Here is a 72,089-nt window from a genome sequence, read left to right on the forward strand (position 1 = left end):
CTGTGCGCTGATAATGATCTCAGTGATCTGTATAATGATTCTGTGTATCTGCGCTGATAGTGATCTCAGTGATCTGTATAATGATTCTGTGTATCTGTGCGCTGATAATGATCTCAGTGATCTGTATAATGTTTCTGTGTATCTGTGCGCTGATAATGATCTCAGTGATCTGTATAATGATTCTGTGTATCTGCGCTGATAGTGATCTCAGTGATCTGTATAATGTTTCTGTGTACCTGTGCGCTGATAGTGATCTCAGTGATCTGTATAATGTTTCTGTGTATCTGTGCGCTGATAGTGATCTCAGTGATCTGTATAATGATTCTGTGTATCTGCGCTGATAATGATCTCAGTGATCTGTATAATGATTCTGTGTATCTGCGCTGATAGTGATCTCAGTGATCTGTATAATGATTCTGTGTATCTGTGCGCTGATAGTGATCTCAGTGATCTGTATAATGATTCTGTGTATCTGTGCGCTGATAATGATCTCAGTGATCTGTATAATGATTCTGTGTATCTGCGCTGATAATTATCTCAGTGATCTGTTTAATGATTCTGTGTATCTGCGCTGATAATGATCTCAGTGATCTGTATAATGTTTCTGTGTATCTGTGCGCTGATGGTGATCTCAGTGATCTGTATAATGATTCTGTGTACCTGTGCGCTGATAATGATCTCAGTGATCTGTATAATGATTCTGTGTATCTGTGTGCTGATAGTGATCTCAGTGATCTGTATAATGATTATGTGTATCTGTGTGCTGATAGTGATCTCAGTGATCTGTATAATCTTTCTGTGTATCTGTGTGCTGATAGTGATCTCAGTGATCTGTATAATGATTATGTGTATCTGCGCTGATAATGATCTCAGTGATCTGTATAATGTTTCTGTGTATCTGTGTGCTGATAGTGATCTCAGTGATCTGTATAATGATTATGTGTATCTGTGCGCTGATAATGATCTCAGTAATCTGTATAATGATTCTGTGTATCTGTGCGCTGATGGTGATCTCAGTGATCTGTATAATGATTCTGTGTATCTGTGCGCTGATAATGATCTCAGTGATCTGTATAATGATTCTGTGTATCTGCGCTGATAATGATCTCAGTGATCTGTATAATGATTCTGTGTATCTGTGCGCTGATAGTGATCTGTATAATGATTCTGTGTATCTGTGCGCTGATGGTGATCTCAGTGATCTGTATAATGATTCTGTGTATCTGCGCTGATAATGATCTCAGTAATCTGTATAATGATTCTGTGTATCTGCGCTGATAATGATCTCAGTGATCTGTATAATGATTCTGTGTATCTGTGCGCTGATAATGATCTCAGTGATCTGTATAATGATTCTGTGTATCTGTGCGCTGATAATGATCTCAGTGATCTGTATAATGATTCTGTGTATCTGCGCTGATAATGATCTCAGTGATCTGTATAATGATTCTGTGTATCTGCGCTGATAATTATCTCAGTGATCTGTATAATGATTCTGTGTATCTGTGCGCTGATAGTGATCTCAGTGATCTGTATAATGATTCTGTGTATCTGTGCGCTGATAGTGATCTCAGTGATCTGTATAATGATTCTGTGTACCTGTGCGCTGATAATGATCTCAGTGATCTGTATAATGATTCTGTGTATCTGTGCGCTGATAATGATCAGTGATCTGTATAATGTTTCTGTGTATCTGTGCGCTGATAGTGATCTCAGTGATCTGTATAATGATTCTGTGTATCTGTGAGCTGATAATGATCTCAGTGATCTGTATAATGATTCTGTGTATCTGTGCGCTGATAATGATCTCAGTGATCTGTATAATGATTCTGTGTATCTGCGCTGATAATGATCTCAGTGATCTGTATAATGATTCTGTGTATCTGTGCGCTGATAGTGATCTCAGTGATCTGTATAATGATTCTGTGTATCTGTGCGCTGATAATGATCTCAGTAATCTGTATAATGATTCTGTGTATCTGTGCGCTGATGGTGATCTCAGTGATCTGTATAATGATTCTGTGTATCTGTGCGCTGATAATGATCTCAGTGATCTGTATAATGATTCTGTGTATCTGTGAGCTGATAATGATCTCAGTGATCTGTATAATGATTCTGTGTATCTGTGCGCTGATAATGATCTCAGTGATCTGTATAATGATTCTGTGTATCTGTGCGCTGATAATGATCTCAGTGATCTGTATAATGATTCTGTGTATCTGTGCGCTGATAATGATCAGTGATCTGTATAATGTTTCTGTGTATCTGTGCGCTGATAGTGATCTCAGTGATCTGTATAATGATTCTGTGTATCTGTGCGCTGATAATGATCTCAGTAATCTGTATAATGATTCTGTGTATCTGTGCGCTGATGGTGATCTCAGTGATCTGTATAATGATTCTGTGTATCTGTGCGCTGATAATGATCTCAGTGATCTGTATAATGATTCTGTGTATCTGTGAGCTGATAATGATCTCAGTGATCTGTATAATGATTCTGTGTATCTGTGCGCTGATAATGATCTCAGTGATCTGTATAATGATTCTGTGTATCTGCGCTGATAATGATCTCAGTGATCTGTATAATGATTCTGTGTATCTGTGCGCTGATAATGATCTCAGTGATCTGTATAATGATTCTGTGTATCTGTGCGCTGATAATGATCTCAGTGATCTGTATAATGATTCTGTGTGTCCGCGCGCTGATAATGATAAGTGATCTGTATAATGTTTCTGTGTATCTGTGCGCTGATAGTGATCTCAGTGATCTGTATAATGATTCTGTGTATCTGCGCTGATAGTGATCTCAGTGATCTGTATAATGATTCTGTGTATCTGTGCGCTGATAGTGATCTCAGTGATCTGTATAATGAATCTGTGTATCTGTGCGCTGATAATGATCTCAGTGATCTGTATAATGATTCTGTGTATCTGCGCTGATAATTATCTCAGTGATCTGTTTAATGATTCTGTGTATCTGCGCTGATAATGATCTCAGTGATCTGTATAATGTTTCTGTGTATCTGTGCGCTGATGGTGATCTCAGTGATCTGTATAATGATTCTGTGTACCTGTGCGCTGATAATGATCTCAGTGATCTGTATAATGATTCTGTGTATCTGTGTGCTGATAGTGATCTCAGTGATCTGTATAATGATTATGTGTATCTGTGTGCTGATAGTGATCTCAGTGATCTGTATAATCTTTCTGTGTATCTGTGTGCTGATAGTGATCTCAGTGATCTGTATAATGATTATGTGTATCTGCGCTGATAATGATCTCAGTGATCTGTATAATGTTTCTGTGTATCTGTGTGCTGATAGTGATCTCAGTGATCTGTATAATGATTATGTGTATCTGTGCGCTGATAATGATCTCAGTAATCTGTATAATGATTCTGTGTATCTGTGCGCTGATGGTGATCTCAGTGATCTGTATAATGATTCTGTGTATCTGTGCGCTGATAATGATCTCAGTGATCTGTATAATGATTCTGTGTATCTGCGCTGATAATGATCTCAGTGATCTGTATAATGATTCTGTGTATCTGTGCGCTGATAGTGATCTGTATAATGATTCTGTGTATCTGTGCGCTGATGGTGATCTCAGTGATCTGTATAATGATTCTGTGTATCTGCGCTGATAATGATCTCAGTAATCTGTATAATGATTCTGTGTATCTGCGCTGATAATGATCTCAGTGATCTGTATAATGATTCTGTGTATCTGTGCGCTGATAATGATCTCAGTGATCTGTATAATGATTCTGTGTATCTGTGCGCTGATAATGATCTCAGTGATCTGTATAATGATTCTGTGTATCTGCGCTGATAATGATCTCAGTGATCTGTATAATGATTCTGTGTATCTGCGCTGATAATTATCTCAGTGATCTGTATAATGATTCTGTGTATCTGTGCGCTGATAGTGATCTCAGTGATCTGTATAATGATTCTGTGTATCTGTGCGCTGATAGTGATCTCAGTGATCTGTATAATGATTCTGTGTACCTGTGCGCTGATAATGATCTCAGTGATCTGTATAATGATTCTGTGTATCTGTGCGCTGATAATGATCAGTGATCTGTATAATGTTTCTGTGTATCTGTGCGCTGATAGTGATCTCAGTGATCTGTATAATGATTCTGTGTATCTGTGAGCTGATAATGATCTCAGTGATCTGTATAATGATTCTGTGTATCTGTGCGCTGATAATGATCTCAGTGATCTGTATAATGATTCTGTGTATCTGCGCTGATAATGATCTCAGTGATCTGTATAATGATTCTGTGTATCTGTGCGCTGATAGTGATCTCAGTGATCTGTATAATGATTCTGTGTATCTGTGCGCTGATAATGATCTCAGTAATCTGTATAATGATTCTGTGTATCTGTGCGCTGATGGTGATCTCAGTGATCTGTATAATGATTCTGTGTATCTGTGCGCTGATAATGATCTCAGTGATCTGTATAATGATTCTGTGTATCTGTGAGCTGATAATGATCTCAGTGATCTGTATAATGATTCTGTGTATCTGTGCGCTGATAATGATCTCAGTGATCTGTATAATGATTCTGTGTATCTGTGCGCTGATAATGATCTCAGTGATCTGTATAATGATTCTGTGTATCTGTGCGCTGATAATGATCAGTGATCTGTATAATGTTTCTGTGTATCTGTGCGCTGATAGTGATCTCAGTGATCTGTATAATGATTCTGTGTATCTGTGCGCTGATAATGATCTCAGTAATCTGTATAATGATTCTGTGTATCTGTGCGCTGATGGTGATCTCAGTGATCTGTATAATGATTCTGTGTATCTGTGCGCTGATAATGATCTCAGTGATCTGTATAATGATTCTGTGTATCTGTGAGCTGATAATGATCTCAGTGATCTGTATAATGATTCTGTGTATCTGTGCGCTGATAATGATCTCAGTGATCTGTATAATGATTCTGTGTATCTGCGCTGATAATGATCTCAGTGATCTGTATAATGATTCTGTGTATCTGTGCGCTGATAATGATCTCAGTGATCTGTATAATGATTCTGTGTATCTGTGCGCTGATAATGATCTCAGTGATCTGTATAATGATTCTTTGTATCCGCGCGCTGATAATGATAAGTGATCTGTATAATGTTTCTGTGTATCTGTGCGCTGATAGTGATCTCAGTGATCTGTATAATGATTCTGTGTATCTGCGCTGATAGTGATCTCAGTGATCTGTATAATGGCCCTCATTCCGAGTTGATCGGTCGCAAGGCGAATTTAGCAGAGTTACACACGCTAAGCCGCCGCCTACTGGGAGTGAATCTTAGCTTCTTAAAATTGCGACCGATGTATTCGCAATATTGCGATTACTAACTACTTAGCAGTTTCAGAGTAGCTCCAGACTTACTCTGCCTGTGCGATCAGTTCAGTGCTTGTCGTTCCTGGTTGACGTCACAAACACACCCAGCGTTCGCCCAGGCACTCCCACCGTTTCTCCGGCCACTCCTGCGTTTTTTCCGGAAACTGTAGCGTTTTCAGCCACACGCCCCTGAAACGCCGTGTTTCCGCCCAGTAACACCCATTTCCTGTCAATCACATTACGATCGCCGGAGCGAAGAAAAAGCCGTGAGTAAAAATACTTTCTTCATAGTAAAGTTACTTGGCGCAGTCGCAGTGCGAACTTTGCGCATGCGTACTAAGCGGATTTTCACTGCGATGCGATGAAAAAGAACGAGCGAACAACTCGGAATGAGGGCCAATGATTCTGTGTATCTGTGCGCTGATAGTGATCTCAGTGATCTGTATAATGATTCTGTGTATCTGCGCTGATAGTGATCTCAGTGATCTGTATAATGATTCTGTGTATCTGTGCGCTGATAGTGATCTCAGTGATCTGTATAATGATTCTGTGTATCTGCGCTGATAGTGATCTCAGTGATCTGTATAATGATTCTGTGTATCTGTGAGCTGATAATGATCTCAGTGATCTGTATAATGATTCTGTGTATCTGTGCGCTGATAATGATCTCAGTGATCTGTATAATGATTCTGTGTACCTGTGCGCTGATAATGATCTCAGTGATCTGTATAATGATTCTGTGTACCTGTGCGCTGATAATGATCTCAGTGATCTGTATAATGATTCTGTGTATCTGTGCGCTGATAGTGATCTCAGTGATCTGTATAATGATTCTGTGCGCTGATAGTGATCTCAGTGATCTGTATAATGATTCTGTGTATCTGTGCGCTGATAGTGATCTCAGTGATCTGTATAATGATTCTGTGTATCTGTGCGCTGATAATGATCTCAGTGATCTGTATAATGATTCTGTGTATCTGTGCGCTGATAGTGATCTCAGTGATCTGTATAATGTTTCTGTGTATCTGTGCGCTGATAGTGATCTCAGTGATCTGTATAATGATTCTGTGTATCTGTGCGCTGATAATGATCTCAGTGATCTGTATAATGATTCTGTGTATCTGTGCGCTGATAATGATCTCAGTGATCTGTATAATGATTCTGTGTATCTGTGCGCTGATAATGATCTCAGTGATCTGTATAATGATTCTGTGTATCTGCGCTGATAGTGATCTCAGTGATCTGTATAATGATTCTGTGTATCTGTGAGCTGATAATGATCTCAGTGATCTGTATAATGATTCTGTGTATCTGTGCGCTGATAATGATCTCAGTGATCTGTATAATGATTCTGTGTACCTGTGCGCTGATAGTGATCTCAGTGATCTGTATAATGATTCTGTGTATCTGTGCGCTGATAGTGATCTCAGTGATCTGTATAATGATTCTGTGTATCTGTGCGCTGATAATGATCTCAGTAATCTGTATAATGATTCTGTGTATCTGTGCGCTGATGGTGATCTCAGTGATCTGTATAATGATTCTGTGTATCTGTGCGCTGATAATGATCTCAGTGATCTGTATAATGATTCTGTGTATCTGTGAGCTGATAATGATCTCAGTGATCTGTATAATGATTCTGTGTATCTGTGCGCTGATAATGATCTCAGTGATCTGTATAATGATTCTGTGTACCTGTGCGCTGATAATGATCTCAGTGATCTGTATAATGATTCTGTGTATCTGTGAGCTGATAATGATCTCAGTGATCTGTATAATGATTCTGTGTACCTGTGCGCTGATAATGATCTCAGTGATCTGTATAATGATTCTGTGTATCTGTGAGCTGATAATGATCTCAGTGATCTGTATAATGATTCTGTGTATCTGTGCGCTGATAATGATCTCAGTGATCTGTATAATGATTCTGTGTACCTGTGCGCTGATAATGATCTCAGTGATCTGTATAATGATTCTGTGTATCTGTGAGCTGATAATGATCTCAGTGATCTGTATAATGATTCTGTGTACCTGTGCGCTGATAATGATCTCAGTGATCTGTATAATGATTCTGTGTATCTGTGCGCTGATAGTGATCTCAGTGATCTGTATTATGATTCTGTGTATCTGTGCGCTGATAGTGATCTCAGTGATCTGTATAATGATTCTGTGTATCTGTGCGCTGATAGTGATCTCAGTGATCTGTATAATGATTCTGTGTATCTGTGCGCTGATAATGATCTCAGTGATCTGTATAATGATTCTGTGTATCTGTGCTGATAATGATCTCAGTGATCTGTATAATGATTCTGTGTATCTGTGTGCTGATAGTGATCTCAGTGATCTGTATAATGATTCTGTGTATCTGTGCGCTGATAGTGATCTCAGTGATCTGTATAATGATTCTGTGTATCTGTGCGCTGATAGTGATCTCAGTGATCTGTATAATGATTCTGTGTATCTGTGTGCTGATAGTGATCTCAGTGATCTGTATAATGATTCTGTGTATCTGTGCGCTGATAATGATCTCAGTGATCTGTATAATGATTCTGTGTATCTGCGCTGATAATGATCCAAGTGATCTGTATAATGTTTCTGTGTACCTGTGCGCTGATAATGATCAGTGATCTGTATAATGATTCTGTGTATCTGTGCACTGGTAATGATCTCAGTGATCTGTATAATGATTCTGTGTATCTGTGCGCTGATAATGATCTCAGTGATCTGTATAATGATTCTGTGTATCTGCGCTGATAATGATCCAAGTGATCTGTATAATGTTTCTGTGTATCTGCGCTGATAATGATCAGTGATCTGTATAATGATTCTGTGTATCTGTGCACTGGTACACTAATGATCAGTATGGGCAGTACGGATGGTGTAATGGTTAGCATTACTGCCTCACAGCACTGAAGTCATGGGTTCAATTACCACCATGGCCCTAACTGTGTGGAGTTTGTATATTCTCCCCGTACTTGCGTGGGTTTCCTCTGGGTACTCCGGTTTCCTCCCACAATCCAAAAATATACTGGTAGGTTAATTGGCTTCCAACAAAAAAATTAAAAATAAACCCTAGCGTGAATGTGTCTGTGCGTACATGTGATAGGGAATATAGATTGTAAACTCCACGAGGGCAGGGACTGATGTGAATGGTCAAAATAGTCTCTGTAAAGCACTGCGGAATATGTGTGTGCTATATAAATAACTGGTAATAATAATAATAATCGGTGATCTGTATAATTATTCTGTGTATCTGTGTGCTACAATGATCACAGTGCCTTGAATAACAGTAGCAAAATACTGAATCCCTCTCATTGGAAGTCATACCCAGATGGATGAGCTGTACCTAGCAAACATCAATAGTGCAAGCGATGGTGGCATCTGAAGATGTACAAAGCATGACTGTAGACACTGGCAGGGGGCAGTTTAGCATACTCGGACGCTCGAACACCAGGGAAGGGAACTGTAGCGGCATTAGCATAAAGTCGCAGGCACAACTGCTGCAAAAGACACAAGAAATGCTGCAACTACATCCAACTCAGAATCAGGCCCTATGAGGAGGGATCTCGCTGCCTTGACAGCCTCCACCCATCAACAGACTCCGCCTCCATCAGGGCTGCATCCACCCCTGCTAATTGTATATACTGTATGTCTAAACAGTATAATTGTTATGTTGAAACACCGACTTCTACAGATATGTATTTTTCTATTAGGATAGACGTTACACTAAAGATACTTAGCGCTATTTTTCTCTTTCTTGCACTACATTAGTGACGTGACAATAGCCCCCTCATGCTTTGAAAATGTCATAGAAAGAAACCACTGATGTAACGTTTGTTTTGGTACCACCACACAGTCCTATAGCATACGTAACATCAATGAAACCTCTCTATATAATGATAGTGGATATCCGTAGAACAATAATCACTGTATCTGTATGTTAGTACAATATGACCATAATAGTTACAGCTGCCCTTACACACGTGACCTTATACATTTACACCAAGTTTTACTTTCACTCGTTCCTGGACATTTAAAATAATGTGGTTGCTCAGCATGCTGCAGTGAAGCAATTATTATTATTATGGAATAATAGCAGTAATTAGTTGTAAAGGGATCACACGGTGGAATCTTGTAAACTTGCTTGGCACGGCAGGGTGCAGCCATTAATTGTATCCAAGACATTAATTAGTGTCCAGAAACTACACCCCGACAGTACAGTAATGGGCGCCCCGTAGAGTGCTGGTCCACATTTATCCAGTTGACTGGAAATTCCCGAAAATCACTGGAGTTGAAACCAGTCAAGCGAGAACATTCCAGCAAGTCATGGAAACATATTGGGCCTGACTTACAGTTGGATGCTATGCCGATGTCTTCGCAATTCAGTGATTATCGGTAAACTGCGACTGTGTCACTCAAGCAATTTATATAAGATTACGCTCACAGTGAGGATTCATTCGAAAGTGCTTGACAAGAAGCGGCCATTTTGTGGGAGGTAACAGGGTGTGGTGGCAAAATGTGGGCATGTCAGGACTATTTTTAGGGCATGTATCAGCCACCGGCTGCGATCCTGTATGCAGGAAACAGGTCTCCAGTATCTCCGTTGCGGCGGCTGTAGTCTCACTGGAGGAATCAATGTTTTCCGGTTCTGCATCGATGCTGTGAATGTGTACGCAGCTGCGAAGGCGTAGCGGTCGTCTCTATATAAATCCCAGCGGCTGAATAAGGTCCATAGTGACACGAGTACTTCTACTCAAAATATGTGTTGTATGATCTCTAACTTGTGCATTCTCCACAAACCAGAATGTGTCTAGCTTTGCGTTCAGAGAAATCACAAAAGGCGCATTGCGCAAAAGTGTAAATGCCATGTCAAAGTCCAACCTCTTATCACTGTACAACCACCGCTTTTCTGGTTTTCTTCTAAAATCCTAAATTTTCCTAAAGTCTCTGAATAAATCAGAGACTGACGGGCACCGCTGCTGTCTTTATTACCAAAATACCAACTTTGTGTTATTTTGTATGGATTATTTTTTTTAACATTAGACACAGTGGGGCAGGGGTGTGGTTCATCAAATCGACAGTGTCTAGGTCGACAATGTTTAGGTCGACCACTATAGGTCGACAGTCACTAGGTCGACATGGATGGAAGGTCGACAGGGTTTCTAGGTCGACATGTGCTAGGTCGACAGGTCTAAAGGTCGACATGAGGATTTTAAATTTTTTTGTGTCGTTTTCTTCGTAGAGTGACCGGGATCCCAAATTAGTGCACCGCGTCCCCTCGCATGGCTCGCTTCGCTCGCCATGCTTCGGGCATGGTGCCTTCGCTCCACTACCGCTTCGCTCGGCACACTTTACCGTTCCAATCGTAGTCCACGTGGATCGTTAAGTATGAAAAAAAATGTGAAAAACTCATGTCGACCTTTAGACCTAGCACATGTCGACCTAGAAACCCTGTCGACCTTCCATCCATGTCGACCTAGTGACTGTCGACCTATAGTGGTCGACCTAAACATTGTCGACCTAGACACTGTCGATCTTCAGACCGGATCCCGTGGGGCAGATGTATTAAGCCTGGAGACGGCATATTGGAGCTGATTGGCTGGTGCACTTATCACTGGTTTATCACTTCCTTATGCCTTCTCCAGGTTAAAACATCTGCTCCAGTGCTCCTCTCCCAAACTGTAAGGTTTTCGCTGGGGTTCTCCCCAAGTTGTTGTTTGTTTGTTTTTTGCAGAAGTTCTCATTGACTTGTTTGCAGTAGTAAACGTATAGGTCTGAGGAAACCATGGGAAATGTGTGCGCAGGTCCCAGTGTTTTTGGTTTTAAATCATCATCGAGTTTTGTTTTTTGGCAAAATCACCCTCAAGTGTTTTGGTTTTGAATCTGGAATTCTTAAAAAATTTATAAAAACAGCTAAAATCATGTAATTTTGTTCCTACAGTATTATTAACATCAATAATATTAATTTCCAATCATTTCCAGTGTAAAATGGCACCTGCAATCACGAGGGCGGTACCGTGGCTGGATTAGGGCATGGCCGACAGGGGGGCGGTCGTCCCGGGGCCCCCACACGTCGTCGGTCCGCCGAGAGCTGCTTCTGAATGAATACTGCATACAGAGCAGCAGTATGTATTCAGAAGCAGTGGAGTATCTGGGAGCAGCTTCGCGGCACAAGCATTGAAGAAGGACCCTCCCAGCATTGGGAATCCGTCAGTGAGGACCCGTCCGTGGCTGGGACTCTGGAGCAGCGGCACAGGCAGTGAAGAACTCAGTAGCGAGTAACCGGCAGTGGCGGTTGGGATCGGCGCAGGCAGTGGGGAAGGAGCCCCGCGGAAGGACCCCCACAGTGAAGGCCGATGCTGTCTGGAGAGCTCCATACTGAGAGAGTGCCCTGGTTGTGCCGGAGAGGAGCCGCTGGTGCCACTGCTGTGGGTGAGAACCCTGGTTAAGTGTGTGTGTGTGTGTGTGTGTGTGTGTGTGTGTATGTTTTGTACATTTTTTGGGTGGGGGGCCCCACAACTTTGTTTCCCCAGGACCCCTACATCCCGTAATCCGGCCCTGGGAGGGACTTACATTCAATCCAAAACATGCGAGATTCAGTTTTGAGAACCAAACTCAGCAATCGAAACAAGCCTGGACTCGGTTCGACTCGGAACCCCAACGTTCAGGTGTGTTAACAGAACATCTCTACTGTATATAGAACATGCCTACTGTATATAGCACCTGTATATTTCGCTGCACTTTATCTTGTGAATATATTAGTATAACTTGCTCAGGAAGTCATACATGGATTTTCACACAAATTCCTCCGAGGAGGTACATTGGGACTAATTCAGACCTAATCGCTACTGTGCGTGTTCGCGCAGCAGCGATCAGGTCTGAAATGCGCATGCGTCTGTGTCGCAGTGCGCCGGAGCATGGCAGACAGCCGACGGCTGTCTTAGCCCTGCGATCGCCTCTGCCTGATTGACAGGCAGAGGCGGTCGCTGGGCAGGAGGGGGCAAACTGGTGGCATTTGGCCGCCATTTAGGGGGCGCAGTCCAGGCAACGCAGGCTTGCCTGGACCGTTGGGGTGGCGGGCCGCGGCGGTTGAGTGACATCATATGCAGCTGCTGCGACCCGGGCAGCGTTGAGTAGCTCCCTGCCAGCGCGCAGGAGCTGCGCTGGCTAGGAGCTACTCCTGAAGTACAAAAGCATTGTCACTGTGCGCTGCTTCTGTACTTGTACAACGGGGTAGGGACTGACATGCGGAGCGGACTAGCCCTGTGCTGGGCGTTCCCCCCCGCATGTCAGAGAAGCTGATTGTAGATGTGCTAAATTTAGCACATCTACGATCAGGTCTGAACCACCCCCATTGTGTCCTGTCTGTGGCTGCTACGTGGCCAATACAGTAAATCCACTGCCCCTGTCACTCCTAGGTGTTACATTTCCTTGAGCAGTCCTTTCTACAGTATAGCAGGTTTGGAAACAATAGCTGGGAACCAGATGAAGTTTGTCTTCAAAGAACTCCTTCAGTGTGTAAATATAGCGGAGGCCACTGTTATACACTTTCCTTATCTCTCTCCTCAGCTTTGAACTTGATCTGACTTTTGCACTGCCAGATATTTCCTATTTCTGGGTCCTCCTTTTATGCCTTTCTTAGGCTCCCTATGGATATTATACATCACACAGGAGCGGTTATATATATTATTGTGCTGGTAATGGGCTATTGTTAGCGGGTACGGTCAGGGCATTCTAACTTCCTGTTGTACTTGTAGCTTAGATACGCTGCTGGTGGCTTTGTGATCCGCTTCCTGGTAACACTGCTGCATACACTTTCCAGGAATCCAATTCATCATTATTATTATCATTATTCATCATTATTTGAGTTATAAGGTGCCACAAAGTGTCAGCAGTGACGGACATAGGAAGACAACAGTACAAATTCAAAAAATGCACGATAGAGAATCAGAATCAGCTTTACTGGCCAGGTATACTTGCGTATACTAGGAATTTGTCTTCGGTTTGCTATACAACAGCAACGTAGGTAACAGATAAGCAGGTGTGGGGGAGGGGGCAAGTAAAGTCAGACAGATAGGTATACCATAGGGACACAAGTTAGTTACATCTACGTCTAGTCAGTCAATGTTCAGGAGTTCAGCAGGCGGACCGCTTGAGGAAAGAAACTTTTGAGCCTTCTGGTGGACCTGGCGGGGACGGCCCTGTAACGCCTGCCTGAAGGAAGCAAGTTAAACATGCTGTGACCGGGGTGTAGCTGGTCTTTTACTATCTTCGTTGCCCGCTTTTTAACTCTGGACAGGTACTGAGGGAAGGTCGGCCGCGATGATCTTCTCTGCGGTTCTGACCACCTTTTGGAGCCTGCATCTGTCCCTCGCGCTGGCGGAGCTGTACCATACCAGTATCGAGGAGCACAGTACCGACTCCACAATCGCGGAGTAGAAGAGGAGCAGAAGCTTCTGTGGGATGTTGAACTTCCTTAGTTGCCTGAGAAAGAACAACTTCTGCTGCGCTTTCCCAACAGTGGCGTCAGCGTTGGACCCCCATTTAAGGTCCCGGGAGATTGTGGTCCCTAGAAACTTAAAGAGTTATACTATGAACCAAAGCTACGACTTAGTAGAATATATCACAAATCATGCAAGGAAAGACACCGATAAGCAGCATAATAAATGCATAGGGGCATTTAGCAGAACAAATCACACAGTCTACAGAAATAGTTATGCATAAGACATGACAGGAACAAATGAGAAGGACAGAGAATGGACAGATACTATATGAGACAGACAGAGCAGTGGAACCTGCCCATGAGAGCTTACAATCTAGAGAGAGGATGATGAGACAATAGGAGCTACAGGGATATTAAGTTTAGTGCGCAGGAGCCCATCTGCGTCTACCGTTCCTATTATTTTATGGTAAAGTTAAACAGTTCTGTAGCTTGTTGCATTTCATTTTGCTATTGCAAGAGCTTAGATGGTGAGATGCTTGGATTGGATACTGGAGGCAATGAGGAACCAGTGTAGGGATTTGTAGACTGATGGAGCAGACGTTTTGCCTTGGCAATGACAGATGGGATGGGGGGGAAGATGCGGTAGAGGAAGGACAGACTGCAGGAGATTGCACTAGTGAAGGCAGGAAATAAGTGGATAAGGATTTTGGTAAAACCCAGTGAAAAAGGGAAATATTTTGGTTTTGTTTCTTTGGGGGAGGCAATATGACAACACTAGGGACTGAATGTGTGAAAGAAAGTAGAGGACAAACCTGGGGGGGTTACGGTCGTTAGGTCGACATGTACTAGGTCGACAGGTCAAAAGGTAGTCATGCATTTTTCACATTTGAATTTTTGGGATTTTTTTCAAACTTAACGATCCACGTGGACTACGATTGGAATGGTAATCTGTGCCGAGCGAAGCGGTAGTAGGGTGAGGCACCTTACCCGAAGCATGGCGAGCGAAGCGAACCATTGGAGGGGACACGGTGCACTAATTTGGGTTCCCCGTCACTTTACGGAGAAAACGACACCAACAACAGTCAAAAACCTCATGTCTACCTTTTGACCTGTCGACCTAGTACATGTCGACCTAATGACCATGTCGACCTATTGTCCATGTCGACCTTCCATGGTCAACCTAACTTGTGTATATCCAACGACCCATACCGACCTGGGGGTGATACCAAGACAGCAGTCGTGGCAGTGGCTCAGGGAGTGTACAGTATGAGTTCCAGGGTTGGGGTCTGGATCACCAGAGACTTCGCATGGTTGCTGGAACTGCCTGATCCGGGACTGCTGAGTGTAATGTTATAGAAAGAGACTGACAAAACAAAGCAGGGCAGAGCAGAAATACAGTAGTGGCAAGAAATGGTTGAAGTCAGACTGAGAAAAGGATTGGTTTTTTAAGCGTCTTTGTGAGCGTATGGATTTGGGTACAGTTAAAAAAACGATAGAAGGAAATGAGGCTTTGGAGAATAAAAAAGCCAAATTGGAGAAGCTGGACCCTGGTGCATTATAAGAGGGAAAATTTTCACTCCAGGGTACCAATCTTTTTCATAACCTTTTCCTCAAAAAGAGCTGGAAGTTGCTTTCAGGAGGAGAGCGCTGTTTTCTTGTGGACCTGTTCCTATAAATGCAACAGCCCTGAGCTGACCAGGCCGGGGATTAGTGTCTATGACGGGACAGTCCACGTGTGGTTTTCGCCGATAGGGTGGGTACCAGGCCAGGCTGTCTAGAGCTGCGGCTATTTCAAGAATGGGTTTAGAAATAAAAGCTGCCCAATTCTGTATTAATTCACAATTGGTAAGAGTCCATCCAAACAGCATGACCTGGGTTTAGTTCCCGCAGCAATGTTTTTTGGAAAGAATCCGGAAAATATATATATATTTTTTTTAATAATAAAGTTGTTGTTTTTTATAAAATATAAATGATAGATTACTGCACATTTTCAATTCCACTGCCCATGAAACTTTTACCAAAGTGTAATAAGGAATCCCATTGCCACTGAATATTTCTTCCACACAAACTCAAGTGATAATTAAAAGCAATCAATGATCGAATGTTGGACAAACAATGAATTGCAATGGACTTTTTGCACCTGTCCTGTACTTTTTGTGGGGAATTATTTTTTTTCTTGCCATAACACCAACGTAAAATGATAAAGATATGTAAATGTGGTTACGGAAATCACGCATTGCGTTTCCACGTGTGAAGTGTTAACATGTGCAACAATGGGAAATTGAATAGCCCCCTGTACTGTGCTTCAACAAACAGCTATAATAGATCTATTTGGGGAAAAACATCAATGGCTATCTGCTGCCATCTGCTGGCCAAGGAATGTCTAATACAAGAAATAAAAGCGTGAAAGTGTTTTTTTTTTTTTTATTACCTAAAATAGAACGGTCTCAGAGAGGAATGTACATGTAGTAAATAATATTTGGCGTTGATCTGTTGCATTTAGCTTTGGTTTTCTTGCACCACGTTTACTTACTGCAACATTTTCAATCTCTTCATGTGGAGATTAAAAAAAAAAAAAAAAAAGGGGGTCACATCCATATCCACTGGCAACATTACTGGTATGTAATACATTTAGCGTTTCACAGCTGGAAAACGCTGCCAGAAAATTAAAGGATTATTATTATTCAAAATGTCTGAAATCAGATCTAACGCCAGTCATTTTGTTTCCGACTTGCTGGCTGAGAGGGAGAAGTATGGCCAGTAGGGCACATGAGATGGTAAGGGTCTGGGCATGCATAGACAGTAGTGCAAAGGCCATTCGTGGCTGCCACATATTACACGAATGATGCAAAGGGCCTGGCCCTTGTTATTTACAGGATGCAGTTAATTTGCCGGCTGTCGGGATCCCGGCAGTCAGGATACAGACACCACAATCCAAACAGCTGGCAATGCCGACATCAAGAATCCCAGCGCACAGGGGCTATTCCCACTCCTGGGTGTTCTCCACACCCATAGAGTGGGAATAGAACCTATGGCGAGCTACTGAGCCAGCAGCATGGCAAGCCCGCAAGGGGACGTTTTGTGCTGGCGGCCGGGATGCCGATATACTGAAATCACACTGAACCCCTGCAGGATTGTCAGAGAAAGGGCAAGGACAGGTAGCGCTGGCACTCGATGACAAAGCGCGACAAGAGGCATAGACTAAAGTGTAACCAGATATATACTAGAGTTACTTGTTACACCATATTTACCTCTCGCCCATGAGTCTAACTTTGATTCACAATATAACACAGAGGGGTATATTAACTAAAGTGCTGTTTCATAGCACCCAATCAGACTCAACTTGTTTATTTAGCACTTTCTGGAAGATAATAGTAAGAATCTGATTGGTTGCTATTGGCAACATCACTACTTTTGTAAACCTGCACTTTAGTAAATATACCCCAGTAGGTCCAAAATTCTCAATTCACATGGGTATGTGTAACTCTTTGGCCCCAAAGTACGGTTGTGATGGAGGTCAACGAAGTATTAGAATTAAATTGTGAGTGAATGGGCCATTCGCTTCATCTGACCTTGAGTGACCTTTCACAGGTAACACTCACTCCAAGACCCAGATTACTATCACTGTACCACCAACCCCTTAAGCTCCTAATATACCACTCTGACATCTATTTTTAAAGCCACAATTATTTCAAGGCAGCACCAAGGCCCATTGACTTTCTCTCTTCTATGGCACCAACACCCATCCCCACAACCAGGGTAAACAAGGAGAAATTTCTCCATTTAGATCCTTCCTCCGATTGCCACTGCTGCACTGGAAGCGGACATGCTCTCTCATAGGGCCCAATGTGTTCAGGGGCTGTTTCACCCTGATAATATAAATAATACCTGGACCTTTTACTACGTATAATCACATATTATTTCTGCAAGCAATTCACTTATAAAATCCACCATCGCCATCTTGTTTGAGAAATATCACATTCTGAATACCCTTAGGTCTTTTATACAAGACACTGAGGCAGATGTATTAACCTGGAGAAGGCATAAGGAAGTGATAAACCAGTGATATGTGCAAGGTGATAAAGGCACCAGCCAATCCGCTCCTAACTGTTAATTTACATATTGGAGCGGATTGGCTGTCTTGGCTCAAGTTTCCTGTGCACCTGTACGAGGTAAAATGAGCAAAGATATTTGCCTGACTATTCCCCCGAACATCACTCGGAAAGGAATTACAGGTATCCCCAAATAAGTACAGAGGTCACATCTACCAAAGATCCCTGTAAAGAGAGATAGTGGACGCAGATAACTGCACAGGTTACAGTACTAATGCTTTACCCCCTGTGTACAGTATGTACCCTCACAAAGAAAAACCCTTTCAGTATCAATTATGAAACCAATTTTCCTTCATAGAAGCAGTAACACAACTAATCCTCCGTACAAATAAATGGGACTGTTATTTATTTTCTATAATAGCATACATCACTAATCCCTCCATATATAATCCCTGGCACTGGTATCAGGCTAGCACAGTAATTACCTGGATCAGACGCTGATTTTCATTTTAATTCATTAGATAGAAATGCTTCACTTTGATGGGATGACTGGTTCCTGGTGATTGGCTGCTTCCTTGCCTACACTGGTCCCGCCAACAAAATCCCCAACTCCGCTGTGTGTGGATTAATGGCTGTGCTTTCATTTGCTAAATACACGGAGGACTGGTGTAGGATTAATCTGTGAGATGTTTTTGAGGCGTGGATTGAAGGACATAGCTTTACAATAGTAGTATGGTATATGGAGGTTCTAGGTCAGGTTAGCGTAAGGATGAGAAACTACCAGAGTCTAGAGTTTTTCTTAAAATACAATTTATTATAAAACTGGTGTAAACGGATTTAAATTAAAAACATTTAAATATAAAACATGAAAATATAAAACGAGGAGAAAAGACCCTCTGTGCCAGTCCGGGTGGGGTGTATAAAATTCTCATATATAGTCTGTAAATAAAAGGCATTGGTCACACTGGGAATAAGGGCAACATACTTGATGCGAATGAAGAAATGTCACAGACAAAGGTATAGAAGGTAATACAATGATAATCGGTCAGATCTTCACCCAGGAGTTGCTCTTTGCTGATGGAGGTCTCACAGCCCCTGTGGCATTACACTGGAGGTGTCAGGATCACCCGTCACTAACATTCTACCCCATAACGCTCAAAGTTCCGAAGAATGACCGTGAGCTCCAGATGTACCTGCCCCATGCTTGTGGTCTGCAGGCGGTACCGGTCAGCACCCCCATATATGAGGCTTGGGGATTTCAGCTGCGGCCCTCCCCCAACAAACATCTGGGATATCTGCTCCTGCCAGGTCCCTATGGGTCTCCATGTAGGGCTCAGCAGAGAGTGGGTACCCGGAGAAGAGGGGATGTGCAGGAAGCTATAACCATACAGCTCATTCCGGCCAAAGGAGTCCTGGTGCCAGACCTGGAGATGGAGCTTAGGCCAACCTGGGAAGAGGAAATGGTTAGACTTTATTTTAAAAAGTGAATTAATCTAGCACTTGTGTATACAGACAAGTAGAAATCAGTCACAGAGGCTGTCCCTCCCACTGCAGGGTGGCAAAGATAGGAGGGAGCTATGGAACATGGGTCTGTCCCGCCCACTGCAGGGTGGCAAAGATAGGAGGGAGCTATGGAACATGGAAGTATGTCCCTCATACTACAGGGTGACCCAGACAGGAGGGAGCAATGGAACATGGGTCTGTCCCTCCAGCAGGGTGGCACAGACAGAAGGAAGCTATGGAACATGGGAGTCTGTCCCTCCCACTGCAGGGTGACATAGACAGAAGGGAGCTTTGGTACATGGGGTTTGTCCCTCCCTCTGCAGACCCCAAGGGACATACTTACATCTAGTATGAGGGACGTACTTCCATGTCCCATAGCAGACAGAAGGGAGCTATGGAACATGGAATTGTGTCCCTCATACTACAGGGTGACCCAGACAGAAGGGAGCTTTGGAACATGGGAGTCTGTCCCTCCAGCAGGCTGGTATAGCAGGATAAAGGCACCTGACATCATTCCTGCAGTCTCATGCTTGGAATCTGAGTACATTATAAACGGTTCTAGCCCTCTGTTATTTCAGTTTACACGACTGACCTAGACCAAGGGGATTCTCATCTTCAGATGACATATCACCTGATACACCGTGTCTTGGTGTTATTGAATATTATTTTCGGTCATGCCAATAAAACTGTACTGCCAATTCCCAATTCTACAGCAGGACTGTCACTGCCGCCTCTGCAGCAATACACGCGCAATGCCCAACACTGTGTAGGTCACTAGTATCTCACCTTGTAATCCTTTTGTAGCAAAATGTATGTCAATGGGGTGCGACCAGAATGCCATGTCCTCATTCTGGGGGTTGTCTACCTGTGTCTGACCTTCCACCACCCCAGAGAGTAACTTCCAGGCACCCCCTGAATAAAACAGAGCAAATAATTGTAGAGGGTTTACACAGACTTATAGAATTACAGGGAGGGGTTACATGGAGCAAAAGCAACAGGAGTTATTGAGAGGGATATAAAGTATAGTAGGATGTGTTACATGGAGTAATAGGATACATTTTAATAAAACATTATGGGTTATATGTAATAGAATCCGAGTTGAAAGTCCCGCAACTACGGCATCTCGGCTGCGATTACATTTAGCACAGTGTTTTATATTGAGGAGTAAATATATAAAGAAATATATCTAAATAACAATTTACATATAATAAATAAATGAAAATAAATATATAAACATTTAGGGAAAAGTAATACTGAACAATGGAGAGAGTTCTGGGTGGAAGACACATGGGGGGATATTCAATTGTTTGAAAAGTCAGTTGGGTGTCTGTATTTTCCTATCTGATAGACAGGAAAAAACAGACACCCAACCGACTTTTCAAACATTTGAATTCTCCCCATGGTGTAGTGGGAGAAAAGACTGATCTCCAGTTATCGGAAACATTTGTTGCTACACATATGGCACATCCAATTACTAAGTTTAGGGGGGCAATTCATTTTTCACCTGAGTTATATAGGTGTTGGGTAACATTCCTTCAATAACTAAAATGATCATTTCAAAACTGTATTTTGCATTTTCCCAGGTCGTCTTTGTTTGATATTCAGGTTTGGTTGGAAATGTGAAACAAATGCCACAAATCTGCAAAACTAGAAGTAGTGGGAGGAGTTATAAGGCATAATGGGAGGAATTGTAGAGAAAAGGAATATAGAATAAAGGTGGGTACACACTGCAGGTCAGGTAAACACTCGGAGCGATTAGCTGATCAGTGTGACCCCCGGACACACTGAGCTATGACCTTCCAATCCGACCGTGGCAGGAGCGTTTGTAGACGTTTATCGGCTAATTGTCCAGATGACATTGGGTGTTTGGCCTGATAATAAAATAGGTGTGTTCCCCGCTTAATAGGTGGCATTATATAGAGTGCGAATGTTAGGGATACAGTAAATAAGAATTTACTTACCGATAATTCTATTTCTCGTAGTCCGTAGTGGATGCTGGGAACTCCGTAAGGACCATGGGGAATAGCGGCTCCGCAGGAGACTGGGCACAAAAGTAAAAGCTTTAGGACTACCTGGTGTGCACTGGCTCCTCCCCCTATGACCCTCCTCCAAGCCTCAGTTAGGATACTGTGCCCGGACGAGCGTACACAATAAGGAAGGATTTTGAATCCCGGGTAAGACTCATACCAGCCACACCAATCACACCATATAACTTGTGATCTAAACCCAGTTAACAGTATGATAACATGAGGAGCCTCCAGAACAGATGGCTCACTACAACAAAAACCCGAATTTTTTGGCAACAATAACTATGTACAAGTATTGCAGACAATCCGCACTTGGGATGGGCGCCCAGCATCCACTACGGACTACGAGAAATAGAATTATCGGTAAGTAAATTCTTATTTTCTCTGACGTCCTAGTGGATGCTGGGAACTCCGTAAGGACCATGGGGATTATACCAAAGCTCCCAAACGGGCGGGAGAGTGCGGATGACTCTGCAGCACCGAATGAGAGAACTCCAGGTCCTCCTTAGCCAGGGTATCAAATTTGTAGAATTTTACAAACGTGTTTTCCCCTGACCACGTAGCTGCTCTGCAAAGTTGTAAAGCCGAGACCCCTCGGGCAGCCGCCCAAGATGAGCCCACCTTCCTTGTGGAATGGGCATTGACAGATTTTGGCTGTGGCAGGCCTGCCACAGAATGTGCAAGCTGAATTGTACTACAAATCCAACGAGCAATAGTCTGCTTAGAAGCAGGAGCACCCAGCTTGTTGGGTGCATACAATATAAACAGCGAGTCAGATTTTCTGACTCCAGCCGTCCTGGAAACATATATTTTCAGGGCCCTGACTACATCCAGTAACTTGGAATCCTCCAAGTCCCCCGTAGCCGCAGGCACCACAATAGGTTGGTTTAGGTGAAACGCTGAAACCACCTTAGGGAGTAATTGAGGGCGAGTCCTCAATTCCGCCCTATCCGAATGAAAAATCAGGTAAGGGCTTTTATAGGATAAAGCCGCCAATTCTGATACGCGCCTGGCTGAAGCCAGGGCCAACAGCCTTACCACTTTCCATGTGAGATATTTTAAATCCACTGTGGCAAGTGGTTCGAACCAATGAGATTTTAGGAATCCCAAAACCACATTGAGATCCCAGGGTGCCACTGGAGGCACAAAGGGCGGCTGTATATGCAGTACCCCCTTTACAAAAGTCTGGACTTCAGGAACTGAAGCCAATTCTTTCTGGAAGAAAATCGACAAGGCCGAAATTTGAACCTTAATGGATCCTAATTTTAGGTCCATGGACAGTCCTGTTTGCAGGAAATGCAGGAAACGACCTAGTTGAAATTCCTCTGTCGGGGCCTTCCTGGCCTCGCACCACGCAACATATTTCCTCCAAATACGGTGATAATGTTGTGCAGTTACATCCTTCCTGGCTTTGATCAGGGTAGGAATGACTTCATCTGGAATGCCTTTTTCCTTCAGGATTCGGCGTACAACCGCCATGCCGTCAAACGCAGCCGCGGTAAGTCTTGGAACAGACAGGGTCCTTGCTGAAGCAGGTCCCTTCTTAGAGGTAGAGGCCACGGATCCTCCGTGAGCATCTCTTGAAGTTCCGGGTACCAAGTCCTTCTTGGCCAATCCGGAGCCACGAGTATAGTTCTTACTCCTCTCCGTCTTATAATCCTCAGTACCTTGGGTATGAGAGGCAGAGGAGGAAACACATAAACTGACTGGTACACCCACGGTGTTACCAGAGCGTCCACCGCTATTGCCTGAGGGTCCCTTGACCTGGCGCAATACCTGTCTAGTTTTTTGTTGAGGCGGGACGCCATCATGTCCACCTTTAGTTTTTCCCAATGGTTTACAATCAATTGGAAGACTTCTGGATGAAGTCCCCACTCTCCCGGGTGGAGATCGTGTTTGCTGAGAAAATCTGCTTCCCAGTTGTCCACTCCGGGAATGAACACTGCTGACAGTGCTATCACATGATTTTCCGCCCAGCGAAGAATCCTTGCAGCTTCTGCCATCGCTCTCCTGCTTCTTGTGCCGCCCTGTCTGTTTACGTGGGCGACTGCCGTGATGTTGTCCGACTGGATCAACACCGGCTGACCCTGAAGCAGAGGCCTTGCTTGACTTAGGGCATTGTAAATGGCCCTTAGTTCCAGGATATTTATGTGAAATGACGTTTCCATGCTTGACCACAAGCCCTGGAAATTTCTTCCCTGTGTGACCGCTCCCCAGCCTCTCAGGCTGGCATCCGTGGTTACCAGGACCCAGTCCTGAATGCCGAATCTGCGGCCCTCTAGAAGATGAGCACTCTGCAACCACCACAGGAGAGACACCCTTGTCCTCGGAGACAGGGTTATCCGCTGATGCATCTGAAGATGCGATCCGGACCATTTGTCCAGCAGATCCCACTGAAAAGTTCTTGCGTGGAATCTGCCGAATGGAATCGCTTCGTAAGAAGCCACCATTTTTCCCAGGACCCTTGTGCATTGATGCACTGACACTTGGCCTGGTTTTAGGAGGTTCCTGACTAGCTCGGATAACTCCCTGGCTTTCTCCTCCGGGAGAAACACCTTTTTCTGGACTGTGTCCAGAATCATCCCTAGGAACAACAGACGTGTCGTCGGAATCAGCTGCGATTTTGGAATATTTAGAATCCACCCGTGCTGTCGTAGCACTACTTGAGATAGTGCTACTCCGACCTCTAACTGTTCCCTGGACCTTGCCCTTATCAGGAGATCGTCCAAGTAAGGGATAATTAAGACGCCTTTTCTTCGAAGAAGAATCATCATTTCGGCCATTACCTTGGTAAAGACCCGGGGTGCCGTGGACAATCCAAACGGCAGCGTCTGAAACTGATAATGACAGTTCTGTACCACAAACCTGAGGTACCCTTGGTGAGAAGGGCAAATTGGGACATGGAGGTAAGCATCCTTGATGTCCAGAGACACCATTTAGTCCCCTTCTTCCAGGTTCGCTATCACTGCTCTGAGTGACTCCATCTTGAATTTGAACCTTTGTATGTAAGTGTTCAAGGATTTCAGATTTAGAATAGGTCTCACCGAGCCGTCCGGCTTCGGTACCACAACCAGCGTGGAATAATACCCCTTTCCCTGTTGTAGGAGGGGTACCTTGATTATCACCTGCTGGGAATACAGCTTGTGAATGGCTTCCAATACCGCCTCCCTGTCGGAGGGAGACGTTGGTAAAGCAGACTTCAGGAACCGGCGAGGGGGAGACGTCTCGAATTCCAATTTGTACCCCTGAGATACTACCTGCAGGATCCAGGGGTCCACTTGCGAGTGAGCCCACTGCGCGCTGAAAATCTTGAGACGGCCCCCCACCGTGCCTGAGTCCGCTTGTAAGGCCCCAGCGTCATGCTGAGGACTTGGCAGAAGCGGGAGAGGGCTTCTGTTCCTGGGAAGAGGCTGCCTGATGCAGTCTTTTTCCCCTTCCTCTACCCCGGGGCAGAAATGAGTGGCCTTTTGCCCGCTTGCCCTTATGGGGACGAAAGGACTGAGCCTGAAAAGACGGTGTCTTTTTCTGCTGAGAGGTGACCTGGGGTAAAAAGGTGGATTTCCCAGCCGTTGCCGTGGCCACCAGGTCCGATAGACCAACCCCAAATAACTCCTCCCCTTTATACGGCAATACTTCCATATGCCGTTTGGAATCCGCATCACCTGACCACTGTCGCGTCCATAACCCTCTTCTGGCAGAAATGGACAGCGCACTTACTCTTGATGCCAGAGTGCAAATATCCCTCTGTGCATCACGCATATATAGAAATGCATCCTTTAAATGCTCTATAGTCAATAATATACTGTCCCTGTCCAGGGTATCAATATTTTCAGTCAGGGAATCCGACCAAGCCACCCCAGCACTGCACATCCAGGCTGAGGCGATTGCTGGTCGCAGTATAACACCAGTATGTGTGTATATACTTTTTAGGATATTTTCCAGCTTCCTATCAGCTGGTTCCTTGAGGGCGGCCGTATCCGGAGACGGTAACGCCACTTGTTTTGATAAGCGTGTGAGCGCTTTATCTACCCTAGGGGGTGTTTCCCAACGCGCCCTAACCTCTGGCGGGAAAGGGTATAATGCCAATAATTTTTTAGAAATTATCAGTTTTTTATCGGGGGAAACCCACGCTTCATCACACACCTCATTTAATTCATCTGATTCAGGAAAAACTACGGGTAGTTTTTTTTTTACACCCCACATAATACCCTTTTTTGTGGTACTTGTAGTATCAGAAATGTTCAAAACCTCCTTCATTGCCGTGATCATGTAACGTGTGGCCCTACTGGAAATCACGTTTGTTTCCTCACCGTCGACACTGGAGTCAGTGTCCGTGTCTGGGTCTGTGTCGACCATCTGAGGTAACGGGCGCTTTAGAGCCCCTGACGGTGTTTGAGACGCCTGGACCGGTACTAACTGATTTGCCGGCTGTCTCATGTCGTCAACAGTCTTTTGTAAAGTGCTGACGCTATCACGTAATTCCTTCCATAAGACCATCCAGTCAGGTGTCGACTCCCTAGGGGGTGACATCACTATTACAGGCAATTGCTCCGCCTCCACACAATTTTCCTCCTCATACATGTCGACACAAACGTACCGACACACAGCACACACACAGGGAATGCTCTGATAGAGGACAGGACCCCACTAGCCCTTTGGGGAGACAGAGGGAGAGTTTGCCAGCACATACCAGAGCGCTATATATAATGTATAGGGACAACCTTATATAAGTGTTTCTCCCTAATATAGCTGCTGTATAGATTCTTATGCCAATTTAGTGCCCCCCCCCTCTCTTGTTTTACCCTGTTTCTGTAGTGCAGGACTGCAGGGGAGAGTCAGGGAGACGTCCTTCCAGCGGAGCTGTGAGGGAAAATGGCGCTTGTGTGCTGAGGAGATAGGCTCCGCCCCCTTCTCGGCGGCCTTTCTCCCGCTTTTTTAAGGAAAACTGGCAGGGGTTAAATGCATCCATATAGCCCAGGAGCTATATGTGATGTATTTTTCGCCATCTAAGGTGTTTTTATTGCGTCTCAGGGCGCCCCCCCCCCAGCGCCCTGCACCCTCAGTGACCGGAGTGTGAAGTGTGCTGAGAGCAATGGCGCACAGCTGCGGTGCTGTGCGCTACCTTATTGAAGACAGGACGTCTTCTGCCGCCGATTTTCCGGACCTCTTCTGTTTTCTGGCTCTGTAAGGGGGCCGGCGGCGCGGCTCTGGGACCTATCCATGGCTGGGCCTGTGATCTGTCCCTCTGGAGCTAATGTCCAGTAGCCTAAGAAGCCCAATCCACTCTGCACGCAGGTGAGTTCGCTTCTTCTCCCCTTAGTCCCTCGATGCAGTGAGCCTGTTGCCAGCAGGACTCACTGAAAATAAAAAACCTAACTTGAACTTTTTCACTAAGCAGCTCAGGAGAGCCACCTAGTGTGCACCCTTCTCGTTCAGGCACAAAAATCTAACTGAGGCTTGGAGGAGGGTCATAGGGGGAGGAGCCAGTGCACACCAGGTAGTCCTAAAGCTTTTACTTTTGTGCCCAGTCTCCTGCGGAGCCGCTATTCCCCATGGTCCTTACGGAGTTCCCAGCATCCACTAGGACGTCAGAGAAATAGGAGTTATAGAAAAGCGAGTATGCATGTGTTCTAGGGATAGGTTACGTAGCGTAAGGTAAGAAAGGGTTGTATGGAATAATAGTATTGTACAGAGGGACGGATTATAAGGAATAATAAAGATAGGGAAGCAGATATGGAATAATAAAGCTATAGAGAGGCGTGTATAAAATATATTGGAATATGTAGCAATAATAGGAGGTTATGGAGAGGGAGTATAGGGAATAACATGTTTTACATTTCCATGTATTGTATGACACATCGGGAAGCGGTTATGTGACCAGGTCGAGAGACAATACCCACACCGAAATCCCGAGCAGGGGCAAGCCCGACAGTCGTCATGCCAACTAACAGAGTCTATTCCCACTCCTGAGTGTCCACAACACCCATAGAGTGGGAATAGAACCTGTAGCGAGTCCGCTGCGTGGCGGGGTCGGTATGCTGACCTCCGGAATCCCTGCCGCCAGTCTCCCAATAACAACCCGACACATCTATTCGCACATGTAAAAGTGGTAAATGTGGGAATAATTCAATTGTCTAAAACGGAGCAATTCAATTGCTGCTCTGTTTAGACGCCAGGACTTTATACGGGATTAGCCACTATTCATGGCTAAATCCCACCTACATGGGTGCGTATAAAGCAATGAGCGCCTGATCAAAGCAACAATTGAATTGTTGTGATGGGTACCCAAAAAAACATTTGAATAGCACCTTTTGTGTTTTATACTATTGTAAATCAATTTGTGGTCTCAGTCTTAGCCCATTGGGAGTTGGCCAAATTTTCTTAAGTTAGTGTTTCACTGTTATGAGGTCTATTTAAATGAAGTTGGAACTGCCGTCTATTCAATGGGGCTGCCGTTTTTCCGACTTGACGGCAATTCCGTCCCGTCGGAAAACACGTGGATTGGTGGATTAGCCGTGGATCCACGTGTTTTGTCAGATTTGTGGGCAAATCCGACAGGTTTTAGTCCCATTTTCGACAAGTCAATCCGACTTTAAAAAAAGTCGGATTGACATTGTCGAGAACGGGCAAAACCAGTCGGATTTGCCCGAAAATTAAATACAGCATTGTCGGATCCTCTGTCAAAGAGGATCCGACATGCATTGAATAGACCCCTATATATGCTATTAGCAAAGATGATCACAGTGTTGTGCGCTACACTCTGCTCTGATAAACCTGTAGCAGTGCTGTCCAAGTATTTACATGTAGACAGCTGCATATACACATACATGGTAACTTCACAGTCAGGAGCTCAATACCATTTAAAAAAGCTGTGATTTGAAAAGATGAGGGTATTTTTCAGGGATATTGAATGGGAAGGTTTGTTTTTAGGAAAAAATACTACGGAGAAATGGGAGGTACTAAAATTCCTGCTAGCTAAAAATACTCTCAAATTAATTCCTACGAGCAGCAAAAAAAAAAAAAAAAAAAAAGGAATAAAAATCACAAACCGATGTGGCTTAACAAAAAGATAAAGGAACTTATGGGCAAGAAAAGGCGAGCATTTAAAAAATACAAATCTGACAGGGAAGCAGAGTCATTTCAGCACTATAAGGAATGTAACAAATTATGCAAAAAGGAAATAAGTAGAAACTGAAAAACTAGTAGCAAAGGAAAGCAAAGCGAATCCCAAAAAATTATTTAAATACATTAATAGCAAGAGATTAAAGAAGGAGAGTGTAGGCCCTTTAAAAGACAAGTTGGGAGTCTTAAGCAAAAATGATAATGACATAGCGGACACACTAAATTAGTTTTTTTCAACAGTATTTACTAGAGATGACCCTATTCAGGGACTAACACATAATCTCAATAATGAGAATATCCCACTGATAGGTACTTATTTAAGCGAGGAAGTAGTCTGTGACCGATTAAAACATTTAAAGATTAATAAGTCACCAGGTCCCAATGGTATTCACCCAAGGGTTCTAATGGAGCTTCACTCTGAACTTGCAAAACCGCTATTTTTGATCTTTAAGGATTCAGTAATATCAGGTATGGTTCCCAAAGACTGGCGTATAGCAGAAGTAGTGCCTATATTCAAAAAGGGAAGTAAAGCTGAACCAGGTAATTATAGACCAGTTAGTCTAACATCTATAGTGGGGAAAGTACTGGAAGGTATTCTATGAGATAGTATTCAGAAGTTCCTTGAAGCCAATAAGGTCATTAAAAGGAATCAACATGGGATTATGAAGGACAGATCCCGTCAAACCAACTTACTTGGCTTTTATGAAACAGTAAGCGCAAACCTAGATCAGGGTAAAGAGGTGGATGTAATCTTTTTAGATTTTGCCAAAGCATTTGACACTGTACCACACACGAGACTTATCTACAAGCTACAAGAAACAGGGCTAGGAAGCACAATATGCACTTGGGTCAAAAACTGGTTAGATAATAGGGAGCAGGGCGTTGTGGTTAATGGATCATTTTCAAATTGGACTGAAGTGCTAAGTGGTGTGCCGCAAGGCTCAGTATTAGGACCGCTATTGTTCAATATTTTCATTAACGACCCAACAGAAGGTCTAGAGAGCATGGTGTCAATTTTTGCAGATGATACCAAATTGTGTAAAGTTATAAATGCGGAGGGGGATGCTGAGTCGCTTCAGAACGACTTAGTTAAATTAGAAGCTTGGGCAGCGAAATGGAGAATGTGATTCAATACAGACAAGTGTAAGGTAATGCACTGTGGTAACAAGAACAAAAATAACACCTACCTACTAAATGGGGTAAAATTAGGGGATTCTGTACTGGAAAAGGACTTAGGTGTCCTCATAGATAGCAAACTAAGCAGTAGTACCCAAAGTAGGACTGCAGCAAAGAAGGCTAATAAAACAGGGAATTGATGCTAGGGACGAGAGTATTATACTCCCGTTATATAAATCACTTGTGAGGCCACACCTTGAATACTGTGTACAATTCTGGGCACCATACTACAAAAAGGATATCCTGGAGCTAGAAAAGGTTCAGAGGCGGGCGACCAAACTAATAAAGGGTATGGAGACGCTGGAATACAAGGAAAGGCTTGCAAGACTAGGCATGTTTACACTGGAAAAGAGGAGTTTAAGAGGGGACATGATCAACATTTAAAAATATATAAGGGGACAATATACAGATCTTGCGCAGGACCTGTTTTTGGCTAGATCAACACAGAGAAGTCGTGGACACTCGCTCAGGTTAGAGGAGATTCCGCACAATACGGCGTAAAGGCTTTTTTACGGTAAGGACGATACGTGTTTGGAATTCCCTGCCTGAGGGAGTTGTAATGGCCGACTCAGTCAACACCTTTAAGAATGGGTTAGATAAATTCCTAATGGATAAGGATATCCAGGGTTACGGTGCATAGTCACGCACTATGGTTATTATAAAAAAAGAGGGGTAAAACGTAACGGCAGTCATCAACATCAGTCAAAATTTTATACAAAATAATAGTGCATAGGAGACCACAAATAGGTTGAACTCGATGGACAATTGTCTTTTTTCAACCTTAGATACTATGTTACTATGTATGTTTTCTATGTAAACAAAAACAGTCTAATTGAATAAGTTACTGAATGGGAGACATGGGACAAATACAGTTTCTAAAGGAATTCAAAACACCAGGATGAGGGACAGTAATATGTAATAAGTATTGATTGTTTTTACTGATACGAATAAGGAATTACTTGCATCCAGATTATAAGGGATGGAGATACCTGTGTGTACACCCCACTTGCAAAACAGGCTGTGCTGGGGAAAGCCACTGGCTCCAATGATCTGTCCAATAATGTGGACCTCTGACATCTGTGACAAGAATAACAGGTGTAAAGTCAGTGGACTACTCCTGATCAGCAACAGCACAGTGGTTATTCAGAGAATGATGCACCAATAACAGTTGTATCACACACCCGCGTGCCTATGGCACATCACCATTCCTGCCACAGATCTTCATACATATACTTCGCCCCTACCATTTAGCTGAACTCCATTAACCGTGACCCATAATTCATTCACCCTTCTCTTGCACTCCTATATTCTGTTCCGTAATACATTGCCAATCTCAGCCTCGTTCCATTATCACATTCCTCTGCCTGCAATGCACCTCATTACGAATTCTACAGATGGAGCCTCCGTTATCTTTGCTGTTTCTCCGAATAAACTGAGGTTTAGTCGCACCTAGGCGATAGCTTAGGTTGCTGAGTTCATGCACGGATATGCGCGTTGAGGCACGACTACATACTCAGCATGCAATACACATCTCCACCACTGCGTGGCTAATGCTCCACTAATCCAGTACTTTAGAGCGAATAGCGGTGGATTGATTTACAAGCTCTGGCAAATGGTCAGTGACAACTGTAATGTTAATGTACTGTATACTGTACACACAGACCAATGGCCAGAGTCAATATAAAAAAAATGTGTTTATACGGACGCAAACGAATGTGTTAAAACAGTTATCCATTGCCGTGTTACTGTATGTGAGCATCCAAGTCCCGTAGACAAAGCAATTGCATACAGACGCAACTAATGTGTATAAGCAATAATGTAGTTCATGGACGTAAACGTATGTACCGTGTTCTGCGTTATGAGCGTCCAAGTCCTGTAACGGCATACACAAACAACAATGGGGAGGGATCACTGCTTACAGTACATTTATCATGAAGCGTCGTGCCCGAGTGGTAAAGTGTGCCGCTTCCCATACTAAGAGTCCAGGGTTTGATTCCCACAGTGCAAGTACATGTTTGTTTTTTCCTGACACTTTATTAATTTTCTGTTATGTAAGCCCTCAGCTATGGAGCCAGCGATGGCATCAGTTGTGCAAGAGTCAGGGCAATGCTGAAGGAGCGTCTAAATGCCCTAGCTAAAATACACAGGGGCGATAGGGACAAGCGAGCTCTATGCACATTACGATACACCAGACTCAATCGCATAGCAAGTTGACAAAGTGGCTGCCGCCCTTGACCCTGCACCTCTCGGAAGCCCTCAGCTATGGAGCCAGCGACGGCATCAGTTTTGCAAGAGTCAGGGCAATGCTGAAGGAGCGTCTAAATCCCCTAGCTAAACTACACAGGGGCGATAGGGTTGAGGGCTTCCAAGAGGCAAGGGGTCACGGGTGGTAGCCATTTCAATAGAGTCTGGCCTGCTACAGTATTGTATGTGTACCCTACGGTGCATAGAGCTCACTTATCCTCATAGCTGCTGTGTATTTTAGATACGCTCCTGCAGCTTTGCCCTGATTTATGTAAAAATAAGAATTTACTTACCGATAATTCTATTTCTCGGAGTCCGTAGTGGATGCTGGGGTTCCTGAAAGGACCATGGGGAATAGCGGCTCCGCAGGAGACAGGGCACAAAAAGTAAAGCTTTAGGATCAGGTGGTGTGCACTGGCTCCTCCCCCTATGACCCTCCTCCAAGCCTCAGTTAGGATACTGTGCCCGGACGAGCGTACACAATAAGGAAGGATTTTGAATCCCGGGTAAGACTCATACCAGCCACACCAATCACACTGTACAACCTGTGATCTGAACCCAGTTAACAGTATGATAACAGCGGAGCCTCTGAAAAGATGGCTCACAACAATAATAACCCGATTTTTGTAACTATGTACAAGTATTGCAGATAATCCGCACTTGGGATGGGCGCCCAGCATCCACTACGGACTCCGAGAAATAGAATTATCGGTAAGTAAATTCTTATTTTCTCTATCGTCCTAGTGAATGCTGGGGTTCCTGAAAGGACCATGGGGATTATACCAAAGCTCCCAAACGGGCGGGAGAGTGCGGATGACTCTGCAGCACCGAATGAGAGAACTCCAGGTCCTCCTTAGCCAGGGTATCAAATTTGTAGGATTTTACAAACGTGTTTGCCCCTGACTAAGTAGCCGCTCGGCAAAGTTGTAAAGCCGAGACCCCTCGGGCAGCCGCCCAAGATGAGCCCACCTTCCTTGTGGAATGGGCATTTACATATTTTGGCTGTGGCAGGCCTGCCACAGAATGTGCAAGCTGAATTGTATTACACATCCAACTAGCAATAGTCTGCTTAGAAGCAAGAGCACCCAGTTTGTTGGGTGCATACAGGATAACAGCAAGTCAGTTTTCCTGACTCCAGCCGTTCTGGAACCTATATTTTCAGGGCCCTGACAACATCTAGCAACTTGGAGTCCTCCAAGTCCCTAGTAGGCGCAAGGCACCACAATAAGCTGGTTCAGGTGAAACACTGACACCACCTTAGGGAGAGAACTGGGGATGAGTCCGCAGCTCTGCCCTGTCCGAATGGACAAACAGATATGGGCTTTTTTGAGAAAAAAAACCACCAATTTGACACTCGCCTGGCCCAGGCCAGGGCCAAGAGCATGGTCACTTTTCATGTGAGATGCTTCAAATCCACAGATTTGACTGGTTTTAAACCAATGTGATTTGAGGAATCCCAGAACTACGTTGAGATCCCACAGTGCCACTGGAGGCACAAAAGGGGGTTGTATATGCAATACTCCCTTGACAAACTTCTGGACTTCAGGAACTGAAGCCAATTCTTTCTGGAAGAAAATCGACAGGGCCGAAATTTGAACCTTAATGGACCCCAATTTGAGGCCCATAGACACTCCTGTTTGCAGGAAATGCAGGAATCGACCGAGTTGAAATTTCTTCGTGGGGCCTTCCTGGCCTCACACCACGCAACATATTTTCGCCACATGTGGTGATAATGTTGTGCGGTCACCTCCTTCCTGGCTTTGACCAGGGTAGGAATGACCTCTTCCGGAATGCCTTTTTCCCTTAGGATCCGGCGTTCCACCGCCATGCCGTCAAACGCAGCTGCGGTAAGTCTTGGAACAGACATGGTACTTGCTGAAGCAAGTCCCTTCTTAGCGGCAGAGGCCATAAGTCCTCTGTGAGCATCTCTTGAAGTTCCGGGTACCAAGTCCTTCTTGGCCAATCCGGAGCCATGAGTATAGTTCTTACTCCTCTACGTCTTATAATTCTCAGTACCTTAGGTATGAGAAGCAGAGGAGGGAACACATACACCGACTGGTACACCCACGGTGTTACCAGAACGTCCACAGCTATTGCCTGAGGGTCTCTTGACCTGGCGCAATACCTGTCCCGTTTTTTGTTCAGACGGGACGCCATCATGTCCACCTTTGGTATTTCCCAACGGTTCACAATCATGTGGAAAAACTTCCCGATGAAGTTTCCACTCTCCCGGGTGGAGGTCGTGCCTGCTGAGGAAGTCTGCTTCCCAGTCTCCATTCCCGGAATGAAACACTGCTGACAGTGCTATCACATGATTTTCCGCCCAGCGAAAAGTCCTTGCAGTTTTACGTGGGCGACTGCCGTGATGTTTTTCCCACTGGATCAATACCGGCTGACCTTGAAGCAGAGGTCTTGCTAAGCTTAGAGCATTATAAAATTACCCTTAGCTCCAGTATATTTATGTGGAGAAAAGTCTCCAGACTTGATCACACTCCCTGGAAATTTTTTCCTTGTGTGACTGCTCCCCAGCCTCTCGGGCTGGCCTCCGTGGTCACCAGCATCCAATCCTGAATGCCGAATCTGCGGCCCTCTAGAAGATGAGCACTCTGTAACCACCACAGGAGAGACACCCTTGTCCTTGGATATAGGGTTATCCGCTGATGCATCTGAAGATGCGATCCGGACCATTTGTCCAGCAGATCCCACTGAAAAGTTCTTGCGTGAAATCTGCCGAATGGAATTGCTTCGTAGGAAGCCACCATTTTTACCAGGACCCTTGTGCATTGATGCACTGACACTTTTCCTGGTTTTAGGAGGTTCCTGACTAGCTCGGATAACTCCCTGGCTTTCTCTTCCGGGAGAAACACCTTTTTCTGGACTGTGTCCAGAATCATCCCTAGGCACAGCAGACGTGTCGTCGGGATCAGCTGCGATTTTGGAATATTTAGAATCCACCCGTGCTGTTGTAGCAGTATCCGAGATAGTGCTACTCCGACCTCCAACTGTTCCCTGGACTTTGCCCTTATCAGGAGATCGTCCAAGTAAGGGATAATTAAGACGCCTTTTCTTCGAAGAAGAATCATCATTTCGGCCATTACCTTGGTAAAGACCCGGGGTGCCGTGGACAATCCAAACGGCAGCGTCTGAAACTGATAGTGACAGTTCTGTACCACGAACCTGAAGTACCCTTAGTGAGAAGGGCAAATTTGGGACATGGAGGTAAGCATCCCTGATGTCCCGGGACACTATATAGTCCCCTTCTTCCTGGTTCGTTATCACTGCTCTGAGTGACTCCATCTTGATTTGAACCTTTGTAAGTGTTCAAATTTTTTAGATTTAGAATAGGTCTCACCTAGCCTTCTGGCTTCAGTACCACAATATAGTGTGGAATAATACCCCTTTCCTTGTTGTAGGAGGGGTAATTTGATTATCACCTGCTGGGAATACAGCTTGTGAATTGTTTCCCATACTGCCTCCTTGTCGGAGGGAGACCTTGGTAAAGCAGACTTCAGGAGCCTGCGAGGGGGAAACGTCTCGACATTCCAATCTGTACCCCTGGGATACTACTTGTAGGATCCAGGGGTCCTGTACGGTCCCAGCGTCATGCTGAGAGCTTGGCAGAAGCGGTGGAAGGCTTCTGTTCCTGGGAATGGGCTGCCTGCTGCAGTCTTCTTCCCTTTCCTCTATCCCTGGGCAGATATGACTCTTATAGGGACGAAAGGACTGAGGCTGAAAAGACGGTGTCTTTTTCTGCAGAGATGTGACTTAGGGTAAAAACGGTGGATTTTCCAGCAGTTGCCGTGGCCACCAGGTCCGATGGACCGACCCCAAATAACTCCTCTTCCTTTATACGGCAATACACCTTTGTGCCGTTTGGAATCTGCATCACCTGACCACTGTCGTGTCCATAAACATCTTCTGGCAGATATGGACATCGCACTTACTCTTGATGCCAGAGTGCAAATATCCCTCTGTGCATCTCGTATATATAGAAATGCATCCTTTAAATGCTCTATAGTCAATAAAATACTGTCCCTGTCAAGGGTATCAATATTTTTAGTCAGGGAATCCGACCAAGCCACCCCAGCTCTGCACATCCAGGCTGAGGCGATCGCTGGTCGCAGTATAACACCAGTATGTGTGTATATACTTTTTATGATATTTTCCAGCCTCCTGTCAGCTGGCTCCTTGAGGACGGCCCTATCTATAGACGGTACCGCCACTTGTTTTGATAAGCGTGTGAGCGCCTTATCCACCCTAAGGGGTGTTTCCCACCGCGCCCTAACTTCTGGCGGGAAAGGGTATACCGCCAATAATTTTCTATCGGGGGGAACCCACGCATCATCACACACTTCATTTAATTTATCTGATTCAGGAAAAACTACAGGTAGTTTTTTCACATCCCACATAATACCCTCTTTTGTGGTACTTGTAGTATCAGAAATATGTAACACCTCCTTCATTGCCCTTAACAAGTAACGTGTGGCCCTAAAGGGAAATACGTTTGTTTCTTCACCGTCGACACTGAAATCAGTGTCCGTGTCTGTGTCTGTCGACCGACTGAGGTAAAAGGACGTTTTAACGCCCCTGACGGTGTTTGAGACGCCTGGACAGGTACTAATTTGTTTGCCAGCCGTCTCATGTCGCCAACCGACCTTGCAGCGTGTTGACATTATCACGTAATTCCATAAATAAGCCATCCATTCCGGTGTCGACTCCCTAGAGAGTGACATCACCATTACAGGCAATTTGCTCCGCCTCCTCACCAACATCGTCCTCATACATGTCGACACACACGTACCGACATATAGCACACACACACAGGGAATGCTCTGATAGAGGACAGGACCCCACTAGCCCCTTGGGGAGACAGAGGGAGAGTTTGCCAGCACACACCAAAACGCTATATTTTACAGGGATAGCCTTATAATAAGTGCTCCCTTATAGCTGCTTTTATAAAATCACAATTTCGCCAAATTTTGCCCCCCCTCTCTTGATTTAACCCTGTTTCTGTAGTGCAGTGCAGGGGAGAGCCTGGGAGCCTTCCTGACCAGCGGAACTGTGTGAGGAAATGGCGCTGTGTGCTGAGGAGATAGGCCCCGCCCCCTTTTCGGCGGGCTCGTCTCCCGCTTAAAAATGGATTCTGGCAGGGGTTAAATATCTCCATATAGCCCCGGAGGCTATATGTGAGGTATTTTTTGCCAAAAAAAGGATTTTCATTGCTGCCCAGGGCGCCCCCCCCCAGCGCCCTGCACCCTCAGTGACTGCCGTGTGAAGTGTGCTGAGAGCAATGGCGCACAGCTGCAGTGCTGTGCGCTACCTTAAGAAGACTGAGGAGTCTTCTGCCGCCGATTCTGGACCTTCTTCTCTTTTCAGCATCTGCAAGGGGGCCGGCGGCGAGGCTCCGGTGACCATCCAGGCTGTACCTGTGATCGTCCCTCTGGAGCTAATGTCCAGTAGCCAAAGAAGCCAATCCATCCTGCACGCAGGTGAGTTCACTTCTTCTCCCCTAAGTCCCTCGATGCAGTGATCCTGTTGCCAGCAGGACTCACTGTAAAATAAAAAACCTAAGCTAAACTTTTCTAAGCAGCTCTTTAGGAGAGCCACCTAGATTGCACCCTTCTCGGCCGGGCACAAAAACCTAACTGAGGCTTGGAGGAGGGTCATAGGGGGAGGAGCCAGTGCACACCACCTGATCCTAAAGCTTTACTTTTTGTGCCCTGTCTCCTGCGGAGCCGCTATTCCCCATGGTCCTTTCAGGAACCCCAGCATCCACTAGGACGATAGAGAAACTTGTGTGCACACTTCTACTGAATGTGAAGGTATAGTACAATAGATACAAAAAAAGAGGATTTTGGTACTTACCGATAAATCCATTTCTCTGAATCCTCTAGGGGACACTGGAGTCCTATACAGTAGGGGTGTGAAGCTTGCAACCGGAGGTGTGGCATAATCTAAAATTAGCATTGTGTGCACAGCCGGCTCCCCCCCCTTCACATCCCTCCTCCCTCAGTTTGGAAAATTTGACTGAGAGAATAGGACATGATACTATAGCACTTGACGAGGAACCGAACCGTACAACATGTCAAACAGTATCCAAGAAACGGTTAACCGAAAAACGAACGCTGTTTGTACGAACTGTTTAAACAAGAACTTCGAACACAGCAGGCTGACAGCACCGAGGCGGGCGTCCAGTGTCCCCTAGAGGATTCAGAGAAATGGATTTATCGGTAAGTACCAAAATCCTCTTTTCTCTTTCATCCACTAGGGGACACTGGAGTCCTATACAGTAGGGGACGTCCCAAAGTTATCCCCAAGGGAGGGAGTGCTGTCGGTGGCCTGCAAAACTAAACGTCCGAACTTAGAGTCTCCGGACGCAAAGTTATCAAACCTGCAATAATTTGTGAACGTGTGGGCTAAAGACCACGTTGCCACTCTGCAAAGTTGAGTAGTGGAAGCACCTCTGGCATCCGCCCATGAGGCCCCACTGATCGGGTGGTAGGAGCACCCGCCTGAACCGAAACCTGTGTTACAGGAAATATAAGCTTGCCGAATGGCAAGTCAAATCCGTCTAGACAAAGACTGCATAGGTGCAGGCCAAAACTTCCGTGGCCCATCTAAAAACAAAACAAATGGTCCGACCTTCGGAAAAGTCGATGTAACCTACACGTATACCCCTAAAAACTCGGACAACATGCAAAGACACGTCCCAATCTGCAAGACCCTAGGAAGAGGGGGCCATGCATGGCTGGTTTACGTGAAGCCCCGAAACAAACTTAGGAAGGAAATCTGTTCCTGTACGGAATCCCGTCCTATCCGCATGAAAAATGAAAAAGGGACATTTACCCTATAAGGCTCCCAACTCATGAACCCGCCTGGCCGAAACCAAGGCAAGCAATAATGTGATCTCCCAAGAGATATTTCTGGTCTTTCTTGCAAACGGCTCAAAAGTTGGAGTTTTCAAAAACTCCAACTCCAAAATTAAGTCCCCCGGCTCAGTGGGAGGACGAAAAGGGGAACGTATGCTCAGAACCCCCAGTAAAAAGGTTTGACCTCTGGCAAGGATGCCAACCGCCGTAGAATATAGGATGGAGAGCGCTGAAATTTGAACCTTCAGAACGCCCAGTATCAGTTCTACCTCTAGACCGGCCTGAAGGAAAATAGAAGTCTGGATAAGTGGAAATTCGTCGAATTTCACCCACGTACTTGACACCAGGCCATATATCTCTTCCAATCTATGTAGTAGTACATGATTGTGACCAGCTATTTAGCGACAAACATCGTAGAAATGGCCGTTCTTGGTATCTCCCTGTCTCTTAAGATCCGGGTTTCAAGAGCCACGCCGTTAAACTCGACCTGTGCAGGACTGGGTGTTGAAACGGTCCCTGATAGAACAGGTCCTCCCTCCGAGGCCACTGCCAAGGATCTTCCCCTAGTAATCCTGGCAGTTCTGAGTACAACTGCGGGACCAGTCTGGTGCGATCAGGATCGCCCACATTCGTTCTCTTTTCAACCCTTTCGGAAACCTGGGTATGAATGGGAAAGGAGGAAAAATTTAAACCCTCCTGCAACACCAAGGAAGCGTTAATGCGTCCACTCCGTCTGCTGCTGGATCCCTTGTCCTGGACACATATCTGGGCAGCTGATGGTTTTGTCAAGACGTCATTAGGTCAACTTGACGTAGACCCCATCTCCATACCACCATGTCGAACATCCGTGTAGGCACCACTCTCCCGGATGCATGTCCTGGCGACATGAGAGAATCTGCTTTCCCAGTATTCATCCCCTGGAATGAACACTGCCAAGAGGATGATGCGTCGCCTTTCTGCCAACAACAAGAACCTTGTGTCAGCCCTTGGCGCCTTCTTGCTCATTGTTCCTCCTTGACGGTTTAAGCAAGCCGTCGTCATGCCATTGTCCGACCGTATCCTGACGTGTTGACCCATGACTAGGTCTTCGGCTAAGTACACCGCTCTCAGTTCGAGAATGTACATGGGCAGGCTGCTCTCCAGTAACGTCCATCTGCCCTCAAACTGATGTTCCTCTAAGACGACACCCAAACTTCTGAAACTGTCGTCTGTTGTCAGGATCCTCTAATCCCAAATGCCGAATCTCTAGCCAGCTGCGAGATTCCTATGTGACAACCACCAAATTAAGGAGGTTCGTATGCGCGGTGGAAACCGGATTCTTCGATATAGAAACCAGTGCGAACTTGCTCCCTAAGCAATGAGGTTTATCTGGAATTGTTGAAAATGAAGTCTGCCGTATTGGAGAGCCTCGAACAATGCCACCATTGTTCCGAGAAGATGCACACAGAGGTGTAGCGAAACCGTGTGTGTGTCCGCAGTTCCTGAGCCACTAAGCTCTGCAGGCCCGGGACCTTGCACTCTGGTAGGAACACTCCCAAGTGTACCGTGTCCAAGAGGAGACTGAGGAATTGAATCTGTTGAGTTGGCATGAGGATGGGTTTCTGGAAATTTACAATCCACCCATGTTGCATGAGAAATAGATGAGAAGTCTGAACATCCTTGATCAACTGTTCCCATGCCTTGATCCGGAGATCGTCTAGAGACGGTACAATCGTGACACTCAACAAACTCAATCCTGCAACCATGATTGCCATGGGCTTCGTAAAGATTTGTTTTGATGATAGACCTAATGGCAAGGCCCAGAATTGGCAGCGATCCATCACCAGTGCGAACCCTACTCAGCCTGGTGAGGAGCCCAGATTTGGATATGCAGACATGCATCCTGTATGCTTTCTGAGGGCAGTGGGGCAATCCCGTTGTAAACAAACGGACTGTGAGGTCTTTGTGAAAATCCAGTTTTTTGGGAGATTATGTTGTTTATGTAAAGGTCTGGTGAGGTTGTGGCCCAGATGTCCCTAAAACCTTCCAGACGTGAGCCCACCAACGGGGACCCCAGGTGAGCTGCTAGGCTGTCATGCCACGGTTTTGTCAGCAGGTTTATCCTGCTTTCTGGTTTCTGCCTGTGAGCGGCCTCTCCTCTGCCCCCACGTACTTGTGTACCGAAACCTCTTACCCGGGCTCAAAAAGGACAGCGATCTAAATTAATGGAATGAAAAACTGGTCCCAAATAACCTCTCCGAACCTGTGGAGTGGTTCTTGTATAAGGCGTAGGCATAAAGGTGGACTTTCCTGCAGGAGCCTACAAAATCCACTTGTCCAACTGTAGACTGAAAAGCATTTCACCCCCAAAGGGGGTGGATTCTACCGCCTTCATGGTGTCAGAGTCTCCCTGCCATTCTCTGAGCCATAAAATCCGTCTAACCGATATGGCCGATGCGGAGATGCGCGATGCTATCCTGCCAATATCCTTTGAAGCTTGCCACAAGCATGAAACAGATTCATGACTGTGTTCCGCCCGTTGGGTAATCTTTCCTAAGCTATTTTTCCTAAATAGCCTGTACAATACGTCCAGACCATGCTCCCATGGCCCTGTAGACCCAAGTTCAGATGATCGCAGGTTTCTGTGTTGCACCTGCTGCTACCAAAACTTTGCCTTGCAAAACAGTCACATTAAGTATTGGTAAGATTGTCTTCTTCGACAATCTTCCTAGGGAAGCATCCACTACTGGTGGGTTCTCCCACTTAACCATTACACCCATAGGCAGGGGATAAGTGACTTGAGACCCCTTATTCTTTTTTTTTTTTTTTCTCCGGACATTGAAAATGTTGGTCAGGGGATTCCCAAGCCTCTTCCATTTGAGATTGGAGGGATTTAGGAATGGCAACCACTACTGAACGCGGCTTTTGGGATTCGAACAATTCGAATTCTTCTTCCATTTCCGCTTCAAATAAAGACTCAAGACCTGAGATTGCCGTGTCCTTTTCTGGAAAATCGGCAGTTAGGTTAGATTCAATGAACTCACCTTCCTCTGCATCGATGAGAAGACCCTCTTCCTCCTTCCGGTATAATAGGAAGAGGTCTCTTAACTGCCTTGCGCACATTCGTTTCTGTATGTGTGGGTGGCGTTAACCTGATGAGAAATTCCTCCACCAATCTTAGTTTTATTCTATTTGCAAAGTTGAGCGTGTTCCCTTCCTTCACGCTTTCTGCAACCGCAATCTGGTTTAGCGTGCTTGGCTGGTGCTTTTGACTGAAACAGCAGACACACACATATAGAATATTCAGCGGTACTTTAACCCTTTTAATTAGGTAGAGAAAGACCGTAGGGATGATGCAAACGATAGCCTTTACCTGGCCGGCTGTGTCTTCAGAATTAAAATAAGATTTTACTTACCGATAAATCTATTTCTCGTAGTCCGTAGTGGATGCTGGGGACTCCGTCAGGACCATGGGGAATAGCGGGCTCCGCAGGAGACAGGGCACATCTAAAAAGCCTTTTAGGTCACATGGTGTGTACTGGCTCCTCCCCCCATGACCCTCCTCCAAGCCTCAGTTAGGTACTGTGCCCGGACGAGCGTACACAATAAGGAAGGATCTTGAATCCCGGGTAAGACTCATACCAGCCACACCAATCACACCGTACAACTTGTGATCTGAACCCAGTTAACAGTATGATAACAAAACGAAGTAGCCTCTAAAAAGATGGCTCACAACAATAGTAATAACCCGATTTTTGTAACAATAACTATGTACAAACATTGCAGACAATCCGCACTTGGGATGGGCGCCCAGCATCCACTACGGACTACGAGAAATAGATTTATCGGTAAGTAAAATCTTATTTTCTCTAACGTCCTAGTGGATGCTGGGGACTCCGTCAGGACCATGGGGATTATACCAAAGCTCCCAAACGGGCGGGAGAGTGCGGATGACTCTGCAGCACCGAATGAGAGAACTCCAGGTCCTCCTTAGCCAGAGTATCAAATTTGTAAAATTTTACAAACGTGTTCTCCCCTGACCACGTAGCTGCTCGGCAAAGTTGTAATGCCGAGACCCCTCGGGCAGCCGCCCAGGATGAGCCCACTTTCCTTGTGGAGTGGGCCTTTACAGATTTAGGCTGTGGCAGGCCTGCCACAGAATGTGCAAGTTGGATTGTGCTACATATCCAACGTGCAATCGTCTGTTTAGACGCAGGAGCACCCATCTTGTTGGGTGCATACAATATAAACAACGAGTCAGATTTTCTGACTCCAGCTGTCCTTGAAATATATATTTTCAATGCTCTGACAACGTCCAGTAACTTGGAGTCCTCCAAGTCGCTAGTCGCCGCAGGCACCACAATAGGCTGGTTCAAGTGAAAAGCCGAAACCACCTTAGGGAGAAATTGAGGACGTGTCCGCAATTCTGCCCTGTCCGAATGGAAAATCAGATATGGGCTTTTGTACGACAAAGCCGCCAATTCTGAAACTCTCCTGGCTGAAGCCAGGGCCAATAGCATGGTTACCTTCCATGTAAGGTATTTTAAATCTACCGATTTTAAAGGCTCAAACCAATGAGATTTGAGAAAATTTAGAACCACGTTCAAATCCCACGGTGCCACTGGAGGCACTATTGGGGGTTGTATATGTAGTACACCTTTTACAAAAGTCTGTACTTCAGGCACTGACGCCAATTCTTTCTGGAAGAAAATTGATAAGGCCGAAATTTGAACTTTAATGGACCCCAATTTTAGGCCCATAGACAATCCTGCTTGCAGGAAATGTAAGAATCGACCCAATTGAAATTCTTCCGTTGGAGCCTTCTTGGCCTCACACCACGCAACATATTTTCTCCAAATACGGTGATAATGTTGTGCGGTCACATCTTTCCTGGCTTTAATTAAAGTCGGAATAACTTCCTCAGGAATGCCCTTTTCTTTTAGAATCCGGCGTTCAACCGCCATGCCGTCAAACGCAGTCGCGGTAAGTCTTGGAACATACAAGGTCCCTGTTGAAGCAGGTCCCTTCTTAGAGGTAGAGGCCACGGATCCTCCGTGAGCATCTCTTGAAGTTCTGGATACCAAGTTCTTCTTGGCCAGTCCGGAGCTACCAGTATTGTTCTTACTCCTCTTTTCCGTATAATTCTCAGTACCTTTGGTATGAGAGGCAGAGGAGGGAACACATATACTGACTGGTACACCCATGGTGTTACCAGAGCGTCCACAGCTATTGCCTGTGGGTCTCTTGACCTGGCGCAATACCTGTCCAACTTTTTGTTGAGGCGAGACGCCATCATGTCCACCTTTGGTTTTTCCCAACGGTTCACCATCATGTTGAAAACTTCTGGATGAAGTCCCCACTCTCCCGGGTGAAGGTCGTGTCTGCTGAGGAAGTCTGCTTCCCAGTTGTCCACTCCCGGGATGAACACTGCTGACAGTGCTACGACATGATTCTCCGCCCAGCGCAGAATCCGTGCAGTTTCCGTCATTGCACTTCTGCTTCTCGTGCCGCCTTGTCGGTTGACGTGGGCGACTGCCGTGATGTTGTCGGACTGGATCAGCACCGGCTGATCCTGAAGCAGAGGTCTTGCTTGGCTTAGGGCATTGTATATCGCTCTTAGCTCCAGTATATTTATGTGAAGAGACTTTTCCAGGTTTGACCACACACCCTGGAAGTTTCTTCCCTTTGTGACTGCTCCCCAACCTCGTAGGCTGGCATCCGTAGTCACCAGGACCCAGTCCTGTATGCCGAATCTGCGGCCCACTAACAGATGGGCCGTCTGTAACCACCACAGGAGAGACAATCTTGTTCTTGGTGACAATGTTATCCTCTGATGCATGTGCAGATGCGATCCGGACCATTTGTCCAGTAGATCCCACTGGAATGTCCGTGCATGGAATCTGCCGAAAGGAATCGCTTCGTACGAAGCCACCATTTTTCCCAGGACTCTCGTGCATTGATGTACTGACACAGTTCCTGGTTTTAGGAGGTTCCTGACAAGTTCGGATAGCTCCTTTGCCTTCTCCTCTGGGAGAAATACCTTTTTCTGAACCGTGTCCAGAATCATGCCCAAAAACAACAGATGTGTTGTCGGAGTCAATTGAGATTTTGGAAGATTTAGAATCCACCCATGTTGCCGAAGCACTACTTGTGATAGTGCCACACTGGCTTCCAGCTGTTCTCTGGACTTTGCCCTTATTAGGAGATCGTCCAAGTACGGGATAATTAATACGCCTTTTCTTCGTAGAAGAACCATCATTTCGGTCATTACCTTGGTAAAGACCCGAGGAGCCGTGGACAAACCAAACGGCAGCGTTTGAAACTGATAATGACAGTCTTGTATCACGAACCTGAGATACCCTTGGTGTGAAGGGTAAATTGGGACATGTAGATAAGCATCTTTTATGTCCAAGGACACCATGAAGTCCCCCTCTTCCAGGTTTGCTATCACTGCTCTGAGTGACTCCATCTTGAACTTGAATTTCTGTATATACAGGTTCAAGGATTTCAGATTTAGAATAGGTCTTACCGAACCGTCCGGTTTCGGTACCACAAATAGTGTGGAATAATACCCCTTTCCCTGTTGTAGGAGGGGTACCTTGACTATCACCTGCTGAGAATACAGCTTGTGAATGGCTTCCAAAACCAACGTCCTTTCTGAGGGAGACGTTGGTAAAGCAGACTTTAGGAACCGGCGAAGAGGAGACCTTTCGAACTCTAGCATGTACCCCTGAGATATTATCTGCAGGACCCACGGGTCTACTTGTGAGTGATCCCATTGATTGCTGAAATTTTTGAGCCGACCCCCCACCGTTCCTAAGTCCACTTGTACAGCCCCAGCGTCATGCTGATGGCTTTGTAGAAACCGGGGCGGGCTTCTGTTCCTGGGTAGGGGCTGCTTGCTGCCCTTTCTTACCCTTTTCTCTGCCTCGCGGCAGATAAGACTGTCCTTTTGGTCGCTTTTTATAGGAGCGAAAGGACTGCGGCTGAAAAGACGGTGTCTTTTTCTGTTGGGAAGGAGTCTGAGGTAAAAAAGTGGATTTGCCGGCAGTTGCCGTGGCCACCAAGTCCGAAAGACCGACCCCAAACAATTCCTCTCCCTTGTATGGCAATACTTCCATATGCCTCTTGGAATCCGCATCACCTGACCACTGTCGCGTCCATAAACTTCTTCTGGCAGATATGGACATTGCGCTTACTCTTGATGCTAGAGTACAAACATCTCTCTGAGCATCTCGCATATAAAGAAAAGCATCCTTTAATTGCTCTAGAGTCAATAAAATACTGTCCCTATCCAGGGTATCAATATTTTCAGTCAGAGAATCCAACCACACTACCCCAGCACTGCACATCCAGGCTGAGGCTATTGCCGGTCGCAGTATAACACCAGTATGCGTGTATATACTCTTCAGTGTAGTTTCCAGCCTCCTATCTGCTGGATCCTTGAGGGCGGCCGTATCAGGAGACGGCAACGCCACTTGCTTTGATAAACGTGTGAGCGCCTTATCCACCCTAGGGGGTGTTTCCCAGCGCGCCCTAACCTCTGGTGGGAAAGGGTATAATGCCAATAACTTCTTTGAAATTGGCAATTTTCTATCGGGGGTAACCCACGCTTCATCACACACATCATTCAATTCCTCTGATTCTGGGAAAAATACAGGCAGTTTTTTAACCCCCCACATAATACCCCTTTTTGAGGTACCAGTAGTATCAGAGAGCTGCAAAGCCTCCTTCATTGCCGTGATCATATAACGTGTGGCCCTATTGGAAAATACGTTTACTTCCTCACCGTCGACACTAGATTCATCTGTGTCGGTACCCGTGTCGACTGACTGAGGTAAGGGACGTTTTACAGCCCCTGACGGTGTCTGAGATGCCTGAACCGGTACTAACTGGTTTGCCGGGCGTCTCATTTCGTCAACTGACTTTTGTAATGTGCTGACATTATCACGTAATTCCATAACCAAAGCCATCCATTCCGGTGTCGACTCCCTAGGGGGTGACATTACCATCATCGGCAATTGCTCTGCCTCCACACCAACTTCGTCCTCATACATGTCGACACACACGTACCGACACACACAGCAGCCACACAGTGAATGCTCTATTGAAGACAGGACCCTCCTAGCCCTTTGGGGAGACAGAGGGAGAGTTTGCCAGCACACACCAAAAGCGCTATACTGTATATAACAACCCTAGAAGGTGTTGTTTCTATATATGCGCTCTCAATATATAATTATATCGCCAATTTATGCCCCCCCTCTCTTTGTTACCCTGTTTCTGTAGTGCAGTGCAGGGGAGAGTCGTGGGAGCCTTCCTCACCAGCGGAGCCGTGCAGGAAAATGGCGCCGAGTGCTGAGGAGAATAAGCTCCGCCCCTTTTTCGGCGGCTTTTCTCCCGGTTTTTCTAATAAACTGGCCTGGGTTAAATACATACATATAGCCTTAATGGCTATATGCGATGTATTTATTTGCCTCTAAGGTACTCTATATTGCTGCCCAGGGCGCCCCCAGCAGCGCCCTGCACCCTCCGTGACCGAGATCCGTGAGCCGTGTAGCAACAATGGCGCACAGCTGCAGTGCTGTGCGCTACCTCTATGAAGACTGAAGTCTTCTGCCGCCTGTTTCCGGACCTCCGTTCTGCCGTTCTTCAGCGTCTGTAAGGGGGATCGGCGGCGCGGCTCCGGGACGAACCCCAGGCTGACCTGTGTTCCGACTCCCTCTGGAGCTCAGTGTCCAGTAGCCTAAGACTTCAATCCTCCTGCAGGCAGGTGAGTTGCAAGTCTCTCCCCTAAGTCCCTCGTTGCAGTGCTCCTGTCGCCAGCAGGAGACACTGATTAGAAACCTAAAAAAAAACTTTTCTAACTAGCTCTTTAAGAGAGCCACCTAGATTGCACCCTCTCGGACGGGCACAAAAACCTAACTGAGGCTTGGAGGAGGGTCATGGGGGGAGGAGCCAGTACACACCATGTGACCTAAAAGGCTTTTTAGATGTGCCCTGTCTCCTGCGGAGCCCGCTATTCCCCATGGTCCTGACGGAGTCCCCAGCATCCACTAGGACGTTAGAGAAATTATTATTATCTTCCATATAACAGCCGTCTTACAACCCTTGCACCTCCAACTGTGAATCAGCTTTTATGAGCGGGGTTGATGTTCAGTTGCATCTCTTTATTTTCACAGGATCTTATAAATAGAAGTCCTTGAAAATATAAAGCATAAAGATCTATGATTAATACACAGGAAGGATGCTTTGCAGCAGCAACCACTATTCACCAGAAGAGGGAGCCAAATCCTCTATTTTTAACAGGCCAGATTTCTCATAAGTAGAGGGAGCACTCATATTTTAATATAAGACCCCACCCCATATTCTGACTGGCCAGACCTCATCTCCCCACGAAGAGGGGCGTGTTCTTGCTAACAGTGACGTTTGGCGCCTCTTTGTCCCAAAAAATGGCCGCATTTGAAAATTTTGTGACACCTCAAGTACATCTACATAGGTAACCTGTGGCCGCCGGAGCCCCTAATGTCCCAGCGCTAGTTGTTTACCTGCTCCACGTTAGGAAACGATGGAGCCCCTAGTCTGCCGTGGCCTCCCGTTCTCGCAGCGCGTCCCATAGCGAGACGCCTCTGCTGCATGAGTCACCCTCCACCCCGCCGCTCACACAACACCGTCTTTCCCAATCTCCTCCCCATGCTGCACCGCGGAGTTACCTCGCCGCGTGTGTGAAGTTGTGCAAGTTGAATTGTGTTACAAATCCAACGAGCAATCGACTGCTTAGAAGCAGGCGCACCCAACTTGTTGGGTGCATACAGTATAAACAGCGAGTCAGATTTTCTGACTCCAGCCGTCCTTGAAATGTATATTTTTAAAGCTCTGACAACGTCCAACAACTTGGAGTCCTCCAAGTCGCTTGTAGCCGCAGGCACTACAATAGGCTGGTTCAGGTGAAACGCTGATACCACCTTAGGGAGAAAATGCGGACGCGTCCGCAGCTCTGCCCTATCCGAATGGAAAATTAAATAAGGGCTTTTATAAGATAAAGCCGCCAGTTCAGATACTCTCCTGGCGGACGCCAGGGCCAGTAACATAGTCACTTTCCATGTGAGATATTTCAAATCCACATTTTTTAGTGGTTCAAACCAATGGGATTTGAGGAAATCTAAAACTACATTTAGATCCCACGGTGCCACCGGAGGCACCACAGGAGGCTGTATATGCAGTACTCCTTTGACAAAAGTCTGGACCTCAGGAACTGAGGCCAATTCTTTTTGGAAGAATATTGACAGGGCCGAAATTTGAACCTTAATAGATCCCAATTTGAGACCCATAGACAATCCTGATTGCAGGAAATGTAGGAAACGACCCAGTTGAAATTCCTCCGTCGGAGCACTCCGATCCTCGCACCACGCAACATATTTCCGCCAAATGCGGTGATAATGCTTCGCGGTGACTTCCTTTCTTGCCTTAATCAAGGTAGGAATGACTTCTTCTGGAATGCCTTTTCCTTTTAGGATCTGGCGTTCAACCGCCATGCCGTCAAACGCAGCCGCGGTAAGTCTTGGAATAGACACGGTCCCTGCTGAAGCAGGTCCTGTCTTAGAGGTAGAGGCCACGGATCGTCCGTGACCATCTCTTGAAGTTCCGGGTACCAAGACCTACTTGGCCAATCCGGAGCCACTAGTATCGTTCTTACTCCGCTTTGCCGTATGATTCTCAATACCTTTGGTATGAGAGGCAGAGGAGGAAACACATACACCGACTGGTACACCCAAGGTGTTACCAGCGCGTCCACAGCTATTGCCTGCGGATCTCTTGACCTGGCGCAATACCTGTCCAGTTTTTTGTTGAGGCGAGACGCCATCATGTCCACCATTGGTCTTTCCCAACGGTTTATTAGCATGTGGAAAACTTCTGGATGAAGTCCCCACTCTCCCGGGTGAAGATCGTGTCTGCTGAGGAAGTCTGCTTCCCAGTTGTCCACTCCCGGGATGAACACTGCTGACAGTGCTATCACGTGATTCTCCGCCCAGCGAAGGATCCTGGCAGCTTCTGCCATTGCACTCCTGCTTCTTGTGCCGCCCTGTCTGTTTACATGGGCGACTGCCGTGATGTTGTCCGACTGGATCAACACCGGTCTTCCTTGAAGCAGAGGTTCCGCCTGGCTTAGAGCATTGTAGATTGCTCTTAGTTCCAGAATGTTTATGTGAAGAGACTTTTCCAGGCTCGACCACACTCCCTGGAAGTTTCTTCCTTGTGTGACTGCTCCCCAGCCTCTCAGGCTGGCGTCCGTGGTCACCAGGATCCAATCCTGTATGCCGAATCTGCGGCCCTCCAATAGATGAGCCCTCTACAACCACCACAGAAGAGATACCCTTGTCCTTGGAGACAGGGTTATCCGCAGGTGCATCTGAAGATGCGTGCATTGATGTACAGACACCTTTCCTGGTTTTAGGAGATTCCTGACCAGGTCGGATAACTCCTTGGCTTTTTCCTCGGGAAGAAAAACCTTTTTCTGAACCGTGTCCAGAATCATCCCTAGGAACAGCAGACGAGTTGTCGGCATTAATTGGGATTTTGGAATATTCAGAATCCATCCGTGCTGCTTTAGCACCTCTTGAGATATTGCTAATCCCATCTCTAGCTGTTCTCTGGACCTTGCCCTTATTAGGAGATCGTCCAAGTATGGGATAATTAATACGCCTTTTCTTCGAAGAAGAATCATCATCTCGGCCATTACCTTTGTAAAGACCCGAGGTGCCGTGGACAAACCAAACGGCAGCGTCTGAAACTGATAGTGACAGTTTTGTACAACGAACCTGAGGTACCCCTGGTGTGAGGGGTAAATTGGAACGTGGAGATACGCATCCTTGATGTCCAAGGATACCATAAAGTCCCCTTCTTCCAGGTTCGCTATCACTGCTCTGAGTGACTCCATCTTGAACTTGAACTTCTTTATGTACAGGTTCAAGGACTTCAGATTTAGAATAGGCCTTACCGAGCCATCCGGCTTCGGTACCACAAATAGAGTGGACTAATACCCCTTCCCTTGTTGTAGAAGAGGTACCTTGACTATCACCTGCTGAGAGTACAGCTTGTGAATGGCTTCCAAAACCGTCTCCCTTTCGGAAGGGGACGTTGGTAAAGCAGACTTCAGGAAACGGCGAGGTGGATCTGTCTCTAATTCCAACCTGTACCCCTGAGATATTATCTGCAGGATCCAGGGATCTACCTGCGAGTGAGCCCACTGCGCGCTGTAATTTTTGAGACGACCTCCCACCGTCCCCAAGTCCGCTTGAGAAGCCCCAGCGTCATGCTGAGGCTTTTGTAGAAGCCGGGGAGGGCTTCTGTTCCTGGGAAGGAGCTGCCTGTTGCTGTTTCTTCCCTCGACCTCTGCCTCGTGGCAGATATGAATAGCCCTTTGCTCTCTTATTTTTAAAGGAACGAAAGGGCTGCGGTTGAAAAGTCGGTGCCTTTTTCTGTTGGGGAGTGACTTGAGGTAGAAAGGTGGATTTCCCGGCTGTAGCCGTGGCCACCAAATCTGATAGACCGACTCCAAATAACTCCTCCCCTTTATACGGCAAAACTTCCATATGCCGTTTTGAATCCGCATCGCCTGTCCACTGTCGCGTCCATAAAGCTCTTCTGGCCGAAATGGACATAGCACTTACCCGTGATGCCAGTGTGCAGATATCCCTCTGTGCATCACGCATATAAAGAAATGCATCCTTTATTTGTTCTAACGACAGTAAAATATTGTCCCTGTCCAGGGTATCAATATTTTCAATCAGGGACTCTGACCAAACTACCCCAGCACTGCACATCCAGGCAGTCGCTATAGCTGGTCGTAGTATAACACCTGCATGTGTGTATATACTTTTTTGGATATTTTCCATCCTCCTATCTGATGGATCTTTAAGTGCGGCCGTCTCAGGAGAAGGTAACGCCACTTGTTTTGATAAGCGTGTTAGCGCCTTGTCCACCCTAGGAGGTGTTTCCCAGCGCTCCCTAACCTCTGGCGGGAAAGGGTATAATGCCAATAATTTCTTTGAAATTATCAGCTTTTTATCAGGGGCAACCCACGCTTCATCACACACGTCATTTAATTCTTCTGATTCAGGAAAAACTATAGGTAGTTTTTTCACACCTCACATAATACCCTGTTTAGTGGTACCTGTAGTATCAGCTAAATGTAACGCCTCCTTCATTGCCAAAATCATATAACGTGTGGCCCTACTGGAAAATACGGTTGATTCGTCACCGTCACCACTGGAATCAGTGCCTGTGTCTGGGTCTGTGTTGACAGACTGAGGCAAAGGGCGTTTTACAGCCCCTGACGGTGTTTGAGGCGCCTGGACAGGCACTAATTGATTGTCCGGCCGCCTCATGTCGTCAAACGACTGCTTTAGCGTGTTGACACTATCCCGTAATTCCATAAATAAAGGCATCCATTCTGGTGTCGACCCCCTAGGAGGTGACATCCCCATATTTGGCAATTGCTCCGCCTCCACACCAATATCGTCCTCATACATGTCGACACACACGTACCGACACACAGCAGACACACAGGGAATGCTCTAAACGAAGACAGGACCCACTAGCCCTTTGGGGAGACAGAGGGAGAGTCTGCCAGCACACACCAAAAAGCGCTATATATGACAGGGATAGCCTTATAATAAATGCTCCCTTATAGCTGCTTTATATATATCAAGATATTGCCATTAAATTTGCCCCCCCTCTCTGTTTTACCCTGTTTCTGTAGTGCAGTGCAGGGGAGAGACCTGGGAGCCGTCCTGACCAGCGGAGCTGTGAGAGGAAATGGCGCCGTGTGCTGAGGAGATAGGCCCCGCCCCTTTTTCGGCGGGCTCGTCTCCCGCTATTTTGTGAATACAGGCAGGGGTTAAATATCTCCATATAGCCTCTGGGGGCTATATGTGAGGTATTTTTAGCCTTTATATAGGTTTACATTTGCCTCCCAGGGCGCCCCCCCCCCCCAGCGCCCTGCACCCTCAGTGACTGCGTGTGAAGTGTGCTGAGAGGAACATGGCGCACAGCTGCAGTGCTGTGCGCTACCTTTAGAAGACTGCAGGAGTCTTCAGCCGCCGATTCTGGACCTCTTCTTACTTCAGCATCTGCAAGGGGGCCGGCGGCGCGGCTCCGGTGACCATCCAGGCTGTACCTGTGATCGTCCCTCTGGAGCTGATGTCCAGTAGCCAAGAAGCCAATCCATCCTGCACGCAGGTGAGTTCACTTCTTCTCCCCTCTGTCCCTCGTTGCAGTGATCCTGTTGCCAGCAGGAATCACTGTAAAATAAAAAACCTAAGCTAAACTTTCTCTAAGCAGCTCTTTATGAGAGCCACCTAGAATTGCACCCTTCTCGGCCGGGCACAAAAATCTAACTGGAGTCTGGAGGAGGGTCATAGGGGGAGGAGCCAGTGCACACCACCTGATCTGGAAAAGCTTTACTTTTTGTGCCCTGTCTCCTGCGGAGCCGCTATTCCCCATGGTCCTTTCAGGAACCCCAGCATCCACTAGGACGATAGAGAAATAAGAATTTACTCACCGGTAATTCTATTTCTCGTAGTCCGTAGTGGATGCTGGGAACTCCGTAAGGACCATGGGGAATAGCGGGCTCCGAAGGAGGCTGGGCACTCTAGAAAGATTTCAGACTACCTGGTGTGCACTGGCTCCTCCCACTATGACCCTCCTCCAAGCCTCAGTTAGGATACTGTGCCCGGACGAGCGTACACAATAAGGAAGGATTTTGAATCCCGGGTAAGACTCATACCAGCCACACCAATCACACCGTACAACTCATGATAAGAAACCCAGTTAACAGTATGAAACAACTGAGCCTCTCAACAGATGGCTCAACAATAACCCGATTTAGTTAACAATAACTATGTACAAGTATTGCAGATAAACCGCACTTGGGATGGGCGCCCAGCATCCACTACGGACTACGAGAATTAGAATTACCGGTGAGTAAATTCTTATTTTCTCTGACGTCCTAGTGGATGCTGGGAACTCCGTAAGGACCATGGGGATTATACCAAAGCTCCCAAACGGGCGGGAGAGTGCGGATGACTCTGCAACACCGAATGAGAGAACTCCAGGTCCTCCTCAGCCAGGGTATCAAATTTATAGAATTTTGCAAACGTGTTTGCCCCTGACCAAGTAGCAGCTCGGCAAAGTTGTAAAGCCGAGACCCCTCGGGCAGCCGCCCAAGATGAGCCCACCTTCCTTGTGGAATGGGCATTGACAGATTTTGGCTGTGGCAGGCCTGCCACAGAATGTGCAAGTTGAATCGTACTACAAATCCAACGAGCAATAGTCTGCTTAGAAGCAGGAGCACCCAGCTTGTTGGGTGCATATAGGATAAACAGCGAGTCAGATTTTCTGACTCCAGCCGTCCTGGAAACATATATTTTCAGGGCCCTGACCACGTCTAACAACTTGGAGTCCTCCAAGTCCCTAGTGGCCGCAGGCACCACAATAGGCTGGTTCAAATGAAACGCTTACACCACCTTAGGGAGAAACTGGGGACGAGTCCTCAATTCTGCCCTATCCATATGGAAAATCAGATAAGGGCTTTTATAAGACAAAGCCGCCAATTCTGATACTCGTCTGGCAGAAGCCAAGGCCAATAACATGACCACCTTCCACGTGAGATATTTCAGATCCACGGTTTTTAGTGGTTCAAACCAATGTGATTTTAAGAAACTCAACACCACGTTGAGATCCCAAGGTGCCACAGGAGGCACATATGGGGGCTGAATATGCAGCACTCCCTTTACAAATGTCTGAACTTCAGGTACTGAAGCTAGTTCTTTCTGAAAGAAAATCGATAGAGCCGAGATCTGTACCTTAATGGAACCCAGTTTTAGGCCCATATTCACTCCTGCTTGCAGGAAATGCAGAAAATCGACCTAGTTGAAATTCCTCAGTTGGGGCCTTTTCGACCTCACACCATGCAACATATTTCCGCCATATGCGGTGATAATGAGTTGCTGTAACCTCTTTCCTGGCTTTAATAAGCGTAGGAATGACTTCCTCCGGAATGCCCTTTTCTTTCAGGATCCGGCGTTCAACCGCCATGCCGTCAAACGCAGCCGCGGTAAGTCTTGGAACAGACAGGGCCCCTGCTTTAGCAGGTCTTGTCTTAGCGGCAGAGGCCACGGGTCCTCTGAGATCATCTCTTGAAGTTCCGGGTACCATGTTCTTCTTGGCCAATCCGGAACCACGAGAATTGGGTTTACTCCTCGCTTTCTTATTATTCTCAATACCTTTGGTATGAGAGGCAGCGGAGGGAACACATAAACTGACTGGTACACCCACGGTGTCACCAGAGCGTCCACAGCTATCGCTTGAGGGTCTCTTGACCTGGCGCAATACCTCTCTAGTTTTTTGTTTAGGCGGGACGCCATCATGTCCACCTGTGGACGACCCCACTGATGTACAATCATTTGGAAGACTTCTGGATGAAGTCCCCACTCTCCCGGGTGGAGGTCGTGTCTGCTGAGGAAGTCTGCTTCCCAGTTGTCCACTCCCGGAATGAACACTGCCGACAGTGCTAGTACATGATTTTCCGCCCATCTGAGAATTCTTGTGGCTTCTGTCATTGCCATCCTGCTTCTTGTGCCGCCCTGTCGATTCACATGGGCGACTGCCGTGATGTTGTCTGACTGGATCAGCACCGGCTGGTGTAGGAGCAAGGATTTTGCTTGACTTAGGGCATTGTAGATGGCCCTTAGTTCCAGAATATTTATGTGAAGGGAAGTCTCCTGACTTGTCCATAATCCTTGGAAGTTTCTTCCCTTTGTGACTGCCCCCCAGCCTCGCAGGCTGGCATCCGTGGTCACCAGGACCCAGTCCTGAATGCCGAATCTGCGACCCTCCAGAAGATGAGCACTCTGCAGCCACCACAGAAGAGACACCCTGGTTCTTGCAGACAGGGTTATCAAGCGATGCATCTGAAGATGCGATCCGGACCACTTGTCCAACAGGTCCCACTGAAAGATTCTGGCATGGAACCTGCCGAATGGAATTGCTTCGTAAGAAGCTACCATCTTTCCCAAGACCCGCGTGCAGTGATGCACCGATACCTGTTTTGGTTTCAGGAGGTCTCTGACTAGAGAAGACAACTCCCTGGCTTTCTCCTCCGGTAGAAACACTTTTTTCTGGACTGTGTCCAGAATCATCCCCAGGAACAGTAGACGTGTCGTCGGGACCAGCTGTGACTTTTGGATATTCAGAATCCAGCCGTGCTGGTTCAGCACTTCCTGAGATAGTGCTACTCCCACCAACAACTGTTCTTTGGACCGTGCCTTTATTAGGAGATCGTCCAAGTACGGGATAATTAAAACTCCCTTTCTTCGAAGGAGTATCATCATTTCCGCCATAACCTTGGTAAATACCCTTGGTGCCGTGGAGAGTCCAAACGGCAGCGTCTGGAATTGGTAATGGCAATCCTGTACCACAAATCTGAGGTACTCCTGGTGAGGATGGTAAATGGGGACATGCAGGTAAGCATCCTTGATGTCCAGGGAAACCATGTAATCCCCCTCGTCCAGGCTTGCAATAACCGCCCTGAGCGATTCCATCTTGAACTTGAATTTTTTTATGTACATGTTCAAGGATTTCAAATTTAAAATGGGTCTCACCGAACCGTCCGGCTTCGGTACCACAAATAGTGTGGAATAGTAACCCCGGCCTTGTTGAAGTAGGGGTACCTTGATTATCACCTGCTGGGAATACAGCTTGTGAATTGCCGCTAGCACCGCCTCCCTGTCTGAGGGAGCAATTGGCAAGGCAGATTTTAGGAACCGGTGGGGTGGAGCCGCCTCGAATTCCAGCATGTATCCCTGAGATACTACTTGAAGGATCCAGGGATCCACCTGTGAGCGAGCCCACTGATCGCTGAAATTCCTGAGGCGGGCCCCCACCGTACCTGGCTCCACCTGTGGAGCCCCACCGTCATGCGGCGGACTTGGAAGAGGAAGCGGGGGAGGACTTTTGTTCCTGGGAACCTGCTGTCTGTTGCAGCCTTTTTCCCCTACCTCTAGACAGAAAAGACCCTCCTTTTCCACGCTTGCTTTTCTGGGTCCGAAAGGACTGAACCTGATAAAATGGCGCCTTCTTAGGCTGTGAGGGAACATGGGGTAAAAATGCTGACTTCCCAGACGTTGCTGTGGAAACTAGGTCGGAGAGACCATCCCCAAATAATTCCTCCCCTTTATAAGGCAAAACTTCCATGTGCCTCTTGGAATCTGCATCTCCCGTCCACTGACGAGTCCATAAGCATCTCCTAGCAGAGATAGACAATGCACTTACTTTAGATGCCAGCCGGCAAATTTCCCTCTGTGCATCTCTCATATATAAGACTGAATCTTTTATATGGTCAATCGTTAGCAGAATAGTGTCTCTGTCTAGTGTGTCAATATTTTCTGACAGTTTTTCTGACCATGCAGCGGCAGCACTGCACATCCAAGCTGACGCAATAGCTGGTCTAAGTATAATGCCTGAGTGTGTGTATACAGACTTCAGGATTGCCTCCTGCTTTCTATCAGCAGGCTCCTTAAGGGCGGCCGTATCCTGAGAGGGTAGTGCCACCTTTTTTGACAAACGTGTGAGCGCTTTATCCACCCTAGGTGGTGTTTCCCAACGTGACCTATCCTCTGGCGGGAAAGGGAACGCCATTAGTACCTTCTTAGGAATTACAATTTTTTTTATCAGGGAAAAGCCACGCTTCTTCACACACTTCATTTAGTTCATCTGATGGGGGAAAAACTAAGGGTAGTTTTTTCTCCCCAAACATAATACCCTTTTTTGTGGTACCTGGATGTAAATCAGAAATGTTTAACACCTCTTTCATTGCCTCAATCATGCAGTGAATGGCCCTGACAGGCATTAGGTTTGACTCATCGTCGTCGACACTGTTATCAGTATCCGTGTCGACATCCGGGTCTGCAAACTGAGGTAGCGGGCGTTTTAGAGCCCCTGACGACCCCTGAGGCACCTGGACAGGCACGAGCTGAGATCCCGGCTATCCCACATTTGGCATGTCGTCAAATTTCTTATGTAAAGAATCTATACGTGCACTCATTTCTTTCCATAAGTTCATCCACTCGGGTGTCTGCCCCGCAGGGGGTGACGTCCCTTCAAAATGCATCTGCTCCGCCTCCACCTCATTATCCTCATCAAACATGTCGACACAGCCGTACCGACACACCCCACACACACAGGGAATGCTCAACAGAGGACAGGACCCACAAAAAGCCCTTTGGGGGGACAGAGTGAGAGTATGCCAGCACACACCAGAGCGCTATATATATACAGGGACTAACTGAGTTATGTCCCTAATAGCTGCTTTTCATATAATATATGTATATATACTGCCAAATTTAATGCCCCCCCTCTCTTTTCCCTCTTACTGTTACTGTATATTGCAGGGAAGAGCCAGGGAGCTTCCTTCCAGCCGAGCTGTGAGGGAAAAATGGCGCCAATGTGCTGAGGAGATAGGCTCCGCCCCTTTTTCGCGGCCTATTCTCCCGCTTTTTATGGAATTCTGGCAGGGGTATTTACCTCATATATAGCCTCTGGGGTTATATATTGAGGTATTTTAGCCAGCCAAGGTGTTATTATTGCTGCCTCAGGGCGCCCCCCCCCCAGCGCCCTGCACCCTCAGTGACCGGAGTGTGAAGTGTGAGAGGAGCAATGGCGCACAGCTGCAGTGCTGTGCGCTACCTTGGTGAAGACAGAGTCTTCATGCCGCCGATTTTCCGGACCATCTTCTTGCTTCTGGCTCTGTAAGGGGGACGGCGGCGCGGCTCCGGGACCGAACACCAAGGACTGGGCCTGCGGTCGATCCCTCTGGAGATAATGGTGTCCAGTAGCCTAAGAAGCCCAATCCGGCTGCAAGCAGGCGAGTTCGCTTCTTCTCCCCTTAGTCCCTCGCTGCAGTGAGCCTGTTGCCAGCAGGTCTCACTGAAAATAAAAAACCTAAGTCTATTCTTTCTAAGAGCTCAGGAGAGCCCCTAGTGTGCATCCAACCTCGGCCGGGCACGAATTCTAACTGAGGCTTGGAGGAGGGTCATAGTGGGAGGAGCCAGTGCACACCAGGTAGTCTGAAATCTTTCTAGAGTGCCCAGCCTCCTTCGGAGCCCGCTATTCCCCATGGTCCTTACGGAGTTCCCAGCATCCACTAGGACGTCAGAGAAATCAATAGACCATAACTGTAACACGTTCACTTGAGTCTGTATACACTATTTTTAATATGTTGATTTCTGGACTTGGGCGTTCACATATTCCTAACGTCAACGGAATAGCTGTGTCTTTATCATGTTCGTTTGCGTCTGTATATACTGTACTACTGTATTTGCGTCTGAACACTGTAATATACTGTATGACATACTGTAGCATATTGTAGCGTAATGAACCGCACCAGTAAAGTAGTTCTTACGCTGTAGTTCAATATTGCCTTTTAATGGAGACCACACGCATGAGCAATGGTGATTTTAAAAAGCGACATTTGGTGGATGATCACAGGTATTACACTTAAAGGTAACGCCTAACGCTCTGTAAGCCTCCCTACGACTAGGCAAGCCTACTTGCGCCCAGGCACGCTGCGTATGCCTGATCGCGACTAACGCTTCAGCCAGCTAAGATAACGGAGGCTCCATCTGTACATACAATGCCCCATCTTCTTTCTGCACACTATTAGCCCTACCCCATAAACCACTGATCAGCTACACCTGTTCCAGATTCAAGTTTCCCTTCTCCCCCGAACCCTACTTTACAGCTGTCCCATAATCACTGATCCATCGTCTTCTAGCACTCCATTACGCTGTCCACCCCCAACACTCCCTTGCGCCTGTATCATATACTTTGCTCCATTTTCCATGAGTGCTCTACTACACCTAATCTATAAACCATTGCTCCATTCTCTCCCAGCCCATTATGTCTGTCTCATAATACATTGCTCTGTCCGCCCCCAACTGTTACACACATCCCTTAATACAGCACTCCATTACATATGTCCCTAATGTATTGTCCTATCTGCTCCATCCCATAATGTACGTTCCCCGCACTGCATTACCCCTGGGCCCTATCGCATACTGTACTGTCTAAACATGTCCCTGCACTGCATTACCCATATTCCATAATGTACTCTCCCAACCTGTCCCTGCACTGTCCCATAATGTACTCTCCCACCCTGTCACTGCATTACCCATATTCCATAATGTACTCTCCCAACCTGTCCCTGCACTGCATTACCCGTCCCATAATGTACTCTCCCGCCCTGTCACTGCATTACCCGTCCCATAATGTACTCTCCCACCCCGTCCCTGCACTGCATTACCCGTCCCATAATGTACTCTCCCACCCTGTCCCTGCACTGCATTACCCCGTCTGATAATTCCTTGCACCGCATCCTCCCTCAGTCAGTACTTCATTACCCCAAAATCAGTGTTTTTGTTGCCCCATCCCCCCAGGTGCTCCCCGTTATCTGTGCTCCCTAAATCACGGACGGCCACTCTGCACCTCACAGACACACCCGCGGGTCACAGGCAGAGACCCTTCTTCCCGTTCCTGTACTTACTGTGTGATCAGCGACCAGGACAGATTTCCGGTGTTGCCAGGCGACCATGGCAGGCGCCAGGTTGTAATGAAAAACCGGAAGTTGCGTCGGGTGTGGGCAAACTAGGCTTAGTCGCAGGGACAGAAACCAGACCGGCCATGATGACTGAGGGCATGTGCTACACTTCACACTCCACTGGCAAGTCACTGTTTTACAGGAATTAAACTTTTCTATCTACTGTATATTTATGTAATCTGTAGGAGTATGTCAAATATGACATTCACTATACCTAAAATAGGAGCTCCAGTCTTCCATATCTAAATTCTTAATCATTATCTTTCCTGCATTTTATCCCAGTCCCACTCACTCCTCTACCCTTTCTTTATAAAGTACCCAGGTCATGTTTTTAGAATTACCCACTGCAATATTACCATCCAGATTAAATCACAAGTGCATCATTGGGAAATCCTGAAAACATGACCTGTCGGAGGTACTTGAGGGCAGGAAGTGATACGTAATTGCCCACTTGAACTCAGGAGGAACAAGGGCAGGGGTGTCTATTTAGGATTTACCGAGTGCACACTGCATTGAGGGCCTAATTCAGAGTTGATTGCAGCAGCAAATTTGTTAGTAGTTGGGAAAAACCATGGAGGTCATTCCGAGTTGTTCGCTCGTTATTTTTTTCTCGCAACAGAGCGATTAGTCGCTAATGCGCATGCGCAATGTCCGCAGTGCGACTGCGCCAAGTAAATTTGCTATGCAGTTAGGAATTTTACTCACGGCATTACAAGGTTTTTTCTTCGTTCTTGTGATCGTAATGTGATTGACAGGAAGTGGGTGTTTCTGGGCGGAAACAGGCCGTTTTATGGGTGTGTGTGAAAAAACGCTACCGTTTCTGGGAAAAACGCGGGAGTGGCTGGAGAAACGGAGGAGTGTCTGGGCGAACGCTGGGTGTGTTTGTGACGTCAAGCCAGGAACGACAAGCACTGAACTGATCGCACTGGCAGAGTAAGTCTCGAGCTACTCAGAAACTGCACAGAGAAGTCTTTTCGCAATATTGCGAATCTTTCGTTCGCATTTTTGATAAGCTAAGATTCACTCCCAGTAGGCGGCGGCTTAGCGTGTGCAAAGCTGCTAAAAGCAGCTTGCGAGCGAACAACTCGGAATGACCCCCCATGTGCACTGCAGGGGGGGCAGATATAACATGTGCAGAGAGAGTTAGATTTGGGTGGGGTGTGTTCAAATTGAAATCTAAATTGCAGTGTAAAAATAAAGCAGTCAGTATTTACCCTGCACAGAAACAAAATAACCCACCCAAATCTAACTCTCTCTGCAAATGTTATATCTGCCACACCTGAGGGGCCGGGGGTGTGTGGAAGGGTAGGGCTAAATTTATACGATTTGCGTGATTTAGCCCAGTCCCCTCCATGTGTATCAGAGATTCCCCACATTATTACTCCATCCTGTCCACTGCACTAGGACATGGATAGGTTGAGGGAGATCCATCTGCTCTTTCTGGGAAGTTGCGGGAGTCTAAATCCCAGGGAGAGTATGCAAGTATGCCCTAATTGAATCAGCAGACCTGATTTTAATGGTCCCACTTTTTGGGCACTGTCCTGTCAGCGTATTCCCGGGTTGCATTTACTCGTGGGGAGGCAAAGGCTGAGAGGTCTCTCATCTGCTGCTCAGCAATGAATGGATGTATGCAGCATTCAAACAGTGGAGAGACTGGAGTAGTGATGGCCATTGGCCATCTGGTTTATGGACGATGTAGAACAGAGGCAAAGGCAGGATTTTCATGAAGGGGGGGTTCCATACATGCGTGCGCATGTGTGTGTATATTATGTGTATATCTATACACACACAACCAAACAAATACAGTAGCATACACACACAGCATACTTATAAAAACCCACATGAACATACACATTGAAGACACACACATCATACTTACAAATACAGTTGTGCTCATAAGTTTACATACCCTAGCAGAATTTGTGTTTTTCTGGCCATTTGTCAGAGAATATGAATGATAACTCACAAACTTTTCTTTCACTCATGGTTAGTGGTTGGGTGAAGCCATTTATTGTCAAACAGCTGTGTTTACTCTTTTTAAATCATAATGACAACAGAAACTACCCAAGTGACCATGATCAAAAGTTTACATACCCTGGAGATTTTGGCCTGATAACATGCACACAAGTTGACACAAACGGGTTTGAATGGCTACTAAAGGTAACCATCCTCACCTGTGATCTGTTTGCTTGTAATCAGTGTGTGTGTATAAAAGGTCAGTGAGTTTCTGGACTCCTGAAAGACCCTTGCATCTTTCATCCAGTGCTGCACTGACGTGTCTGGATTCTGAGTCATGGGGAAAGCAAAAGAATTGTCAAAGGATCTGCGGGAAAAGGTAATTGAACTGTATAAAACAGGAAAGGGATATAAAAAGATATCCAAGCAATTGAGAATGCCAATCAGCAGTGTTCAAACTCTAATTAAGAAGTGTAAAATGAGGGATTCTGTGGAAACCAAATCATGGTCAGGCAGGCCAACAAAAATTTCAGCCACAACTGCCAGGAAAATTGTTCAGGATACAAAGAAAAATCCACAAATAACTTCAGCTGAAATACAGGACTCTCTGAAAAAAAGTGGTGTGGTTGTTTCAAGATGCACAATAAGGAGGCATTTGAAGAAAAATGGGCTGCATGGTCGAGTCGCCAGAAGAAAGCCATTACTACGCAAATGCCACAAAGCATCCCGCTTACAATACTGCAAACAGCACAGAGACAAGCCTCAAAACTTCTGGAACAAAGTCATTTGGAGTGATGGGACCAAAATTGTACTTTTTGGCCACAACCATAAACGTTACATTTGGAGAGGAGTCAACAAGGCCTATGATGAAAGGTACACCATTCCTACTGTGAAACACGGAGGTGGATCGCTGATGTTTTGGGGATGTTTGAGCTACAAAGGCACTGGAAATTTGGTCAAAATTGATGGCAAGATGAATGCAGCATGTTATCAGAAAATACTGGAGGAAAATTTGCACTCATCAGCCCGGAAGCTGCACATGGGACATACTTGGACGTTCCAATATGACAATGATCCAAAACACAAGGCCAAGTCGACCTGTCATTGGCTACAGCAGAATAAAGTGAAGGTTCTGGAGTGGCCATCTCAGTCTCCTGACCTCAATATCATTGAGCCACTCTGGGGAGATCTCAAACGTGCAGTTCATGCAAGACAGCCCAAGAATTTACAGGAACTGGAGGCTTTTTGCCAAGAAGAATTGGCAGCTTTACCATCTGAGAAAATAAAGAGCCTCATCCACAACTACCACAAAAGACTTCAAGCTGTCATTGATGTTAAAGGGGGCAATACACGGTATTAAGAACTGGGGTATGTAAACTTTTGATTTGGTTAGTTTCTGTCGTCATTATGATTTAAAAAGAGTAAACACAGTTGTTTGACAATAAATGGCATCACCCAACCACTAACCATGAGTGAAAGAAAAGTTGGTGAGTTATCATCCATGTTCTCTGACAAATGGGCAGAAAATCACAAATTCTGCTAGGGTATGTAAACTTATGAGCACAACTGTACACACATAGCATATATACACACAGCAGACACACACACACACACATGGCAGACTTACAAACACACACAGCGTACATGCAGCATATACTGTACACCTACACACATAGCAAGAATACTTACACATTGGTTTAGCAGTCTTGGTATTAGAGTTAGTTTAGTGGTTGGGGTTAGGATATTAGGGCGAGATTAGGGGTCTGGGCTAGTGGTTTGGGTATTAGGGCTAGTTTAGGAGTTTGGGTTAGGGCAGTAGGGATAGGCTATTAGGCTTGGTCCAGAGGACTGGGCCAGGGAAACAGGGCCAGTTTAAGTGTTTTGGTTAGGGGCTAGGGCATTAGGGACAGGGCACCAGGGTTGGTTCAGTGGATTGTGCCAGTTCACCAGGGTTCATTTAGTGGTTTGGTCCAGGGCACTGGCGTATCTATAATTGGTGCAGTGTGCCCACACCGCACACACTGCACCCATTTCTTCCATACTCACCTTTCCGGCATCCATCGGTGACTGTGCCCCTCCTCTCCTGTAGTCGTCACCGCGGCTGCTGGTGCACTGAGCGCTGGAGACTCTGGCACACTGCCAAAGTCTACTGCCATGCGCAGGACTCCAAAAAAATGGAGCGGCGGCCATGTTTTCGGAGTCCCGCGCATGTGCTGTAGACTCTGGCACTGTGCCAGAGTCTCTAGTGCTGTGAGAGCTAACAGCGGCGGTGACGGGTACAGGAGAGGAGGGTGCCCACACACAGAGTCTCTGCACATGGGTCCCCTCCTCTCTAGAAACGCACTGGTCCAGGGGACAGGGCACTGGGCTTAGTCTAAGGGTTTGGGCTAGGGGCCAGGGTGAGGTTTGGAACAAGGGTCGGGGTTCAGGGCAATCATGGTCAGAACCAGGGCAGCACCCCAGGACTGCAATAAACTTGGGTCTATCGACACAATGTCTCAGAAACAATTATAAATAACAGCAAACAAAGTGTCCCCTCCTTGCAGTGTCCATGCAGAGAGCTCAAATGCACAGCACACAGGCAGCTCTAATACACAGTACCAGTATGTCTCTCAAATGCACAACTCACAGACATCTCCAATACACAGCACCAGGACATCTCCACTCATGCACAGCACACAGGTACTTATCTCCAATGCAGAGTTCCAGGATGTCTCTGCAAATGCACAATACACAAGTGTCTCTAATGCACCTTATCCCCACCTATTTTACACTGTGTGTACCCACCTGGTGCCCCCTATTCTACACTATGTGTACCCACCTGGTGCCCCCTATCTTACACTATGTGTACCCACCTGGTACCCCCTATTTTACGCTGTGTGTACCCACCTGGTGACCCCTATTCTACACTGTGTGTACCCACCTGGTGCCCCCTATTCTACACTATGTGTACCCACCTGTTGCCCCCCTATTCTACACTGTGTGTACCCACCTGGTGCCCCCCATTCTACACTATGTGTACCTACCTGATGCCCCCTATTCTACACTGTGTACCCACATGGTGCCCCCTATTCTACAGTACCCACCTGGTGTCTCATTCTACACTGTATTACTAGTTGTTACTTACGTTTCCGAGTATGTAGACTGACTCCCTGTTGGGGCAATACACTGTGACTAGCTGCTTGCTCAGGTCTCCCCTCACATGCTGCTACACCCGACCTTTTTCTTCCCTGCAGTCTGTGCAGGCTGACACTGCATGCTAATTGGCTGGCTACCGGACAGGCACAGCTGAGGATCTCAGAGACAGAAAACACTGAGCAGTGCTGTTGCAGGGATCCGATCGGCAGTGGTGGTCGGACCCCCCCCTCCCCCTCTCATGGATGGACCCCACTCGCAGATGCCTCCCTCCTCCTCTTATGAACGGGTGCCCCTCTCCCCCACTCGCGGCCGCCCCTGTTCCCCCTCTCCTGGACGGACTTTATTTGTGGATGTCCCTTCCCCTCTCATGGACGGACCCCCCTCCCCCCGCTGCAGAGATAGGGCCCCCTGTACCACCTTAACAAGAAGGTAGATGCCAAACCTGGCTGCCAGCAGCTCCAATGACAGCATCAGGTGACCTGCGCCCAGTGCAGAGATGGAGACAAGGTTCTCCTCTGAAAAAAAAGTGGTCCATCAGGGGGGGTTTCTGGGTACTCGGAAACCCCCCCTGTGTGCGCTACCGTAGAATACTTTTGCCATTGAAGGCATGGCATAACCAATTTTTTTTTAACAAGGTGCCAGACATGAAATAAAGCTCTGTCCCCGACACTTGCAAAGCCCTGCCCCATGTTCTGATTGGCCCACGTGCCAGTCAGTTAAAGAACAGGGATGACCATCGGTTGTGGAAACCATCAATGGTCATCCACTGCATAGTTGGCAGCCGTTGATGGTTACTTGTCATATTGCCATTGATAGTAAACATCGATGGCAACCATACTGATGGGCAATCCTAGACTGGAGGCATCTCAGGAATCACTGGGCACACACGCCAGCATGGCCAGATAGAAGCCTGTGGGCTCCTTTCCATTGGATCCCTCCCAACACCCCTCACGGCGTGTGCATGCGCAGATGGACTCCCCGGCCCTAAACCTGGAAGTTCCCACACTGCAAAGGCACAACTCACATCGTCAGAGCCATCCTTTGCTGACATATTATTGCATACAGCGTTAATAAACACCGATATGTGTGTGATGAGTGGTAGGATGCGTGTCATGCATTCCACCCATTATAGAGATAAAAGAATATCACATCTGCACTGTGCTAATAGCCAATATATAAGTTGTTCAGAAGACTGAAGTAAAATCTGCCATTATCGGATACATTATTTCCAACTGAAATGTTAGAGGAGTTTGTTGTAGTCAGAATATTACTAAGATATAGCAGCAGAATCTGTGAAAACCGATATTAAGGCTAGCAAACAACATATTACCATAGGGCGTAACCGATGGTTTCTATAAAGTACATCCAGTGGTGGAACTAGCGAGCGGTGGGCCCAGGTGCGACAAAATGCTTTGCCCCCCCCCCCCCCCACCATCCCATCCATGTCCACCCCCTCACCCCTGGAGAGGATCTGGTGAGGGGTACCTGCTCAGGGCCAGAGAAATGGATACCTAGCAACAGTGCCGTAACTAGACATTTTAGCACTGTGTGCAAGAAACGGCATCGGAGCCCCACCCCTGCATGCAAAACAGGGGCAGTGCGCGCCGTAGGCGTGCGCAAAAATACATAGTGGCGTGGCTTCGTGGGGAAGGGGTGTGGCCACAAAATAATACCAATTCATAAAACGGTGCACAGTAGTCTCCATTATTCAAATTACGCCGCACAGTAGCACCACTACACCAGGTAGAGACCCTTTTACACCTTACGGCGGACAGATTCCTCTTTTTACACATTACGGCAGACAGCGTCCCCTTTTTACACATTACGGCAGACAGCGTGCACTTTTTACACATAACGGCAGACAGCGTCCCCTTTTTACACATAAAGGCAGACAGCGTGCCCTTGTTACACATAGCGGCAGACAGCGTACACTTTTTACACATAACGGCAGACAGCGTGACCTTGTTAAACATAGCGGCAAACAGCGTACACTTTTTACACATAACGGCAGACAGCGTGCCCTTTTTACACATAACGGCAGACAGCGTCCCCTTTTTACACATTACGGCAGATAGCGTGCCCTTGTTACACATTACGGCAGACAGCGTCCCCCATTTTACACATTACGGCAGGCAGATTCCCCCTTTTTACACATTGCGGCAGGCAGATTCCCCCTTTTTACACATCACGTCAGGCAGATTCCCCCTTTTTACACATTGCGGCAAAGATTCCCCCTTTTTACACATTACGGCAAAGATTCCCCCTTTTTACACATTACATCAGGCAGATCCCCCCTTTTTACACATTGCGGCAGGCAGATTCCCCTTTTTACACATTGCGGCAAGCAGATTCCCCCTTTTTACACATTGCGGCAAGCAGATTCCCCCTTTTTACACATTACATCAGGCAGATTCCCCCTTTTTACACATTACATCAGGCAGATTCCCCCTTTTTACACATTGCGGCAGGCAGATTCCCCTTTTTTACACATTGCGGCAGGCAGATTCCCTATTTTTACACATTGCGGCAGGCAGATTCCCCCTTTTTGGGCAGCGGTTGCCCACAGCACACAGCGGCATGTAATGAGTCAGTTTTGACTCATTACATGCTTTGGGCCCCTGGACAGAGGCGGGCCCCAGTGCAACGCACTGGTTGCACTGGCGGTAGTTCCGCCTCTGAGTACATCTACGATGGTGGGGCGCATGTCAATTAAGCTGTGGAGTGGAGTAGGTGGAGCTGGGCAATGTTCCCAAAAAGGGGGGGTGTTGCCCCTGGTTTCTGGGAGTACCGGGGCCAGGGTCTGCTAATTCCTACACAGAATTCCCAGCCTCAGGTACAGAGCTGCGACGTACAATCTGAGTAACCATCAGATGGCCAGTGGTCTCTCAGATTATCCGATGATGCATCTTGCAGCAGTGATGTGAACTGCATCCATCCCTAAATCAGGCCTATAGAGTATAATCATACATATTGGCCCTCATTCCGAGTTGATCGCTCGCTAGCTGTTTTTAGGAGCAGTGCAAACGCTAAGCCGCCGCCCTCTGGGAGTGTATCTTAGCTTAGCAGAAGTGGGAACGAAAGGATTGCAGTGCTGCTACAAAAAAAGATTGTGCAGTTTCAGAGTAGCTCGAGACTTACTCCTAGCTAACGATCACTTCAGACTATTTAGTTCCTGTTTTGACGTCACAAACACACCCTGCGTTCGGCCAGCCACTCCCGTTTCCCCAGGCACGCCTGTGTTTGTATCTGACACGCCTGCGTTTTTCAGCACACTCCCGGAAAATGGTCAGTTACCTCCCAGAAACGCCCCATTCCTATCAATCACTCACCGATCAGCAGTGCGTCTGAAAAGCGTGTGAAACTGCATCGGATTTTGTGAAAGTACATTGCACGTGCGCACTGCGCGCCATACGCATGTGCAGAAATGCCGATTTTTTGCCTGATCGCTGCTCTGCGAACAACGGCAGGTAGCGATCAACTCGGAATGACCCCCATTGCTGCTATCGGGTGTGATAATGATAAATACTGTAGGCATCTGTGTCAGAAATCGGGTAGGCAGCCGAGTCAGAGATCACATGTATCCATTAATTAGATAAATTGGTATTAGCTGAAAGAAAACAATTTCTGAATCTTAGATTGTACCGGAATGTGATGAATTGTAAATGTCAGTGAGAGACACTGTGACCTTGTTTCTGAAAGCCTCCAGATTGTTACTCATCTGCATGCGTTAATTATTGTCAAAATATAGATTGCTTGCCTTACGTTTATTCTTTTCACAAAATGAATTGCAAATGCGGTCCAAATGACATTTTACCATGTAATACCCATGTACACAGAATATTAACAATATTTTAGGCTATATAAATATTCAGAATTGCTCATACGGGAGATATGGAACACTGATAGACCTGATAATTATAATGTCTTATCATAACTATTCTCGGCAGTAAGAAATTATTGTTCAGCGGCTTGTATTATTAATCACACGCACGTATGGAGCCAGAAAGGAGCCCGTCCCAGCAATGTGAAGTCACTGCTAATGCGATCACTTCAGTTCTTCTTCGGGACCTGCTGCTGAACACGCATGCTTAGGCGGCCATTGCTGGGGAGGAATCCTACAGGTCCCTCTCCTGGTACATGCATCTAAAGATGGTGTCACTGTAGCTATTGGCACCAAGCTCCGAAATACAGAGCATTCCAAGGCTTGGTAAATTCCTCCATAAAGCAGTTTCCATGCCCCCACGCTTTTAGGGTCCCCTGTACATACATTTGGGGGATAATTAGTATTTGCAGGTACCATTTTCTGGGGATATCCTGCAAATAATAATTGATATATAGGTCCCTTAAAATTCTGATTGGACTGTCTACTGGATCCCTGACAGAAGCTGATTGTCAGGTATATCTAGTAGATTGAGACATGGGGGCTAATTCAGACCAGATTGCTGCTGTGCGTATTCGCACAGCAGCGATCAGGTCTGAAGTGCGCCGGCGCATGGCAGACAGCCGATGGCTGTCTTAGCCCTGCGATTGCCTCTGCCTGATCTGCCTCTGCCTGATTAAAAATAAAAAAACAAAGAAATCCCATGTACATAAGTATTCACAGCCTTTGCCATGAAGCTCAAAACTGAGCTCAGGTGCGGGTGTGGTATAGAAGGTAGATAGTAACTAGGTCGACAGTGTCTAGGTCAACCACTTTTGGTTGACAGTAACTAGGTCGACAGGGTCTCTAGGTCAACAGGGTCTTTAAGTTGACATGGTCTAGGTCGACAGGTCAAAAGGTCGACATGAGGTTTTTTTATGGGGGTTTTGTGTCGTTTTCTTTGTAGAGTGACCGGGAACCCCAATTAGTGCACCGTGTCCCCTCGCGTGGCTCACTTCGCTCGCCATGCTTCGGGCAGAATACCGTTCCAATTGTAGTCCACATGGATCGTTAAGTATGAAAAGGTTAAAAAAACTAAAAAAATCGTGAAAAGCTCATGTCGACCTTTAGACCTATCGACCTACAACATGTCGACCTAGAGACCCTGTCGACCTAGTTACTGTCGACCAATAGTGGTCGACCTAGATAGTGTCGACCTAGTTACTGTTGACCTAGAGACCGGATACCCTCAGGTGCATCTTGTTTCCACTGATCATCCTTGAGATGTTCCTACAGCTTAATTGGAGTCTACCTGTGGTAAATTCAGTTGATTGGACATAATTTGGAAAGGCACACACCTGTCTATATAAGGTCCCACACTTGACAGTGCATGTCTGAGCACAAACCAAGCATGAAGTCAAAGGAATTGTCTGTAGACCTCCAAGACAGGATTGTCTCGAGGCACAAATCTGGGTAAGGGTACAGAAAAATATCTTGCTGCTTTGAAGGTCCCAATGAGCACAGTGGCCTCCATTATCCGTAAATGGAAGAAGTTCGGAACCACCAGGACTCTTCCGAGAGCTAGCTGGCCATCTAAACTGAGCAATTGGGGAAGAAGGGCCCTAGTCAGGGAGGTGACCAAGAACCTGATGATCACTCTGTCAGAGCTTCAGCATTCCTCTGTGGAGAGAGGAGAACCTTTATACAAGACCATGGGGTATAGACGGGATCCGCAGGAGACATGGGCACTCTAAAGACTTTTCATTGGGTGTGAACTGGCTCCTCCCTCTATGCCCCTCCTCCAGACCTCAGTTTTAGAAATGTGCCCAGGTCAACTGGATGCCCTCTGAGGAGCTCTACTGAGTTTCTCTGAAAAGACTTATGTTAGTTTTTTTATTTTCAGGTAGATCTGCTGGCATCAGACTCCCTGCTTCGTGGGACTGAGGGGGCAGAAGCAGAACCAACTTCCTCAGAGTTTCATGGCTCAGCTTCTGGCTGACAGGACACCATTAGCTCCTGAAGGGAACTGAACGCTAGCCGTGTCTAGAACTGAACGCTAGCCGTGTCTAGATGCTCACTCCCACAGCACGCCGTCACCCCCCTCCCAGAGCCAGAAGTCAGAAGACAGGTGAGTATGAGAAGAATGATCTTCAATCAAGTAAATGATGGCTGAGGTGCGGCGCGGCTGGCGGGAGCGCAGCGCGCCGTTGCTGCCCACACACACAGGCACTGCAAAGTCCATGGCGCGAGGGGGCGCCCTGGGCAGCAAGAAAAATACCTCAAAACTGGCTAAAAGGGGGCATAAGATGCCGCTGGCACAGCCCTACCCCCGCCAGTATAAATAATAAGTCAATATACTGAGTGTAAGGACGCGCCATTGTGGGGGCGGAGCTTCTTCCTCAGGCAGCCAGCACACTACTCAGCGCCATTTTCTCTCTCTCCTCAGGCTGCAGAGAACACGCTGATCCTCTCCTCCACTTCTGACAAGTACAGGGTGCTATAAAGGTGGGGGGGGGGCACAAAGCGATTGTGGTGCATTTGATAGTGTATATTACTATTTAAAAGCGCTTTTGGGCTGAGGACATACTGTGTTCACAGGCAATACTGGCTCTGGGTTTGTGAACTGGCTGCTCCTATCCTGTGTCGCTCTGACAGATTTTACTGTGGGTCTGTCCCCAAAATAAGTCCCAGTGTGTCTGTGAGTGTGGTGTACACGT

At 46.5% G+C, this 72,089-nt stretch overlaps 1 protein-coding gene across 3 annotated transcripts; it reads right to left on the reverse strand.

Annotated features, from left to right (window-relative positions):
* Window positions 1-18,640: 18,640 nt before the first annotated feature.
* On the reverse strand, window positions 18,641-60,466 carry B9D2 (B9 domain containing 2). 3 transcript variants are annotated; one of them, XM_063935712.1, is made up of 4 exons: window positions 60,366-60,466; window positions 30,665-30,752; window positions 20,137-20,262; window positions 18,641-19,294 (listed from the first exon to the last, which is right to left on the reverse strand). In XM_063935712.1, exons 1-4 carry the CDS (start codon window positions 60,411-60,413, stop codon window positions 18,981-18,983), a joined length of 576 nt encoding a protein of 191 aa, XP_063791782.1. In that variant the 5' UTR covers window positions 60,414-60,466; the 3' UTR covers window positions 18,641-18,980. The 3 variants fall into 3 exon arrangements, with proteins under 3 accessions (XP_063791782.1, XP_063791783.1, XP_063791784.1); XM_063935713.1 differs by lacking the exon at window positions 60,366-60,466 and adding an exon at window positions 60,308-60,352; XM_063935714.1 differs by lacking the exon at window positions 60,366-60,466 and adding an exon at window positions 60,321-60,343.
* Between the last annotated feature and the right edge of the window lie 11,623 nt (window positions 60,467-72,089).

The sequence above is a fragment of the Pseudophryne corroboree genome, chromosome 8 (genome assembly GCF_028390025.1).
Source record: "Pseudophryne corroboree isolate aPseCor3 chromosome 8, aPseCor3.hap2, whole genome shotgun sequence".
NCBI lineage: Eukaryota > Metazoa > Chordata > Amphibia > Anura > Myobatrachidae > Pseudophryne > Pseudophryne corroboree.

What these genes read in the sequence shown, in the direction of transcription:
- B9D2 (XM_063935712.1), bottom strand. Translation starts at nt 60,413, where the DNA reads ATGGTCGCCTGGCAACACCGGAAATCTGTCCTGGTCGCTGATCACACA. An exon ending in CAAGTGGGGTGTACACACAG is followed by an intron (nt 20,263 to 30,664) that starts GTATCTCCATCC and finishes TGTTTTATTCAG; the next exon opens with GGGGTGCCTGGAAGTTACTC. An exon ending in TGCTACAAAAGGATTACAAG is followed by an intron (nt 19,295 to 20,136) that starts GTGAGATACTAG and finishes TCCTCTTCCCAG; the next exon opens with GTTGGCCTAAGCTCCATCTC.